This window comes from Rhodamnia argentea, chromosome 3 (genome assembly GCF_020921035.1).
Source record: "Rhodamnia argentea isolate NSW1041297 chromosome 3, ASM2092103v1, whole genome shotgun sequence".
Classification (NCBI taxonomy): domain Eukaryota; kingdom Viridiplantae; phylum Streptophyta; class Magnoliopsida; order Myrtales; family Myrtaceae; genus Rhodamnia; species Rhodamnia argentea.
The window spans coordinates 11887812-11957409 of NC_063152.1; the positions used below are offsets into that span (position 1 = coordinate 11887812).

The 69598-nt window shown below is 39.5% G+C and overlaps 6 protein-coding genes across 9 annotated transcripts; 4 read left to right on the top strand and 2 right to left on the bottom strand.

The window, feature by feature from the left end:
* The first annotated feature begins 860 nt into the window (after window positions 1–860).
* LOC115753766 (calmodulin-binding receptor kinase CaMRLK) lies at window positions 861–4095 on the top strand. Its single transcript, XM_030692557.2, has 2 exons — window positions 861–2522; window positions 3377–4095. The coding sequence occupies exons 1-2, from the start codon at window positions 1082–1084 to the stop codon at window positions 4015–4017; spliced, it is 2082 nt and encodes a 693-aa protein (XP_030548417.1). The 5' UTR covers window positions 861–1081; the 3' UTR covers window positions 4018–4095.
* Window positions 4096–21330: 17235 nt separating this feature from the next.
* Window positions 21331–28966, top strand: LOC115753769 (T-complex protein 1 subunit gamma). Of its 2 annotated transcripts, none has more exons than XM_030692561.2 (14): window positions 21331–21603; window positions 21936–21991; window positions 22427–22488; window positions 22820–22892; window positions 23724–23791; window positions 24011–24080; window positions 25161–25229; window positions 25314–25385; window positions 26065–26138; window positions 26653–27315; window positions 27388–27513; window positions 27675–27779; window positions 27874–27948; window positions 28528–28966. In XM_030692561.2, the coding sequence occupies exons 2-14, from the start codon at window positions 21964–21966 to the stop codon at window positions 28714–28716; spliced, it is 1674 nt and encodes a 557-aa protein (XP_030548421.1). In that variant the 5' UTR covers window positions 21331–21603; window positions 21936–21963; the 3' UTR covers window positions 28717–28966. The 2 variants fall into 2 exon arrangements, with proteins under 2 accessions (XP_030548421.1, XP_048131993.1); XM_048276036.1 differs by lacking the exon at window positions 21331–21603 and adding an exon at window positions 21728–21828.
* Window positions 28967–33987: 5021 nt separating this feature from the next.
* LOC115753764 (SAP30-binding protein) lies at window positions 33988–42310 on the top strand. Of its 3 annotated transcripts, none has more exons than XM_048275948.1 (8): window positions 33988–34588; window positions 34985–35045; window positions 35657–35889; window positions 40318–40519; window positions 41100–41231; window positions 41334–41422; window positions 41506–41608; window positions 41886–42310. In XM_048275948.1, exons 1-8 carry the CDS (start codon window positions 34184–34186, stop codon window positions 42080–42082), a joined length of 1422 nt encoding a protein of 473 aa, XP_048131905.1. In that variant the 5' UTR covers window positions 33988–34183; the 3' UTR covers window positions 42083–42310. The 3 variants fall into 3 exon arrangements, with proteins under 3 accessions (XP_048131905.1, XP_048131906.1, XP_030548413.1); XM_048275949.1 differs by having other exon boundaries at window positions 35660–35889; XM_030692553.2 differs by having other exon boundaries at window positions 33989–34588; window positions 41506–41624; window positions 41886–42031.
* Window positions 42311–43072: 762 nt separating this feature from the next.
* Window positions 43073–47950, bottom strand: LOC115753763 (O-fucosyltransferase 8). Its single transcript, XM_030692552.2, has 10 exons — window positions 47429–47950; window positions 47013–47098; window positions 46829–46928; window positions 46590–46669; window positions 46214–46302; window positions 44805–44925; window positions 44592–44735; window positions 44071–44405; window positions 43732–43972; window positions 43073–43470 (listed from the first exon to the last, which is right to left on the bottom strand). The coding sequence occupies exons 2-10, from the start codon at window positions 47055–47057 to the stop codon at window positions 43126–43128; spliced, it is 1500 nt and encodes a 499-aa protein (XP_030548412.1). The 5' UTR covers window positions 47058–47098; window positions 47429–47950; the 3' UTR covers window positions 43073–43125.
* Window positions 47951–54719: 6769 nt separating this feature from the next.
* On the top strand, window positions 54720–58968 carry LOC115753776 (probable LRR receptor-like serine/threonine-protein kinase At5g45780). Its single transcript, XM_030692579.2, has 11 exons — window positions 54720–54920; window positions 55063–55195; window positions 55311–55382; window positions 55961–56104; window positions 56209–56280; window positions 56361–56420; window positions 56886–56950; window positions 57030–57185; window positions 57280–57618; window positions 57977–58368; window positions 58529–58968. The coding sequence occupies exons 1-11, from the start codon at window positions 54824–54826 to the stop codon at window positions 58847–58849; spliced, it is 1851 nt and encodes a 616-aa protein (XP_030548439.1). The 5' UTR covers window positions 54720–54823; the 3' UTR covers window positions 58850–58968.
* Window positions 58969–62703: 3735 nt separating this feature from the next.
* LOC115753795 (receptor-like protein 51) lies at window positions 62704–64527 on the bottom strand. Its single transcript, XM_048276649.1, has one exon. It carries the CDS (start codon window positions 64477–64479, stop codon window positions 63019–63021), a length of 1461 nt encoding a protein of 486 aa, XP_048132606.1. The 5' UTR covers window positions 64480–64527; the 3' UTR covers window positions 62704–63018.
* Between the last annotated feature and the right edge of the window lie 5071 nt (window positions 64528–69598).

Below are 69598 nucleotides of genomic sequence, written 5' to 3' on the forward strand. Positions count from 1 at the left end.
AGCTTGGACTTGGGTTCTCTCTTGACAATCTTCCCAAGTAAAGGTATCGGATTTCCGTTGTGCGCTCCCAACCGGAGGTGTGAGCGACAAGCATGACTAAATCTGAGTGATAAAATAATGGGAATCGGGGTTTTGAAAAATTTAGAATAATAAGAATTACAAAAAAAAAAAAATTATCCAATCTTGGTGGGTGGGTCCACACCTAAAACTAGGAATTAGACCAGTTCTAGAGGATATCGTTCAAAACTAGCTGATTTGATCCGATTTTTTTTTTGCTCACCCCTAAAGAAAGATTATCAGATGATCTATTATTGCTTACACCGTGCTCATGTAAGTCTCATACAAGTGAATCACTAGAATGAGCGAGACTCGCCTAAAACCCATTATGATGCTTAACATATGTAAGGCTTTTCTATAAATGAAATGCGCGTAAAAATTTCTCTATTGGAGGGGGATAAAAGAATGGCCGATTCAAAGCTCCATTGGACTTGAGCATGGCAACTTCGACATGCTCAATTTGATGACCGACACTCACGGATTATAGATCGGACGATTGTTAACACACTTTAATTAGACGGTCGACATCGGATCACTTATCCGACCATTGCCAACATTGATAGGAAATTTCAATGCAAAAGTGCATGGGAGCGGGCTGGCAAATAATCGAAATTGAAATTGAAATCGAAATCCTTTTTTAGAGGGGGAAAAAAAGAAATGGAGGTCTATATTAGACAGCAATTAGATCTTGGCTCAACTAAGTTCATAGACGAGAAAAGGAATGAAATAAAAAGAAATAAAAAGAAAGATCTCCACGCCATATAAAAAAGGGCAAAAAGAGGTGGGGGGACAAGCCGAGAGAGGAGCTTCACGGAGAAGTTCTTTCCTTTACGAAATTCCCAGCGACTGCTTTGACCTCCTACTTCACTACCACAGCCGAGACGGACCCCAGTCAAAAAGCCAAGCCAAACCAAAACCACCTCCGCCCGATCGATAAAACTCAGCGGCCAACATCTCTCTCGCTCTCTCTCTATGCCGTCGACAACAGCCAGCCATCGCTAGCCTTTGAATCTCCGCCGTGGAAATGATAGGCAAGAGTCGTTTTCTCGGGCCGTGCTTGATCGCGCTCACGTGGTGGCTCGTCCTGGTCGACTCGGCATGCAACACCACCACCACGGCCGACGACCGCGACCTCGTCTCCAGAGCCTTCGCCTCCGTCTCCGGCTTCGACCCTTCCTGGCTTCGCTCCAGCCCCAACTCCACTTGCTCCTTGTCCCTCGCTGAAATCCGCCTCCCCTCTCGGAACCTGAGCGGGATCGTCGCGTGGAAGCACCTGAAGGCCGCCCTGAAAGGCCTGCGAGCCATCGACCTCTCGGACAATTCGCTGCAGGGATCGGTCCCCGGCTGGTTCATCTCCTCCGCCACGGGCCTCGTCGAGCTCAACCTCTCCTCGAATCGCTTCGGCGGTGGCATCGCCTTCGACGCGGGCAACCCCCGAAACGTTTCGTCTTCGTCGTTGCGAGTCCTTGATCTGTCCCGCAACAGGTTCACCAACTTGGGCAATTTCTCTCGCTTCTTCTCCCGCCTCCGTGTCCTCGACCTCTCCGGCAACGACCTCAGGGCGTTCCCTCTTGGCCTCTCGGAGCTCGCCGCGCTTGAGCGGCTTGACGTTTCGGGCTGCAATATTTCGGGAGACCCGCGACCCGTTTCGTCCCTCAAGTCCCTGAATTACCTGGATATCTCGAACAACTCGCTGACCGGCGTCTTCCCGAACGATTTCCCTCCGCTGGCCGGCCTCGCTTTCCTGAACATCTCGCTCAACCACTTCGCCGGCCGGGTCGGCCCCGAGACACGCCGGAAGTTCGGGGACTCGGCGTTCCTCCGTGCCGGGAAGAACCTCGTCCTCGAAACCGACGCTCCGAAACCCCCGAGCCCTGCGACGAGAAGCCGTAACTCGACGAGCCCCGCTCGCGAACCCATCAAGAAGCGCGCCGCGAGCAGGAGACCCGAGTCGCGAAAGAGGCAGTTGGTCCTGATTCTGGCTCCAATAACGGCTTCCTTGGTCGCCGCCGCTTTCGCCGCCCTTAGCTGCGTCTACTTAAGGAGGAGGAGGACCTTCGCGAGAAGGAAGAAGAAGTGGGCGATATCGGGCCCGGCCAGGCCCGAATTCAGGATGGAGAGGGCGTCCGGGCCTTTCTCATTCGAGACCGAGTCGGGGACGGCGTGGGTGGCGGACATAAAGGAGCCGTCGTCGGCGGCGGTGGTGATGTTCGAGAAGCCGCTGATGAGCCTGACCTTCAGGGACCTGATCGCCGCCACGTCGGGGTTCGGGAGGGAGTCGCTGCTGGGGGAGGGGCGGTGCGGGCCGGTCTACAGGGCGGTGCTGCCGGGGGACCTCCACGTGGCGATCAGGGTGCTCGAAGGCGCGAGGGCCGTCGATCATGGCGACGCGGCGAGGGTCTTCGAGGGGCTCGCGAAGCTCAAGCACCCAAACCTGTTGCCCATCTCTGGCTACTGCATTGCCGGTACGTGACTACTGTTGCCGTATCTTTTGCGATTTTCATTTATTTACTTGTTAAGCTTATTTTAAATTTTTTGGATATTTACGGAAATAATCACCGAATCAGCTCTAAATCTATTATACAAACACTAATTAAATTATAAATTTTTAATTTTATCGATATAATCTAATTTCTCTCGTCAAATTTCAATATAGTCCTTCAACAAATTTTCAAAAACCGCTCACATGGCGTCCTATCATTGTCGGTGGTAGGCTATTTAAGGTGGTAATTGATCGAAAAAACTGCATTAAAACTTCGCATGCAGTGTTAGGATAATATAGATAAAATCGAAAGGTTCAGAATTAAATCAACATTCAAACAATAAATTTAAAATAAAATTGATAATTTTTCCTTTTTACGAGGTCATTTGAACGATCGGTCGTTTGAAACGGTGCATTGATTGTTAACTTGTCTGCACTCGTGAATTGCCCACATCTTCCTGCCTGGTGCTGCGAATTTGATACGGAGCTCGCAGCGGCTGGCCGTGCAGATATTTCTGGGCCTTCGGGCATTGACCCTCCTTCACCTACCGCATTTAAATCGGGTCACGGGTCTCCGAGAATCGAACCCGGTTTGTCAACTTGGGGGTTTTGTACTCTTCGCGTCACGTAAATCGACGAACGGTCGTGATTGCACTTTCAGATCGTGATCAGAACTTTCTGTCTCGTCCTAGATTTTGCATTGGCTTCTGTCGTCCGTACCACTTCCCCTGCCAATCAGGATTTAGCTTTCGTTTTCTTTTTTTTTTTTTTTTTTTTTTTTTTTTTTTTTGGGTGGGGGTTGGTTCGAATGAATAGAGCTTTCTCTATGAGTTGCAGGCAAGGAGAAGCTGGTGTTGTACGAGTTCATGCCCAACGGGGACCTACGCCAGTGGCTCCACGAGCTCCCGGCTGGCGCTCCCGACGTGGAGGACTGGAGCACAGACACGTGGGAGCATCCCGGCGGCGAGCCGTCCTCCCCGGAGAAAGCGAACTGGCTGACGCGCCACCGCGTCGCGGTCGGGGTCGCCCGAGGCCTCGCCTATCTCCACCACGCGGGGTCCGCCCACGGCCACCTCGTCGCCTCCAACGTCCTCCTCGCTGACGACTTGGAGCCCCGGATATCCGACTTCGGGATCCAGGATTTCGGATGCGGGAAAGAACAGTTCGGGGACGGGAGGGTCGAGCGTGCCGGCCCCGCCCCGGAGAGGGACGTTTATTTCTTCGGGATGGTCTTGGTGGAGCTGTTGACGGGGAGGGAAGGGAGCGAGGAGAGCCTGGCGTGGGCGAGGAGGCTGGTGAGGGAAGGGCGCGGCGAGGAGGCGCTCGAGAGGAGGCTGAGGATCGGCGGCGGCGCGGTGAGCGAGATGGTGGAGTGCCTCCGCGTGGGTTACCTGTGCACGGCGGAATCGCCGGGGAAGCGGCCCACCATGCAGCAGGTCGTGGGTCTCCTCAAGGACATCCGCCCCCAACCGAGCTGACGTGCCAAGGGCCTATCAAGCGCTCAAAACTCGGGGTTTCAACCACGCGCGCCCCACTGACGCAGGCGGCCGCCCCGATGTCAATTGATCTCGACCCTCCGGGCACGAGAAACTCCCGGTCGACTCGCCTACATCACCTCAGCTTGTCACGTGATGTAAGATTGGGATCGGATTTCCGTTTTTTTGGGGCAATTGCATTTCGGTCTGGACCACGGCTTGTTGTCCATTATCTGTTGTTGTGGGGATTTCGATTTTTGTCCATGTATAGAGACAAAGATGTTAAAGTCAAAAGAAGGAGGAGGAAGATTCAAAAGAAAACGAACTAAAGATTGGGATGTGGGGGAGGAAGATGTTTTGTTCTTTTAGGTGGAATGTGGGATATCGGAGAATCCCACTAATTGCTTGTCTCTTCTGCGACAACTTCTTCTTCTTCAACCATTCCTTTCAATTATCGATTTTGCTTTTTTTTTTTTTTTTATATATGTTTTTTATATTTTTTTAAATTTTCTTTCTTTTGGCCTTTTTGTTTTTGTTTCCTTTTGGGCCCTTTATTCCTTTGAATGATTTTTTGTTGTATTTTTATATTGTTAATTTTTCTTTATGCAATCTTCCTTTTTGTTTTGCCAAAAGAGAAAGGAATATCGATGTTGCATGCGCATTTGCTGCTCGTCCTGGCCTTGTTGGATTTACCTTGGAATCGGACTCTCTTTAAAGGAAAAATTAAAAAAAAATTGTTTGTGATAAAGTTTTCATTTTTTTGGCAACATTTTATTATAGGATATAATTTCTATCCAAGCATGCAAATCCGAAGTATCGAGATTCTCTCCTTTTAACCAACTAAATTTTGTGTTAAACGAACTTATTAGTACTTTGATAACGTGTTAATTAAGTATCGTGCCGAATCGACAAAGATGAGACGTATAAGTCATGGAGATCTATTTGTTGATAAGAAAAAAAAATTGTGAACGAGGGTGATTGAATTGACGATGAAATTACATTTCGAGATGATGTCAAGTCATCTAGCCCCTCATGTCTTGGAAGATACACACGACGATGGCAAGGGATGAAGAGTTGCGATTCACGATGGCGAGCTAGTTCCAAAAACCTATCCTCCCATGCTGCAACTCGCCCGCACGAACCCAAATGGGTATAGCATAATATTATTTTTGAAAAAATTATCCAAAAATTTCTCAATTTATTATATTTTTTCCAATTAAATCCTAAATCTTTTAATTTTTTTAATAATTTTGTCAAGTCATTACTAAATTGAGTCCTAAATTTTTTTTTTCACATTTTGTCAATTAAGTCCATCCAACCAAGCTAATTTTGATCGAAAATAGTTTATGTGCGGGCGGGCCTTTCTACATGCATGGTTGGCGCTAACGTGGACAGTTGTAAATAACATTTTAATATGTTTTCAATTTTTTTATTTAGTCTTTTCTTTTTTTCTTTTCATTTCTTTCAATTTGATTTTTTTTCCTTAAAGTGGCCGATCGAGCGAGGCCATGGCGGCACCCGCGGCCGACAAGGGCCCCGATGACCCTTGTCGGCCACTTTAAGGAAAAAGAAAAGAAAATAAAAAGTAATAAAATAAAATAATAATCAGTTAAAAAATGAAAAACGTAATGATATTTAAAAATTATCTACACCCGCGCCGGTCGTGCCATATAGGACGCCCAACTTTTCACGTTAGCGATTTTCTTCCGAAATTGGCCTAATTGGCTTAATTTATAAAATGTGAAAATGTTATGACACAATTGATAAAATTAAAAGGTTTAGGAATGAAATGATAAAAGTGCAATATAATTGGGATTTTTTGGACAATTTTTCATATTATGTATATTATGAAATAATGCGATTAGAAGGATTTGGACATGCAATAACGATCGTTTTTTCATTTGTTGAATTAGAAACCACAAAAATCAATATGATAATGATCGTTTTTTTCCATTTGATGATCGAGGTTTTGATTGATTTGGACGTGCACTTTCATGCTGAGTTGTTGTCAAACACGTGGGCGGGATCGTCAGTCGACATCTACTTTTCTACGAGTCAATTCAGATGCGTTTTCATTGCAGCCTGCGAAAATCGCAATCGAGAGGAGGGAAAAATCATGCGGCGCTTGCTTGGTCCTGCAAATTTGTCCTGCATTTCCATGATTAAATGAGGAATTTATATTTGACGAAGACAATTCGTTTTTTTTTTTTTTTTGCTATGTGTAATTGTTGTCTTAATTTCGACATGCTCCAAATTTTCCTGACCAAAAAAATAAAACTCTTGAACTCGATGTGTAAAAGCGTGGAAAATTGGAGAGACCCATGAAAGAAAAACACGAAAAAATTGTACAATTTTGTTTAGTTTTGCTGCTCTTTGCAGATTTGCTTTGCTTGGAAGATTTTTATGTTCCTTTCATGATTGATTATGACAAATGAATAAAATTCTTTTTATAAAAAAAAAAAGATTAGTTTTCCAGTTTATTCTCCGAAGAATGCGAAATGCTAAGGAATTAATGAAAAAAAAAAGTAGGAGAAAGATAATATTGAGTGATCTTAAATTGTAAATCATAGTAAAGTACATGAGAATAAGTGAAATGACTTTGGTGTTTTCCTTTCTCTAGTATTTGTCTGCGCAAAACTTCTGCTAATTCGTCCTATTCTTGCAAATTTACGCAGAACTGGTCCGATCCCATGAAAAATAGAGAAAGGCCATGTCCAATCCTTACATTATTGGATACAAATTAAGTCCAACCGTGAGTTCATATGATTTAGGTTGCGTCTCATTGTCCCTTCGTATGTCCTTTGGATTTTAGGACAGGCCAACTGACCAGAAGCTGAAACACCAATGATTCACCTAGGCGGGAGATACTACTATACGACCGTACCCAACGGTCACCATTTGAAGATAACTGGAGTCTATCTCCTCCACCATCACCCCCTTAAGTTGAAAGAAAATATTTTTTTTCCCTTCATCCTAGAGAATACTCTCGAATTTTACATTCCAAAGCTCAAACGAAACAATTCAAGGACTTACTTAGGTCTCGAATTGGACTCTCTTTAAAGGAAAAAAGGGGGGAGGTGTATGTGATGAAGTTTTTATTTTTTGGCAACATTTTATTATAGGATATAATTCCTATCCAAGCATGAAAATTGCAAGTATCATGATTCTCCATCTTTAACTAACTAAATTTCATGTTAAACGAATTTATTTGTACTTTTTTTTGGTGGAAAGTTTATTTGTACTTTGATAACACGTTAATTAAGTATCATGGTCAATCCTCAAGTCATTTTTTTCTGACAAAGTGGAGACGTATAACTTATAAGTCATAGAGATTTTATTCATTGATAAGCAAAAATAAAAAAGGCAAAAGGATGCTTAGAGTGCCAATATTTATGTATGGCGCTCACTTTAGTGCTCATATTGTTTTGATTACTTAAGTGCCAAATCGGAGAAAAAATAATTACTTAAGTGTCAATTTTGGCAAAAAAGCAATCATTTAAGTGTCAATTCCCGCCAAACAGTACACATGGTATTTTTTTTATTAATTTATTAATATTATGTGGAATTTTTTTAGAAAAAAGTTCGTCTGCAGGGAAATTTTTCTTATAAAATTCAGTTCACGTGGATGCCGTGTGGACTTCTAAACTAAAAATTAAGTTAATTTTTTAAAAAAATTAAAAGTGAACGAAAAAATAACTTAAAAAATTGCAGTTGTAGCGGCAAGGGCTGTGAGCCCTTGCCACCGTCGCCCACCATAATCGGTAAGTCGGCGAAGGGTGGGGAAGGGGCCAACAGGTTTGTCGATCCCTAGCAAGCCTCGCTATGAGTCGACGAGGCCCGGCCGTGGTTGGCCGAGGCCTCGCCGACCCACGCGAGGCTAGAATCGCCCATCCACGATCCCAAGCCTCACCGACCCCCGGCAAGGCCTCGGCGGGGGTCCCCGAGGCTCGGTGACCCCCTCGAGCACTCCCCCCCAACCCATCGCCGGAATGGTGGGCGATGGTGATGGCGAGGGCTCATAGCCCTCGCCACTACAATGTTACACTTTTTTTAAATTTTTTTATTTTTAGCTTATTTTTAGTTTATTTTTACCTTTTCAACACATGGATTTTTTATTTTTTATTTTTTATTTTTTTTACCGACTAGGATGCTCCAGCAAGGCGATGCTCATCGGAGTTGGCATTGAAATAATCATTTTCAAAAAAAATTAGCACTTAAGTGATCTAAAAAAAATATTTACACTAAAGTGAGCACCATATACAAATATTGACATTTCAAGTGTCCTTATGTCAAAAAAAAAAAAAAAGGTGAGCTAATTCCGGGATGATATCGAGTCATCCTACCCCTAATGTCTTGGAAGACACACGCGACGGTGGTTGGAATGAAGAGTTGCGATCCTTGAGGGTGAGCTAATTCCAAGAATCCATCCTCGGTTCAGATCGTATGTTGCAACTCGCCCGCACAAACTCAAAAGGCTAGCGCATCGTATTACTTTTTGGAAAAATTCTTCAAAAATTCCTAAACATATTGTACTTTTGCCGATTCAATCCTAAATCTTTTAATTTTGTCAATTAATTCATAAATTTTTTCACATTTTGTCAATTAAGTCCAACGGACAAGCTCATTCTGACTTGAAATCGCTGATATCGACCCGGGTCTTCCTACATAGCATAGCCAGCGCTGAGTGGACAGGCGACGGCCATGTAAAAAATGATCACATAGACTAAATTGGCAAAATGTCAAAATAGTTAAGATACAATTGGCAAAATTAAAAGATTTATGATTGAATTGATAAAAGTGTAATAGGTTTAGGATTTGTTAGATAAAATTTCATCTTATGTTTAGTATGAAATAATGCGATTAGAATGAGGATTCTACAATTCTCGAGAAGTAATTGAGAAAAGATGGAGCAAATATAAAGAAAATGGGATAGGTTTTAGGATCTTTCCCGATCAGTTGTTGACTCAAGAATCATAAATGGTCGTTTTTTTTCCATTTGATGATCGAGGTTTTGATTGATTTGGACATGCGCTTTCTTGCCGAGTTGTTGTGAAATTCGTGGGCGGAATCGTCAGTCGACATCTACTTTTTTTGACGAGTCAATTCCAATGCACTTTCATTACAGCCTGCGAAAATCGCAATCGAGAGGAGAGAAAACTCATGTAGGGCTCGGTCCTGCAAATTTGTCCTGCATTTCCATGATTGAATGATGAATTCATATTTGACGAAGATAATTTGTTTCTTTTTTTTTTGCTATATAATTGATAAAGATATATGTATTTGTTGTCTTCTCATTTTTTTTCTTCACTATGAAAGTTCTCCCATCTTAATTCCAACAGTAGTAAAACATATCATGTTAAGTTCTGGTTCGTGTAATTGGAATTTGGATCTGCTTTAATACAGTTTGTAAATTACAATATTTAGGGGGCGAATAATAACTATTATGTTTCTTCCAAATTTGTTTCCACGTTTGTTTCTGAAGCAATTTTGAATTAGAATTTTGTTTGGTAACATAATTTTATTTTTCTTTTTCTGAAACAAATTTTTGTTCCAGAAATAGATTTGGAACAGAAATGAGAGGTTAAAATTTCCATCTTCTTTGTTTTTGTGATAGAAATGAGAAATACAAAATTTTCTTGTCGCTCACTCCCTCTCTTTAGCGTTCCCACCGCCGATCTGTCCTCCGTTGAAGGCCGATCTCCGATCTATGGTCTGTCGTTTTACCGATCGCCGGTCCGCCATCTACCGACCCCCGATCACTAATTGCCGATTCGCCCGTTCTCTGTCACCATCCGCCGATCGCTGACAACCTTAGAAATTTTATGTTGTTATTAAACGAATTTCTCTTTGGGAAATAGAAATGTTGCATTATTATCAAACGTTTATTTGTTTAGAAACTCATTCACAAATTAGAAATAAGAAAAATCTATTTCTGGCTAAAAAGTGATTCCAAAAACAGAATGGCTATCATTCGCGCTCTTAATTTTCACTTAAGTAGGAGAAAGACATTATTGAGTGATCTAAAATTGTAAATCATAGTAAAGTACATGAGAATAAGTGAAATGACTTTGGTGTTTTCCTTTCTCTACTATTTGTCTGCGCATAACTTCCGCTAATTTGTCCTATTCTTGCAAATTTACACAGACCCGGTCCGATCCCATGAAAAATAGAGAAAGGCCATGTCCGATCCTTACATTATTGGATATACTTTAAGTCCAACCGTGAGTTCATATGATTTAGGTTGTGTTTCATTGTCCCTTCGTATGTCCTTTGGATTTTAGGACAAGTCAACTAAGCAGAAGTCGAAACTCTGATGATTCACCCAGGTGGGGACTACTACTATACGACCGTACATAATGGTGACCATCTGAAGATAACTGGAGTCTACCTTCTCCACCATCACCCCCTTAAGTTGAGAAAAAATATTTTTTTCCCTTCATCCTAGGGAATATTCTCGAATTTTACATTCCAAAGCTCAAATGAAACAATTCGAGGACTTACTTAGGTCCCAAATTGGACTCTCTTTAAAGGAAAAAAGGGGGGTGTATGTGATAAAGTTTTTATTTTTTTGGCAACATTTTATTATAGGATATAATTCCTATCCATGCATGAAAATTCCAAGTATCAAGATTCTCCTTCTTTAACTAACTAAATTTCATGTTAAACGAATTTATTTGTACTGTTTTTTTTTTTTTTGGTTGAAAATTTATTTGTACTTTGATAACACGTTAATTAAGTATCATGGCGAATCCTCAAGTCATTTTTTTTTCGACAAAGTGGAGTCGTCTAAGTCATCGAGATTTATTCATTGATAAGAAAAAAAAAAAAGGCAAAAGGACACATGGAATGCTAAAATTTGTATACGGTGCTCACTTTAGTGTCAATATTTTTTTTGATCACTTAAGTGCCAAATCGGAAAAAATACGATCACTTAGATATCAATTTCAGCAAAAAATGATCACTTAAATGTCAATTCCTGTATGACCAAAAAAAAAAAAATGTCAATTCCTGCCAAATAATACATGTGATATTTTTTTTTATTAATATTATGTGGAATTTTTTTAAAAAAAGTCCGTCCATGGGGAATTTTTTTTTTATAAAACTCAGTCCACGTGGATGCCATGTGAACTTTTAAACTAAAAATTAAGTTAATTTTTAAAAAAATTAAAAGTAAAAAAAAAAAAAAACTTAAAAAATTGCAATTGTAGCGGCAAGGGTTGTAAGCTCTCACCACTACCGCCGCCCACCACAACCGGTAAGCCGGCAATGGGTGGGAGTGGCCGGCGGGGTCGCCGATCCCTCGTGACCCTCGGCGACCCTCGCCGAGGCCTCGCTAGGGGTCGGCGAGGCCTGTTTGTGGCTGGTCAAGGGCTCAAAGACCTCACCAGGGGTCGATGGGGGTCAACGAGGCCCGGCCATGGCTGGTCGAGGCTTCACGGACCCACGGAAGGCCGGAATCGCCCATCTACGATGTCGGGCATCACCTACCCCCGGCAAGGCCTCAACAGGGGTCGCCGGGGCTTGGTGACTCCCTCGGGCACTCCCCCATCCATTGCCGGCCGAGATGGTGGGTGGCAGTGAGCCCTCACCGCTACAACGTTAACCTTTTTTATTATTATTATTTTTTAGCTTATTTTTAGTTTATTTTTACTTTTTTGACACGTGGTTTTTTCTTGTTGATTTTTTTTTTTATCTGACTAGGATGCTTCAGCGAGCCATGTATGGTTTCCGGCGATATTCACCGGAGTTGGCACTGAAATAATTAGTTTTTAAAAAAATTGGCATTTAAGTGATAAAAAAAAATGTATTTGTACTAAAGTGAGTGTCGTACACAAATATTAACATTCCAAGTGTCCTTCTGCCCAAAAAAAATGTGAATGGGGTGATTAGATTGACCATGAAAATAAATTCCGGGATGATGTCGAGTCATCCTACCCCTAATGTCTTGGAAGACACACACGAAGGTAGTTGGGATGAAGAGTTGCGATCCGCAAGAGTGAGCTAATTCCAAGAATCCGTCCTCGGTTCGAATCGCATGTTGCAACTCGCCCGCACGAACTCAAAAGGCTAGTGCATCATATTACTCTTGTGAAAATTCTTCAAAAATTCCTAAACATATTGCACTTTTGCCAATTCAGTCCTAAACCTTTTAATTTTGTCAATTGATTTCTAAACTTTTTCACATTTTGTCTACTAAGTTCATCCGGGTAAACTAATTCTTACTTGAAATCATTGATGTGGATGCGGGCCTTCCTACATGGCACGGCCAATACCGACGTGGATAATTATAAATAATATTCTAATATTTTTTCAAATTTTTTTATTTAGTCTTTTCTTTTTTCTTTTTTTCTTTAAATTTTTTTAAAGTGACCGGCAAAGGTTGAGGTTGTTGTCCAATTCTGGGTGAGGCCATGGCGGAACCAACGGTTGACGAGGGCCAAGTGACCCTAGTCAGCCACTTTATGGAAAAAAAAAAAGAAAAATTAATAAAATAAAACAAGAATTAGGTAAAAATTGAAAATATTTAATATCTAATACCTAAAAATTATCCATGTGAGCGCCGGCCGTGCCTCATAGGACGCCCTATTGTCCACGTCAATGATTTTCGGTAAGAAATAATCGGATGGACTCAATTGGCAAAATGTAAAAATAGTTAAGACACAATCGGCAAAATTAATAGATTTATGACCGAATTGATAAAAGTGCAATCTGTTCAGGATTTGCTAGACAAAATTTCATGTTATGTTTGGTATGAAATAATGCGATTAGAATGATGATTCTACAATTCTCGAGAAGTAATTGAGAAAAGATGGAGCAAATATAAAGAAAGTGGGATAGGTTTTAGGATCTTTCCCGATCACTTGTTGAATCAAAAATCATAAATGGTCGTTTTTTTTTTCCATTTGATGATCGAGCTTTTGATTGATTTGGACATGCGCTTTCATGCCGAGTTGTTGTGAAATTCGTGGGCGGAATCGTCAGGCGACATCTACTTTTTTTTACGAGTCAATTCCAATGCGCTTTCATTACAACCTGCGAAAATCGCAATCAAAAGGAGAGAAAAATCATGTAGAGCTCGGTCCTACAAATTTGTCCTGCATTTCCATGATTGAATGATGAATTCATATTTGACGAAGATAATTTGTTTCTTTTTTTTTTTTTTTGCTATATAATTGATAAAGATATATGGATTTGTTGTCTTCTCATTTTTTTCTCCACTGAGAAAGTTCTCCCATCTTAATTCCAACATTAGTAAAATATGTCATGTTAAGTTTTGATTCGTGTAATTGGAATTTGGATCTGCTTTAATATAGTTTGTAAATTACAATATTTAGGGCACGAATAATAATTGTTATGTTTCTTCCGAATTTGTTTCCACGTTTGTTTCTGAAACAATTTTGAATTAGAATTTCGTTTGGTAACATAATTTTTTTTCTTTTTCTGGAACAAATTTTTGTTCTAGAAATAGATTTGCAACAGAAATGAGAAGTTAAAATTTCCATCTTCTTTGTTTTTGTGACAGAAATGAGAAATAAAAACTTTTCTCGTTGCTCACTCCCTCTCTTTAGCATTCCCGCCGCCGATCTACCCTCCGTTGAAGGCCGGTCTCCGATCTGTGGTTTGTCGTTTTACCGATCGCCGGTTTGTCGTCTGCCGACCCCCGATCGCCGATTGCTGATTCACCCGTTCTCTGTCACCATTCGCCGATCGTTGACGACCTTAGAAATTTTATGTTGTTATTAAACGAATTTCTCTTTCGGAAATAGAAATGTTGTGCTATTATCAAACATTTATTTGTTCAGAAACTCATTCAGAAATTAGAAATAAGAAAAATCTATTTTTGACTAGAAATTGATTAAAAAAATAGAATAGCTATCATTCGCGCTCTTAATTTTCACTTAAGTAGGAGAAAGACAATATTGAGTGATCTTAAATTGTAAATCATAGTAAAGTACATGAGAATAAGTGAACTGACTTTGGTGTTTTCCTTTCTCTACTATTTGTCTGCGCATAACTTCTGCTAATTCGTCCTATTCTTGCAAATTTACGAAGACCCGGTCCGATCCCGTGAAAAATAGAGAAAGGCCATGTCCGATCCTTACATTATTGGATATACTTTAAGTCCAACCGTGAGTGCATATGATTTAGGTTGTGTTTCATTGTCCCTTCGTATGTCCTTTGGATTTTAGGACAGGCCAACTAAGCAGAAGCCGAAACTCGGATGATTTACCCAGGCGAGGGCTACTCCTATACGACCGTACCTAATGGTGACCATCCGAAGATAACTGGAGTCTACCTTCTCCACCATCACCCCCTTAAATTGAAAGAAAATATTTTTTTTTCCTTTCATCCTAGGGAATACTCTCGAATTTTACATTCCAAAGCTCAACCAAAATAGTTTAAGGACTTACTTAGGTCCCAAATTGGACTCTCTTTAAAGGAAAAAAGGGGGGTGTATGTGATAAAGTTTTTTTTTTTTTGGCAACATTTTATTATAGGATATAATTCCTATCCAAGTATGAAAATTCCAAGTATCAAGATTCTCCTTCTTTACCTAACTGAATTTCATGTTAAACGAATTTATTTGTACTATTTTTTGTCAAAATTTTTTTTGTACTTTGATAACACGTTAATTAAGTATCATGGCGAATCCTCAAGTCATTCTCTTCGACAAAGTGGAGACGTATAAGTCATAGAGATTTATTAATTGATAAGGAAAAAAAAGAGGCAAAAGGACGCTTAGAGTACCAATATTTGTGTACGGCTCTCACTTTAGTGTTAATATTTTTTTTGATCACTTAAGTGCCAAATCGGAGAAAAAAAATCACTTAAATGCCAATTTCGACCAAAAAAAAAATGATCATTTAAATGTCAATTTCTACCAAACAGTACACATAGTATTTTTTTTTTGTTAATTTATTAATATTATGTGGAATTTTTTTAGAAAAAAGTCCGTCCACGGCGAAATTTTTCTTATAAAATTCAGTCCACGTGGATGCCATATGGACTTCTAAACTAAAAATTAAGTTAATTTTTAAAAAAAATTAAAAGTAAACAAAAAAATAACCTAAAAAATTGCAGTTGTAGGCAATGGGTGGGGGAGTGACCAACGGGGTTGCCGATCTCTAGTGACCCTCGCCGATCCTCGCCGATCCTCGGCGACCCTCGCCGAGGCCTCACTAGGGGGCAACGAGGCCCGGCCATAGCTAGCCGAGGCCTCGCCGACCCACGCGAGGCCGGAGTCGCCCATCCACGATGCCGGGCCTCACCGACCCCTAGTGGGGGTCGTCGGGGCTTAGTGACCCCCTCGGGCACTCCCCACTCATCGCGGGTCGGGATGGATTTTTTTTATTGATTTTTAATTTTTTTGTCGACTAGGATGCTCCGGCGAGCCACATATGGTTTCGGCAATGCTCACTTGGCGTTGGCACCGAAATAATCATTTTTCAAAAAAATTAGCACATAAGTGATTAAAAAAAAATATTTGTACTAAAGTGAGTGCCGTACACAAATATTGACATTTCGGGTGTCCTTCTGCAGCAAAAAAAAAAAAAAAAAGTGAATGGGGTGATTGGATTGACCATGAAAATAAGTTCAGGGATGATGTCAAGTCATCCTACCCCCAATGTCTTGGAAGTCACATGCGTCGGTGGTTGGGATGAAGAATTGCGATCCGCGAGGGTTAACTAATTCCAAGAATCCGTCCTCAATTCGGATGGTATGTTGCAACTCGCCGGCATGAACTCAAAAGGCTAGTGCATCATATTACTTTTGGAAAAATTCTTCAAAAATTTCTAAACATATTGTACTTTTGTCAATTCAGTCCTAAACATTTTAATTTTGTCAATTGATTCCTAATTTTTTTCACATTTTATCAACTGAATCTATCCGGCCAAGCTAATTTTGACATAAAATCGCTGATGTCGACGCAAGTCTTCCTACATGGCATAGCCAACGTTGACATGGACAGTTGACAGCCGTGCAAAAAATGATCGGATAGACTCCATTGATAAAATATGAATATAGTTAAGACACAATTGGCAAATTTAAAATGTTTATGATTGAATTAATAAAAGTGCAATAAGTTTAGGATTTGTTAGACAAAATTTCATGTTATGTTTAGTATGAAATAATGTGATTAGAATGATGATTCTACAATTCTCGAGAAGTAATTGAGAAAAGATGGAGCAAATAAAAATCATAAATGGTCTTTTTTTTTTTCCATTTGATGATCGAGGTTTTGATTGATTTGGACGTGCGCTTTCATGCCGAGTTGTCGTCAAATGCGTGGGCGGAATCGTCAGTCGACATCTACTTTTCTTCACGAGTCAATTCCAATGCGCTTTCATTACAGCCTGCGAAAATCGCAGTCGAGAAGAGGGAAAAATCATGCAGGGCTTGGTCCTGCAAATTTGTCCTGCATTTCCATGATTGAATGATGAATTCATATTTGACGAAGATAATTTGTTTTTTCTTTTTGCTATATAATTGATAAAGATATATGTATTTGTTATCTTCTCATTATTTTCTCCACTGAGAAAGTTCTCCCATCTTAATTCCAACATTAGTAAAATGTATCGTGTTAAGTTTTGATTCGTGTAATTGGAATTTGGATATGCTTTAATACAGTTTGTAAATTACAATATTTAGGGCGCAAATAATAACTATTATGTTTCTTCCAAATTTGTTTCCACATTTGTTTCTGAAACAATTTTGAATTAGAATTTCGTTTGGTAACGTAACTTTAATTTTCTTTTTCTGGAACAAATTTTTATTCCAGAAATAGATTTGGAACAGAAATGAGAGGTTAAAATTTCCATCTTCTTTGTTTCTATGACAGAAATGAGAAATAAAAAATTTTCTTGTCGTTCACTCCCTCTCTTTAGCATTCCCGCCGCCAATCTGTCGTCCGTCGACGGCCGGTCTCTGATCCGTGGTATGTCGTTTTACCGATCGCCGATCCGCGGTCTGCCGACCCCCGATCTTAGATTGCCAATTCGCTCGTTCTCTATCACCATCCGCCAATCGCTGACAACCTTAGAAATTTTATGTTGTTATGAAACGAATTTCTTTTGCGGAAATAGAAATGTTGTGTTGTTATTTAACGTTTATTTGTTCAGAAACTCATTCAGAAACTAGAAATAAGAAAAATCTATTTATGGCCAAAAATTGATTCCAAAAACAGAATGATTATCATTCGCGCTCTTAATTTTCACTTAAGTGGAGACTTTCTATCAAGTAAATCTCTTGGTTTAAATAATGTATATTATCAACAGATATATGTATATTGCTATATTTTGACTATCCATTCTACTGTAAGTATAACTCAAATGGTTTCCATTGCTATCACAAAATCTTTTCATTGTAAGTTATATCACTTGAAAATAAATAGGAGATACTTTCACTTTATTCGTTTCACAAGTTAAAAGGGACACACACACAAATATATATATATTTCTTATGGATATACGATTGAATGATTGACATGTCTACTTAAATTTTGATAAGGTATAACTCATATGTCAATTATCCAAATATGAAGATATAAACTTTATCTTATATTGATTAAATAAATACAATCCCAAAATAGATACCATCGCATCGGGTGAATTCAATACTAGACGCATGTTGGCATTCTAGCCTTACTTCACCGTTCAAGGCCTATTCAAAAGAGAATATAGCACTTCTTAATCGTGAATATCTGAATAGTACGAACCGTTCCGTGGATATCTTTCCTTCGAAACAAATCTCTGTCACCGTTGTATTGTGGCAATCATCTATCCAAAGTAGACTTCAGAAGACAAGTGTAAACTCATCTTTTTGGTCTAAAGTCACGAAGTAAAGGAGCACGTAAGTTAAAAATAAAGGACGAAAATGATATGGTAAAGTTATTTTTTAAAGAGACGGAGACTTTTTTTAACCACGAATTTCCTTCGCAACATCCGTGCAATCGGTTGGACTTGTGGTGGATTCTAAGGCTCCGTTTGCTTAGCAAAAAACGAATGATTTTGAAAATAGTTTCTTAAAAACGATTGCTCGTATCGCTTGAAATAATTAGTCAATGACAAAATATTTTCATTCCCCCTTAATAATTTATGTTTAAATATTTTCGAGAATAATAAGATAATTTTCGTCTATTCGACATATATGGTTATTTTAGAAATGTAATAATTGCAAATTTTACGGAGACCTGGGGATCGGGCCGTGCATCACGGGCTTAAGAAGATTCGACCAGACCAAAACTTTCACTGGTTTTTGTCGGCGGAGAAAACTTTTACTTCCCTTCAAGATGGGCCCCGTTGACCGAGGGACAGTCCATAAGACCAAGTCCATGGAAAAAAAAAAAAGTTCGATTTGGGCTCTAATGGGCCTAACTTTCAATTTCTCTTATCAAGAGTTCTTTGTAAATATATATTTTTTTTTGGTCGAATATAAATATTTCAATTTATAGGTTTTTAACGTTCTTTGTTTTATTTAATAGATTTTCTATTATTAATTCGACGTGAAGATTTTATCCAATTAACGTATACACGCTGAAAGCGGGTCAAATGGGTGAGTATGAGTTATTCTAAATTGGGTTAAATATTAGGCCGTGCTTTTTCCACTCCTTATTCGGCTTAGACACTTCCTATCATAATGTTTTGACCATATTATCCCTTACGTGGCCCGCCTTTTAGTATTGTTCTCCTATTTTATTGGGTCAAATATGTTGTTCCATTTTTTTTATTTTCTTTCCTCGTAGGTCCTGCTTTTCTTCTTCCTCTTAGCTTTCCCTCACCATTCCTTCTCTTTTCCATTTTTCGGTCGAGACAAGCCTTCGAAGCAAGTGTATACTTTAGGAGGAGGTTTGATGGAAGAGAGATTGAGCCAAAATTTTTATAAATTTGATGAAAAGTCAAAGCACTGAGTAATGTATGCGTTGAATGCAATTGGCAATGATATTCTTAGAACCAAAAGATAAAGGGCCACCAGGCAACGTAAACACTTACGAATCAGCTGGCGAACGCATGATTCAATGACCCCGAGGGAGATCGAAGTTGCTATTACACCGTTACATGTCCTCGAACAAGAAGACGTCTACGATTAGGTCACCGGTTGTCCCCTCACCGGATCTTGGCTCTAGGACCCCTCCCTCATCCTCTACGAGTGGCTCTCCACCGAAGCTTACTTCCACTCATTCCCTCACATCAGCAAGAATGTCATTGAGCTCGGTGCCAGATCCACCAGCCACCCGGGGCTTACGGCAGCTCAGCTCGGGGCTAGCCGTGTTGTCGCCACCGATGCTGCAGCGATCCTCCCGATGGTCGAGGAGGAACATGGAAGAGAACGGCGCAGGGGAACGAGTGGAGGTGAGGGAGCTGGTGTGGGCATCAGAGGAGTCGTCCAGGGGAACCGGGGAGGAGTTCCGATGTCATGTTGATAAGCACGTGTTTTTAAGATGTGAAAGAGGTGAGGGAGCTGGGAAGACGCTATGGGGTTGCGCAAAGAGACTGGCCCTTTCTATTTCCGAATTGGTTGACTGTAGCTGATAATGAAGTTGCAAATAGTGAAGGGAAAATAATAATGCCGACCAGTTCATTCGACATTTTGTGTCATAATTTGCCCTTCCCTTTGTGTTTTTGTCGAGAACCTACGTGAAGCATTAAATTTAGCATTTCATTTTAATGTTTTACAAGAAAAAAATGGGGAAGTATTGTTGGTAGGACTCTGAAGGCGTGGAAAGATGAGAACGTGAGGGAGCAGGAAAGTAAAGGAGAGAAAAAAAGGGGATTGTATTTGACCAAATAAAAAAAGGAAAATAATGCTAAAATGTGGGCCACATAAGGGATAATATGGTCAAAACATTATGATAGGGAGTGTCTAAGCCAAATGAGGAGTGAAAAAAGCGCAGCTCTAAATATTAATGTATTTTGGTAATATGAGTCGAGTTGGGCAAATGTTATTAAATCTACATTGACCTAATCCGACCTAGCTATGTGAGCCCTAACTCCAAGACTTTTTTTGTGTGCTTATGGGGCTTATTCACTATTAAGTCTAGTCTGAGGTTAGTAACACGGGCCGGGTGTCCCGTGTCCCAAGCGGGCAAGTTATCCCATACTCGGGTCCCCTTATGGGTGGAACTTTGGGGTATTATCGTGGAGAATAAGCGTCATAGAGGGGAAGATATAACTGGGTCCTTGAGAGTAGTGCCATGATGAGTTTGCACTAGGAGTTCTAGGTTAAATAGAATATACCATTAGGAGCTCTGAAAGCGGGGTTAACCTCCCGTGTACAAACCGGCCGGGAGCCGATACCACTCTTCCGATTAAGTCATGGCAGGCTGAAACCAATTGTAGTGCCTAATATAGTCTACTATTGCTCGATACAAAGGATACCTAAGCTAAGTTGGGTGTGGTATGATCAATATGGAAAGCTATTCGCCTAAGTGTTCTATGGAACAACTATATGGGGAAAGGCTAGCTTGGCGTGGCTATCAAGGGCCACACGGGCTAATTCCGCAATTGAGATATGTTGGCTCACGACATTAGCATATAACTTGTTGAGAGATTGAACTAATTGTTAAAGTCATTAGATATCATGCGCATTCTAGTTTTGTGAAATTTTAATATAATGGTCACAATAACAAAACTTTTTTTCTGAATCATATGGTTTTAAATTTCTAACGAGGCTTTCTCAAGTCACTTAAATGTATGGGTGACCGTTTACCTAGTGGGTCGGCTCTGATATCGAAATCTAAAATGTACCTTGTAGGTATTGGTTCCTAAAAATTGAATATCGGAACCGAATCGATTATAGTTGGAATAGGCTTGGACCCAAACCAACGAGTGCCCGATTCAACCTGGTTTTCGGATTTGGGGAGTGAAATTCACATGGCTATTATTACATATAATTTTTTTCTACCTATGACGATAAATTATTGTTAGTTAGTAATCTTGTGTCCACTTTCAAGTTGGAGATCGTGGGTTTCCTCCTCTCAAGTTGCATCTCGCTCTTTTTGGCCTTTTAAGTAGGGTGTACAAGATCGGTTCTAAAGTGAATCGATTGGTTCTTTCCGAAATTGATCGGGTAAGGTTCGTTCGATTCAATATCCGAATCGAACCAATGTGATTGCTCCTCCTCACGTAAATGTCGATTTTAAGCACTCGTAAATTGCAATAATTCTTTAGCAATCAGACTGAAATTAAAGTCATGTGAAAAAAAAATTCGTTCACCTTCATGAAACAAAAATCAATTGGGGGGCACAGCACTGTTATGTGGAAACGACAGGGGCCTGTTGGGGAAATTCCCGCCTAGAGTTCTCGAAACGCCTACAGAGAGAGACTAAACCCTAATTCATCATTGCAGTTTTTGCCTTTAGCTTTCGTCCCTCTTCCCTTCGCTTCCACTTCACCACCTCTTCACTACTCACTCTCTCTCTCGCCCGCCACCCTCAGCCGTCTGCCACCTCGCCGGGCCTCGTCGCCGCCACAGTGACTCCGCCGCTGGTTGCCGTTCTCACGCCGCAGCAGCTGAATCTCCTGCGTGTTGGCCTACTCGAGTCTTTTGCCCGGCTTTTGATCCGCGACCACGCTTCGCTGTTCTGACTAGGTCTCTCTCTCTCTCTCTCTCTCTCTCTCTCTCTCTCTCTCTCTCTCTCTGCGATCTGTGTCTCTCTCTGTCGCTTCACTGTTTGGCCTTTCCGCCGCTTGAGCAATTAATTCCGGCGATTTTTAATCCTACGTCGCTGTCCGGTTCAAAATGCTTTGATTCTGCGAACTGAAAATGAGTTCATTCGTGCGATCGATGAGAAGTTTTGAACGGAGCTGAAATTAGGTTTAACTGATATTTTGAGGCTTTGCGTGCTGCGTTGCTATCCCTGCTTGCTCGGATCTCTCATCTCGGATTGTTAACAGGTTGCATCTCTTTTGTCCTGGTTTTAGGGATTTTTTTTCTCGAAGCGAAAACAAAATGTTGCACTCTCCGATGCTCGTTCTCAGTAAGCTCCATCATTTCTTCTCTGGCTCTTTTTCTTCTTCTAGTTCCCTCCTGTGTGATCCGGCCGATCTGTGAGTGTTTATTGTAGCAGTTTTGTTGGATTATTATTTTGTGCTCTGAGGGGCTAGGCTCTGTCCTTTTGAAGTGCATTTTACAGTGAGCTACGTTTTTATGGTAGCAATGCCTTCTCCCTCCCCTTTTTTCCCAGGAAATAAGTACTGCCATTGCACCTAAATTGGTTTTTGGAGAGGGGGAGGGTTGGGGGACGAGGAGAAAAGGACGTCAAAAACGATATTTTGGAACGCGTTTTAACTCTACTAGATATGTTTGGGCACATTTGTAGTTGGCTTTGGGATGACAATGACGTCTTTCAAGTAAAGTTATCATTGCCCTTTTTATTCCGCTGTGAATAAATTCTTAATGTTGCATGGAACAGAGGATTCCTTGAAACGTGAATCTGGAAGCAAGGTACACCATGCTAATATCCAAGCATCCAAGGTAAGTAGCTTTTCATTTACTTTCTGAATTCTGTCTGGGTTCCTGTGGCTGCCAAATTAATTGAATTCTGTGATATGTCTTTACCAAATGATTGGGTCATTCCAAATCGTATGTTGAGGAACGGGTATAATTTGCACATCACTGTTTTCAGTGAGGGGAAATTTCCTAGTTAAGAATCTAGAAGCCACTAAAATAATAGCAAAACAGAGAACCTCGGCAGAAAATCAAAGCTCTTTTGTTTTTCAAGTGCCCTTTTTTGGTTAAACCGATGTTTTTGTCGCTGTTCTGTTGCTGTTGAGTCTTTTTTAACTTGTGCTAATACATGTGACAGGCCGTTGCTGATATTATCCGCACCACCTTGGGCCCAAGGTCCATGTTGAAGATGCTACTTGATGCTAGTGGAGGTGAAGTTCTGTTATCCCAACTTGTCTAATGATTAATACAACAATGGCGAAATTTCATGCCACGTTTCCGATCACATCATCATATATAAAAGAATTTTCTTTCAGTCATGGGATTGTATAGGCGCTTTCCCATTCCCATTGCTTTGTTTGAATTCAAATTTGCGAGCTTGGGGAAACAATGCTTCCCCTTTTCCAGGTACCCAAACTCTACAAAAGATGAAGTGAAGAATTTTCTCACTGTATACTTGATTTTTGTTTGCTTTTATATGTTGTCTATGAGCATTGGGTAGATGTCGACAACTATTTGTTTCCATTAGATTTTGCAAATTTTAAACAAAGTGTGAGTGTGAACTATGACATCATTCTCTCCAAAGCTTTCTTTTCTGTCACAAATACAGGCAATTAAGCATCATTTGTCCTAATTTCTATTCAGCTCCATGACGTATTTGCTGAATTTTAGTAAGTAGCAGTCAATTGAGTGAATTTCTTTTCCGTTTTTTAGTTATAGTAATCATTTTAGAACTGAGCAAATATACATTTTTCTCTTGGTGCCAATAAGAAACGAGACTGTGTACTTGAACAGAGCATAAGAATTGGTTTGAAAACATTGATCTAAGACAGTCGACAAGGTTGGAAAAAGGAATCATAACTAATATCTAAAAGAGATGTCACATTATTTCGCATGTTTAAATATGGAATAAATTGGAAGAGTAGCAACCATTTAGACTTGACTGTAACAAAGTGTATCACTATTCATCTTCATCAGTCTGGAGCATTATGAACTCGTGTGTTTTTCATCTTGGCTAAAATCATTTTCCTTATTACATGCAGGAATTGTTGTGACAAATGACGGAAATGCTATCCTTCGTGAACTAGATATTGCACATCCAGCTGCAAAGGCATGTGTCGACATGACTATTGAGGGCTCACGTTTCTTCCTAGAGCTCATTTACTGTATTGCTTTAAATCAAATTTCAAGATTTTTCAGCAGTGTTCTTTTGTATATTGTTAGACCAGTTTGAGTGCACATCTACTTTTTTGCAAATGACAGGCGTTATATACACACTCACACACTCCTTTTGTTGCTTCGTCTAACAATTACTGCATGGGTATGACAGTCTATGATTGAGCTTAGCCGCACCCAAGATGAAGAAGTCGGAGATGGAACAACTTCTGTCATTGTCCTTGGTATGGATCTGATATACTTCTTATGGATAGTCACAGATAGTTGTGTATTAGGCAGTTCCTTGCATTTCATGACACAGATTTACTAAATATCAGCTTCAGTGAAAAATGCTATCATCGATGTTCGGATTACTCGGATTGCTGTTCTATGCGAATTTTGTTTCATTAGGCAAGTCTAGACTAATGTTACCAAACATATCAAGTTATGTATTATCCTGTTGGGTGGGACCTTGGGGTGGAAGTTGGAATTTATTGATTACATTGTAAAACGATTTATCACAATCTATTTGTGAATTATTGATTTACAGAGGGCAATTTCTTTTTTTTTTTTTTTTTTAAATTTGGAAAATTTTCCAATTTCATCTATGAAAAGGTTTTCGGATATGATGAAATTTTTTTGTTGTGGAATTGTAAATAATCCATCTATTGGGATTCGTTCGGGTTTACTGAATAGACTAACTTATAGGATTGTATTCTAAGCAGTAAAACAAACTTTGTATGAACAAATGGCATCGGGATATTGAAGTAAGTCTTTTTCCAGAGGATTTACTCTATTGTTCAAGACGCCAAGTCGTCGTATTAAATTGATCCCAATGAAGAGCTTCCAATGCATTGTGATCCTAAATATGGTGACTCAAATTGTATTGACCTCCTTTTAATTGTTGTGAGGTATTTAGAAGTTAGAGGCTGTGGATTTGATGTATGTTGATTCTCAAATCCTGCTGTACAATTTGCCAGAGTTGAAAGATTTTGTACGATGTTGGCAGATTCATAATTGTGTATTCTAAGCAATGAATTTGAATTTAAGTTTGTTGAAATGGAAGTTTATTTTTCTGCATACATTTTACTCTGCGCACTTACCTTCTTCCTGTTGCCACACCAGACGAAATTCCTGATCTTGGGTTGTATTTCATTTGGTTGCTGAATGTTGCTATTATCATGGGTGTTTATGACCTTAAAAACTCTGAGTAATTATGGACACAAATTGGAGAATATGTATACAGTGTTTTATATTAACAGCTTTTATATCCTCTCGACTGATAAAGTGAGTGTCTTACATTTTAAATTTAAATGTGTTGGAAGCTGGTGAAATGCTCCATGTTGCAGAAGCCTTCATTGACAAGAACTATCATCCTACTGTCATTTGCCGCGGTGAGAAGATTGCCATGCTCTTTGAAGAGTATCTGTAGCATCATGTGTGAGTTTAATTAAAAGAACCTTTTGCTTGCATGACAGCCTATAACAAAGCTTTGGAGGATGCTATTGCTGTATTGGATAAAATTGCAATGCCAGTTGACGCTAATGATCGTAAGTTCCTTGCATATAGAAATTTCACCCTTTAAGCTGCTCATGTAATTTTGCATTTTACTAGCTTTGTCTTTTATGTAAATTGTCATCAATTGAAGAAATTGTCAATTAGTTTATTGATCTGTTACCACTTGCATGTTGAACTCTAAAGCATATTATAATTGTTTTTTCAAAAGGAGACTGTGGTCCAGGTGTTCCCTAGTTTGAAGCTTCTTAAGGGAGGGAGGGAGGGAGGGAGGGAGGGAGGTAATATTGCTAGAGGAAAATGCAAACAAATTACTTGTAGCTAATTCGTTCTGATATTTAACTATGAACTCTGGGTCTACCGGTACCAGACAATGCAGACTAAACATATCTGCAGAAGTTATGCACCGCTGGTTATACTTCTGTTCTTGTATTTTGCCATTATATGCTTGAGACACACGAAGCCATTTGTTACTCTTGGTTTGACTTGGTAGCACTTCTTACTGTCTTTACTTCTAGCCTCTTGATCAGTTGATTTTCGAACATATGCGCCAATTATCCCCATTGTGATCCCCATCCATTATCGTGTCTGTGGTTGGAGTTTTCACATGTAATTGTTTCATGGAAGAATATTGTAGAGGAGATAATACTGTTTCTGATCATCTCATTTTGATGAATATTTTTTGTGAAATTGATATCGGGGATTAATGCGCAGGTGCTAGCATGCTTGGCCTTGTTAAGAGTAGCATTGGCACAAAGTTCACCAGTCAGTTTGGGGATCTGATTGCGGTAAGTACTCTCTGGACGCACATTGAATAGTGCATATAATGGTGAATTTCCTTAACATCAGGCTGGAAATTGAATGTGTGAAGGATGATGAGGCATGTGCATTGATCTTTGACTGGTGACTAAGTCTGCAAGGAAACTCAGTGAAGTCCACAGTACGTCATCTGCCATTGACATTGCAACAATAAGCATGTATAGCTTAAGGATTTATCCACGTGACAAAATCGGACAGAATATCAAAAACAGTAAAACTAGGATATTTACCTCAATCAAGCTTTTTAGCTACTGGAGGGTCTTGATAACGACTTTTGTATCGTACCCATCTAGACTAGTGCTATGTTGCTTGGTAAATACTTCTGTGGCTATAGTGGTGTTTGTTTTTCATTAAGTGTGTATCGTTGTCCCCTCTAGAGCACATGCTCTTACTTGAAATTTTGAAGCTGGTGCCAAGAGTTACATGTGCATTTACCAAGATGAACTTTGGTTTTCAAGTTCCATTCAATATGGTCTTTTTCAGGATTTAGCTATTGATGCTACCACAACTGTTGGTGTGGATCTTGGTCAAGGGCTGAGAGAAGTGGATATAAAAAAGTACATAAAGGTTGAAAAAATCCCTGGTGGACAGTTGGAAGATTCGAGGGTTCTTAAAGGAGTTATGTTCAATAAGGATGTTGTTGCTCCTGGAAAAATGAGAAGGAAGATTGTCAACCCACGCATCATTCTTCTTGATTGCCCTCTTGAGTACAAGAAAGGCGAGAATCAGACGAATGCCGAGTTGGTCAAAGAAGAAGATTGGAGCCTTCTTTTAAGAATTGAGGAAGAGTACATTGAGAATTTATGCATGCAGATACTGAAATTCAAACCAGACTTGGTAATAACGGAGAAGGGACTTAGTGATTTGGCATGCCATTATCTTAGTAAGGCTGGTGTCAGTGCCATTAGAAGGTTGAGGAAGACAGATAATAACAGAATTGCAAAGGCTTGTGGGGCCACAATTGTTAATAGACCAGATGAACTGCAGGAGTCAGATGTTGGTACTGGGGCTGGTTTGTTTGAGGTTAAGAAGATCGGGGATGAGTTCTTTGCTTTTATTGTTGATTGCAAAGATCCGAAAGCTTGTACAATACTCTTAAGGGGTGCCAGTAAGGATCTTTTAAATGAAGTTGAACGAAATTTGCAGGTATTCTGCGGAACTCATAAACGAACTATTTTACCTGGATCTTGTTAGGTTCTGAAGCTAGTTTTTGTGCAGGATGCCATGTCTGTTGCAAGAAACATCATTAAGAATCCAAAACTTCTTCCTGGTGGTGGGGCTACAGAGTTGACTGTTTCTGCCATGTTGAAGCAGAAGAGTTCCTTGATTGAAGGCATAGAAAAGGTCGACATTCTTTTGTATTGTGTTGTTGCCTGTGATAAGACTTATCGAATTTCAATATTGCTGACACATTGAGAGGAATCACTCTGTAAGATGAGATGATAGTTCCCACTATGTATTTCGTGGGATGTTCTAACTGATGCAATGCTTGTTGATTGTGACAGTGGCCATACGAAGCCGCAGCTATTGCTTTCGAGGCTATTCCTCGAACTTTAGCCCAGAATTGTGGAGTGAATGTGATCAGAACCATGACTGCCTTGCAGGGAAAGGTAATTGTCTGTCCGATTCTGGTCTATTTCATCTCGAAAGAGTCTTTTGAACCATTGTTGATGCTCTTCTAAACCTTGATGTCAAATAACACAGCATGCAAATGGAGAAAATGCATGGATTGGCATAGACGGAAACACTGGTGCTATTACCGACATGAAAGAACGGAAGGTATGTATCACTTGAAGAGTCTTTATTTTGCTTGTTCTCTTCTCATTCTTTCATTTGCATCTGTCTGGACCGAACTTAAACCATATTATGTTCCCTTGATCAGAAACCGCATGAATGAGAGAATTGCTATATATTAAAGTTTAGAGTACTATATTTTGAAGTGAGGTCTCTTCTGTAATCGCAATCGGTCAGTGTCATTTTCCAAATGTTAAGGCACACGGCTAGATTCTGCAACCAGCCTCCTGCATTTAAGTCCCGGTTCGGCATTACATCTGGCTTGCACCTGATGGTTAATTCTCAGTATTTTTGCTGGAATGAACTCGAGGCAATGTATGCTAATGAGTTTTTTTTTTAATTTTTTTTTGGCTCAAGGATGCTAATGAATTTACGACTCACTTTTTGCTATGAGCGAAGAATACAGTTTCATCACCTATGCTTTTAGTTCATGACCAGGAGTTTGTCCGTGTTAATAATTTGCTAATCGATATCTTTGGTAGCAAAGAGATGTTTTTTCCCCATTTATTGGTGAATTCGAAGCATCTCTGATTCCGTTTTTCGGTCCTTTCACTTAAATATCAGATCTGGGATGCCTACAACGTGAAGGCGCAGACATTCAAGACGTCCATAGAAGCCGCTTGCATGCTTCTTAGGATTGACGACATCGTTAGCGGTATCAAGAAGAAGCAGGCGCCCGGAGCTGGTCCTGCACCGAAGCCCACGGTGGAGACTGAAGCCGATGCAGACGGCGAGCAAATACTCCCTGACTAGAGACACCAAGGACACATTCCCCATACTCGGATGCTTTTTGTATACCTCGGATCCTTTTCTCCAAGCGCTTTTGAATTGAGCGGGTTAACCTCGGAGTTTGAGTTGCTTTAAACACAGCAACTGAAGCTGATTAGGATTGTGCTAGGATGTTTATTCAAAGAACCTTTCTGAACCTCCACTTTGATGTGCTGCTCTCCTCTTTCTTTAACTTTGATTCTGATGCTTTCGATTTTGTTTGTGATTCGTTTCGTAATATCTCAGAAGCCAGAGTTTCGCTCATCAAAAGAAATTCAGAAAAAAAAAATGCTTGAAAGATTTGTTTTTGACTCCATCTTTGTATATTACTTCCAAACACACACTATTTTGCTAATTCATCCTTTCCAATAGAGAGGGATACGTGATTTCTTATCGACCTTGACGAGGACTAGTACATGGTGGGACTTGCAAGTTATAGTCCTCGCTGCTTTCTCGTTGGCCTCAGAACTCAAGAAACAGGCGGCACCCTGTTGTGGAAAAGCGTTGAAAAAATTCTTGCTACTTGTTCCTATGCTTTTATCTACTCACCAATCAAATTCTCGTGACTTTGATTTGTTTATTTATTCTTGTGAAAATTCAGTAGATTTTCCGATTTAAGTTACTCTCGTATGAACTCCGGCCAATTTTAGTGGCCTAATTTCCTTTAGAATCTTTGACTTTGACCCAATTTACAATAGTTTCAAATTTATATCGCGTCCAATTATCCTTACTAGTTTTGTTAAACCAGAGTTAATATTACGAAAAATTCCGAACTACCCGCATTAATTTTTAACTACCAAAAATTTAAAATTGGGATATCTATGATAAATTTATCTTTCATTATTTTTCATTAGTTTGGATTAATAACACGAAGAACTTAAAATTAGTACACCTGTGACAAGAAAAACTCCAAATTGGGTACATTCATTAATTATCACATGTTATCTAACTCAATAGTTTGAATGTAAAATTTAATTCACAGATGATTAAGATATTTTGTGGTATTAACTCTTTAAATTATCGATATTTTGGCTGCTTTTTCAACACTTATTTTTTATGCAACGAGCACATGAAAGTTGCTATTTTTCTTTTTTTGAAATGCGAAAGAATTCGAGTAAAATTGAGATTAAATTTAAAGTTGGGGGTGATTTAGGAAATTAAGTCAATTTCATTTGACGTGTATAAAGATGTTGCCAACGGGAACCCTAGATGACAACAGCTACTGTAAATACAAAAAAGAGAAGTGTTGCGCCGAGAGCTTTCCTCACTTTGCTGCGCGTGATCCACTCCCACGGCCGGCAGATTTGCGCCTCCTCCTCCTCCCACCACCTGAAGCGCCGCCAGATCTGCAAGCACAGCCTCGACGACGGCTCCACCATCCCCTCAACCACCGACCCGTTCTGTGCCAATTGCTCCTCCTCCGACGTCAATAACTTCTCCCTCTGCTCCTCCACTACCTCTGCCGTCCAGAACGACTCCGGTTGACAACGGTTTTATGCCGGTTCGGTTCGGTTCCGCGACAATTCGAACAGACCCGGAGCGCGATGGAAACCCTAAACGGCTGCATCACCACCCTCTTCTTCCTCGTCGACCAACCGGTGAGGTTTAACTTTCGCCCACTCTTAAGTTCTTCAGTTCTCTTGCGTGATTTGATTCATCCATCGCGTTGTCGTTCTAAAGTACGGTTTTTTTTTTTTCTGCTCTTCGAGTTTCGTTGTGGACTTGATCAATTCGTTGAATTGATAGGTGCCATCTGGTTGGTCTCGTAACGTGGAAACTGTTGTTCTGCAACTTGTTTGGTTTAGTTCGATTGTGGGTATTACATTTCTCTGCGAAAGTCCTAGCTTCAGGCTGTTCTATCTGATTTTCCTTTTCTGGGCTAAGTGCTCGGTGATTGAAGTTGCATGAAGGGGAGAGAAAGTAATTTGGATCACAAGAGCACCGTAGTTAGATAGTTCTAGCTGCAGAAAAGCAACTAGAACAATGCTTGTTGAGTGTCAAGCTACGATTTTTGTTGGGGTTGAATGGTATGATAGATTGGCTTATTAGCATGTGTTTTTGTCTACTTACGCTTGACTTTTTTAGATTTCTTTTTTCCTTCTTTTTTCTCTCAATATGAATGTTCGTTTGATGGTGTTCGATGGGGCACGCTACCTGCTTGTCTGAATGTCTACTGCCCCATTTATGTTTTGATTTCCCATTCTTTCAGGCTTTATAGTGTTTGTGTTGATTTTCTTATGTTAGATTGTTTATTGTATTTTGAGGGCTGCACGAAGTAGCATTAGAAGCCGTGAATTTCTGTTATGCGATTTTTTTTTTTTCCAGTGATTGCTAGATGTCTTTGATGAGGGATTTTCGTGTCACAAATAGGAGGAGGAGATCCATTGTGGGATGACCGTAAAAGGATTCCTTGTGCAGACAAGATTCAAGAAATGTGAATGTTTATGCTATGGTGCCGGCATTGGTTGTTCTAGTTATGAGGGATCTATTCAATGCATCACCATTTAGCTAGATTAAGCAATTACCAGTATGTTAACGTGGGGGCAACTCTCTTGTCGACTTGAAAATAAGGATGGGGTTGGAGGTTCATTTGGTCAATGGAAGTTTGACCGAGGTGCAAGTTGGAAAGAACTGGAGAATTACTTTTTAATTTGGACTGTAGAGCGATTTCGGCGATTTGTGAATGGAAATCCAGCCAAAGTATCTTAATCCTGTCACGTCACACGTTGAGGCGTGGGTATCATGAGTTAAAGATGGAGATCAGAAGCAAGTGAAGAAATATTTTTCCTATACATTAATATAGTCTGTCTGACAATTGACTCATGGACCTCTTCTCAGATTTCAAGTTATATGTGTCACATTTCTCATTTCATAGATACTTCATAGATGCTGATTGGAAGTTGCGGAAGAAAATTTTGAATTCTTGTCAAATCCCGGGTCATTTTGTTCAGGATTATAGGAAAAGTGGTTGAGTGCTTGATTGGTTTGGGCATTCAAATGGTTTTTTTTTTTTCTATCACTGTCCTTTTAATCCCCAGCCAATCAAGCATTTCTAACTGTTTTTCATATAGCATTACGGGAATTTGAAAAAAATTCAAGCTTTTCTTGTGCAATTTCCCGAAGTATGACACATATATCTCAAATTCTAAGATGGGTTGCATGTGACTGTTATCAGAAAAATATTTCTTCAATTGCTTCTTTTGTCTATGCATAGCTTGTAATACTCATGCCTCAACGTGTTTCGTGATGGGATTAGGAATTTCGGCTGGAATCTATTCAACCGGTTCACTCATGCGTGGAGACACATCTCCTGCATTTTATGTTGTACAATTTTTTTTTTTTTTCACTTGTGACTTTTCTTACTGTATATGATGAGTGTCTTGTCTTGTCTTGTCTCTTCTGCTCTCCCTTCCAAATGAATTCACCACTTCACTCAGGTTTTACCGAAGGCAGATGATTGATTTTGGCCAGTTTTGATAGAGAGCAACATCTCTGTGTTTGTCATCTCTTCTGAATGTTAGTGCTTGTGATCCACTTATTGACCGTTCTAATTACCAATTAAGGTAGCCTAATAATATCTTCGTGTTTCAATCATGTCGATTATCTTTTCATATGCATACATCGTCTCAAATTCGCAATGATCCATTACATGATTAAAACATGAAACATGTAAATACAACCTAATGAAGAGACTATGAATATAGGGATGATTCGCCATGAGGCACCGCACGGGCTTGTCCTTGGTCTGGAAACTCAAGAAATAGCCAAGAAAGTTCAAGGTCCCCTTGGATTTTCCCTCGGGCAGTTTAGTTGCAGAAACAGCGACAGCAGTTTGTTCATTTTTATAAGCAATACAAGAGATCCTTTTAGAAAAATGTTTTTCAAATTGTTTATTTTTTGCAAAATAAACAGAGCTTTGATGATGCATTATTTATGCTCGAAGCACCTTGATGAAGTCAAACATTTAAAAAGTGATTTTTAGGTAAAAAAATATTGGTACTAACATAATTTTTCCTTTCGTGACAAAATAAAATACATAATTCGGGTTAGGGCCGAATCGGCCTATGTAGTTCGGCTCTCTGACCTGCAGACCGGGCTAAGAAATTCCAAACCCCATGTATTCAGGCCGGGCCAGTGGCCCCAGCAAGTTGCTTTCCCTAAAAGTCCAAAATGCACCATAGGAGGTTTTGCTTGCAATTCGAGCATATTTAAAGCATAATCCTTTGCACCAAAATCTTTCGAATTGAGTCATGAAGGTTCCATTTGTTTCGCAAAAAATGAATAATTTGAAAAATATTTTTTTAAAAATGATCGCCTATATTGCCTAAAAAATAAAGAGAAAATTATATAAAAAAAAGTCTTGAACCTTTTGTAATTGTGTTAATTCATCATAAGCCTTTTTTTGAGTCCTAAACTTTTTGTATCTGTGTCAATTTAGTTCATTTGCCCAATATGGATTGAAAATCGCCGACACGGATGCCGCCTATCCTATATGGTGTGAGACCGTTAACATGGACAATTTCTGATAAGATTTTAATATTTTTTAATTTTTTATTATTTCTTTTCCTTCATTCTTTTCTGTTTTTTGTTATCCACAATGGCCAACATGAATTGCCAGAACTTGCTGGCCATTGGAGAGGCCATCGCGACCACGGTCGACGTCGCCTCGTCAAAATCTAGGCGAAGGCAACCTAGCCATGACCTTGCTAGTCGTGCCTCAAGATGGTATGGGCGAGGCGCATGCAATCACAAGCGAGGGCTTTTGTGGCTCTTGCCTAGTGGCCAACAAGCGCCAGTGACCCTTGTCAACCACCGTGGGTAACAAAAAAAAAAACAAAAAGAAAAGAAAACTAAAAAACTAATAAAATTTCAGAAAATATTGAAGTGTTACTACTAAGTGTCCTGGTCGGCGCTGCCTATGTCACGTAAGACACCTGTTATTCATGTACCAAATTGACATAATGTAAAATATTTATGACTCAATTGAAAAAATAAATATTTAAAACTAAATTGACGTAATTACAATAAATTTGAGGCTTTTTTCACGTAAATAAATGAAGTAAGAATATTTTTATCGTTTTACAAATAAAATAACTTTTTGAATTAATTATTTTAAAAATGCAAGCTATTAATTTTTTTAAAAATACTTCTTAAATCATTTGTTTATCGTCAAATAAACGGAGGCGATGCCCTTTGGACCAAAAAAAAAAAAAAACGGAGGCGATGCCCGTTTACGGAGGCGATGCTTGTTTACAAGGTATCGCAAAACGCTTCGTCTCCGACTCCGAGTCCCTCTTTCAAAATCAGGCTCCCGACCAGACTCTCCTCAGTTCCTCTTTGTTCTAGCTCGGCCTCGTCCTTCGCAGCTTCTAGCACAATCCCAGCGGACGAATTCGAAGCTTTCTTCAAATTGGTTTCGATCCCAGAGCTCGATTCAGTAAAACCACGAGTCATGGCCGCGAAGAAGAAGGAATCGGAGGGAATCATGCTCCTGTCGGTGTACAACGACGAGGACGACGAGATGGAAGACGCCGAAGACGACAACGCCGAGCAGCGGCAACGGCCGGAGCCAGGCGAGGTGGCGGAGGAGGAGCGAAGGTCGGAGCGCGTGGAGGATGATCCCAGGGAGGCGAGCGATAGGGAAGACGGTGCTAGGGTTGGTAGTGAGAGGATGGCGGCTAGCGACTCCGGTCACGAGAGCACTCCTCAGTTGACGGCGGAGAGCCCGACGCCGATCCAGCGGGTGCAGCCGCCGCAGGAGGAGGTGGCAGTTTCCGTGGAGGTGAGGAGGAGGAATGAGATGCTGTGCATCGTGGATTACGGGCACGATGAAGTCGTGATGTCTCCGGAAGCTGAGGTACTTTCTCGTTCATGGTTTATTAGGACTTGTTCAAGCGTAGGGTTGAATTGCTGTTTCGTGTTTTCTGTGGATAACAAAGCGAATGATTTATTACGCTGGGCAATACGTGTTGTCCTGCGTGCCAGTAGCATAAAAAATTGTGTAAGTTGGCTTTTGCGCTCTTTTTCTTGATGAGGGGCATTGAATCGTTATTGATATTCGAGGTTGGTCACTTTTCTGATGATTTTGGGTTGCTGCTTCTTCCTAGTGCAGAATCAGATGTCTTCCTTCATATGTTTGTACGAGCACCATAATTGAGATTTCGCAGTCTTGTTTCCTATTAGTTTTGGTATTTTGCATCATGGATGAAAGCATGGTCATTGCTTACGTTGTTTCTCTGTTGCTCAATCTCAGGAAGGGGAAATAGACAGCAGCGGCCACTTTATGCTTGATGAAAGACTCCAAACGGAAAATGGTATGTATGTGTTTGTGGAGCAGGGCCATTCATTTGCATTTTCCTTTCTTGTTTTTTGGTGTGTAACGCAGGTTTGGGTTTCACTCGACTTGAATGAGTTTTTCTTTGCACGTATCTGTGTTGTCGAGTCAGATATCTTTTCTTTGAGCAGGTTCAGCTTTTCTCCTGTCATTGGGATTATGAATTGGATACCCATTTTACTTTTACAATCTTATATGATGATGTTGATAGTCTGTTACCTTCACTAGGTTTTTTGGGTGATGGCTTTAACATGTGTCACGTGACCTAATCTTTTGTCTTTAGCTTTAATGAACCCTGAGATTTGGGGACCTTTTTGATTTGTTCTGTTTGGTTCGACATTTTTATTATGTGCTTAAGTTAGTTAAGTTGATTGGTTGAGTTAAGTTAAATGGAGGATAACATCAATTTTTGTATTATTATTTTGCCTTGTGTTGTCTTTAAATTCGGAAGAAGGTCTAATGCTTGTTAAGTCAAAATGGTTTCTTCTCATTGATGTGCTCATGTTTGATAAAATTATTGTTTTGTTACAGTGACATCCATATGAGGCACTATTGGTTCCTTCTTGTCAGTTAATTTCTTTTATTTTGTAGCAGGTGATTACCAGGAAAAGCCTACTCAAGAAACTGTGCAGGTTGTGTCACCAAATAACCAAGATATTTCTCTATTGTCTGGGCATATAGAGCCATCGCAATCTGATCTGAGAAATGCCACAGAAGCACAACCCATAGAAGGTGAAGATTCTACTAAGGTTTCTGACGGTATTGATCCATTGGACAAGTTTCTTTCCTCACCACCAACAGACGAGTGCTCAGAGGAGCTGCAGGTAATCTACTTACTTTAGGTCCTTGCTGTAGAAATTGGTTGAGCCTTATTTGGCTTTTTGAGACTTAAGAAGCTATAAAGTTGTTGAATATTTGATATTGATGCTAGTTTTTTGTTTGATAGTGATGTGCAAGTGTACATGTGTGCACTGTGTGTTTGGTAGATGATGGACAAGGGTAAGATAGGGTACTTTAAGGGATATTGGCAAGGTTTCATGGGACAAGGATAGTTTGATTAGTTTACCAAAATAGTTGACAAGTGATGGGTGAGCATTGCAAAGGATGTAGTTTGTGTTTGTTTAGCTCCTCACATGGTGGAGGTCTACTCCTCACACATCTACATAAATGAGCCTAGCCCTTTTATAGGCAATCTCCACCGACATGGTGAAGAGATTTTTTGGGATCCTTCTAGATACAAGCTTATGTGGACTCCTTTCATACTACAAACTCCAACTACTCCTTAAGAGACTTGAACACCACTAGGTTCAACTACCCACTATTAGACTGGATGCTTCTAGATGTTTCTGCAAAAATGGATCACTTTCCAATACATGTTAAGTTCATCGGCATTATTGGCTTCAAAAGTCAGTTTTCTATGTTCCTGTTGGTGTAAACTAGCAAAGAACTGGAAGATAGGACTTATATAGAGTTAGAGCAAGTTGGTGAAAGAACAGAATGATCTCAGTGACCCAGCCTTAGAACTCCTGGTATTGGTGTTCCTCCACTTTAATTCCATTGAAGGCGATTACTGAATCTTGAATCTATGAATTGTTGAATGAACTATAACTATATGCTATTTCTTCTTGATCATTTGTGCTCATTTCACCAAATCATTAATGCACTAAAACATGATGACATTGAGAATAATAATAAAATATCTTTTCCAATAGTTTTTCGAGTTCGTAAGTCGGAGAGTGAAGAACTCTTTTGTTGGATCATACTATGGATGGAATGTGTGTAAAAAGCAATTCTTGTGGACAGACTGGAAAGTGGCATTACAGTTTAGTGTTGGTCTCTTTGCTCGACAAGCTTTAAAGAAAAGAAGTCACAGTATTAAAAGAAGGGGCATAGTGTTGCCGCAGATGTTGGAATTATGAACTTGCAAAAGAAACTGTGTCAGAACTATTCTTTTTTATTATCAGGGGATTGGCAGAATACGGGTGAAGCTGAATGATCTCTTAGGGTTTTCCTTTTTTAATTGTTTAACGGGTACTTTTGGACGTGTGTTGGGTTGGAGTGGATTACTTGTGGCCAGTGGCAAATGGAAAGGAAGTTAAAGAGTTTTACTCGCTGCTATAGTTTCTCACTGGATTGCAAGTGGAAGAGAGTGACACATACCAGGATTGATACTTGGGTACTGAGAGGTTGGTTGATAGTTTTCTTTACAAAATGGAACAAGGCAACATTTTTCAGATATATGAACATGTTAGAATTTTGTAGATAGCCTATTTGGTTCAAATGTAATATTGATAGTTTCCAAAATGGTTTGATGTCCATGTTGCCCCGTTTTGATATATTTCTATCTTACAAACAGAACACATGCACTTTGCAACTGAATGCATGTTAGCATGATTGGAGACAACATATGTTTGTTTCTTGATATCAAGGTCGGATACTTTTCTTTGGAAAATTTCAAGGCATAGGAAATTGCCTAAGCATTCATGAGGTGAACTTAGAGGTGGCGGAATGGGTCTAGAAGCCATATTTTATCGGGTTAGTTAATAACTTAATGGGCCGTAAATGGGTTTTAAATGAGTCATAAATGGGTTAGTTATCTAATAAGTTTAAGTGAGTTATAAACAAGTCATTTTTTATAAATTTTTTATTTTTTTTTCGTTCTTTTCATTTTTTCTAGGAAATCCGGCAATGGTCACCGGTGGCCGGCCGGGCACCAGCCGCTGGCAGTCACCCTTTGTCGGTCGCCTCGTCGCGGTGACCCTCTTCCGGATGTAGAAGAAAAAAGAAAAAGAAAAGAAAGAAAAAAGAAACATATAAAAATTGCAAAAAAATCAGATTTTTTTTTAAATATAAAAATTATCCACAGTGTTTTAGCAATATCTATATATTTAGCGGGTATGGGTCGCTAGGTTTGTATTGGATGTGGGTCAATATGAGTCGGACTATTTTCGACCCGACCCAAATCCTAACCCGTTTGATAGGTCTAGGTGAACTGCCATAAAAAGAGGTTCACACGTAATACTCATGATTGGCTTGACTTATCTGGACAAGTGCTCTTTTGTTGGATATTTGGGCATTAAAGAAGTTCAAATCGTAATAGAATGGAAACAGACAATTGGCACTAGTAAAACATACCATTTCACTAGCCTCAACTTAAAAAAAAGAAGATGGAAAGCAAAGGAGATAAAAAAAATTAGTCCAATTAGACAAACTGATTAGGGCAATTTTTGATTCAAAGATAGAAATTTGGAAACAGAGCCATCTTTCACTCTCATCTACAATATCAATGGGTAGACAATGGTAAAGCGTCTTCGCTGCGGCTCTAGCACCAAAATAGTGAGGTTGACTACCCTTCTTGATGGGTCTGGCATAGTTGCAGATTTTGTTTGCATTTTCTAGGAAAATTTGATACTTTATTGCTTTTTTGACAATTATGTAGATTTCCTGCTTCCATTAATGCTAAGAAATCAGACAATTAAAATCTGTGGGTGACATGACAAAATTAAACTCCAACTGGACAAACTGATTAGGGCAACATTAGATTAAAAGCTAGAGATTCCAGAACAGAGAGCTATCCTTCACACTCCTCTGCAATGAGAGCTGGTAGGCAGCGGTAAGCCTCTTTGCTGCACCAAAATAGCGGTGCCGATGACCATTCCTCTGATGAGTGCATAATTCTAGATCTTATTTGGGATTTCTTTGACAATTAGACATCTTACCATCTTTTTCAAGACTATGGAGTTCCTTTCTCCATTCATTAGAATTATGAAAGGAAATCAAACGACTGAAATCTTTGGGTGATCTTTTAGTAGTCACATGTTTTTATATAATGAAACACTAAGATTATGTATGATCAATCAGTTGAGAACTTGATACACTTACGTTTATAATTGACAGGTCCTATTCTAACTTTTTTTTGCAAATTTATAATGTTTTGTGGCTTCGGAAATTTGATGTTGATACTCTAGGAGTGGTAGCATTAAATTAGTTTTATTGAGTCTAGAGAATCTTGCAGATCTGTTATACGAAGTTTAAGAAGCTTACTGTTTCTTGCTTCAGTGTTGCGACCAAATTTCATGGGACCTCATCAATCACAGTTACAAAAGTAACTTTGAGTACCTTGGGCATTACAGGTTCAATTCAAATGGGTTTTTGAGCACCAGGATTGCACTATTTTTGGGGAGGGTTGATGGTTTTTGTTTTGTCTCCTTTGTCTTTAAAATTCTAAATGCTCCATGTCTTCTCTGAGATCCCATGGTGGAAATTGGAATACTTTTTCCTTAAACCTTTTGATTTGTAGCTTGTAGAGAACTTGTGGAGACATACCATTGTCATAGTATAATAGTGACATGTCGAGTACTTATAGAATAATACTTTCAAGTGTGAATCTGAAGTATGACAATGGGGTTTTAGCCCATTTAAGCCTATCTCGGCATACCAGATTTGAATCTGATTTCAGATTAAGTATTAGCCGTTCTATGTTTTTTATTGTATGAGGCTATTCTAAGGTTAATTGTGGCACTTAATAAAGTCTAGGTGTGCTGACCATGAGTTTATTTTTGGGAGTTCCTGATCCAAATTGGGTCGCTTTTCATCATACATCAGGTTGTTATTCCATGTTCATCTTGTGGGCATAAATGGCATCTCGAGTTTTGGTTTATGCATTACCCCCAAATCTTGATCCGTGGTTATGACTAGTGGCCGGGCACTTGCTCTACCTTATTCTTGTCACTGTTTAGATGTTTTCTATATTGCGACAATCTCACATATGTTGTCACTACAGTCAGCTTTACCTTTACTCATTTCAAAATATAATGCTGAAATGAATACGATGTGTTGAGAAGCACGCAATATGGGAAAGATGGGGTAGAAGGATTGTTATTTTGGCCAATGAATTATGAGGATAGAAAAGACAAATTTGTTTGTTGTGATTATACTATGATGATGGATCATGAAGTTTCAATTGTTCATAACTCTAAGAAAATCAGTTTATTTTAAAAATAAGAACAATCTAGGGACATCATGAATTGGGTGTATTTTGAGATATTCTTCCTCGGTCTCTTTTCATCTTGCACTTCCAATTCGGGATTTGAATAAGTGATGCTAGCCGAGATATACTGTATCATCGTACTTGCAAGTTACTGGATTGTATAAAGATTTTTTAAGTGAGGAATTTACATTATGTATCTCTTGAAGTTGTAACAAGTAGAATTAGTTTCTTCTGTTGATTTCCTTCTGCATTGTTGGTGCAGGAGAGAGTGAGAAAATTTATTGCGTACAAAAGAGCTGGAAAAAGTTTCAACGCTGAAGTGCGCAACAAGAAAGACTACCGAAATCCAGACTTCTTGCTACATTCAGTGAGATATCAAGATATTGATCAGATAGGATCTTGCTTCAGAAAGGAGGTGTTTGATCCCCATGGTTACGATCAAAGTGACTATTATGACGTATTAGGTTATTACCCTTTCTTCTCAACATCTCTTTGATGCACTCATTTGCCTTGATGATTAAGCTGTAATTCTGCCGTGATCTTGTTTTGTTAATTAGTCTCTTCTCTCATCAGGCTTGTGTTTCGTTTTGCCTTTGTTGAACTGCATACCATCTTTCAAAGTTTCTTCTGTTTGTGTCACATGACCAAGGAGTGGACTAAAACTGCCTGAAAGAGGCATCAATGGAGCTTTACATTTTTCTTCAGTGAATAAGAATTTCTGAATTTTTCTTTGGTACGATCTTTTCTTGTTATACAGGCTGGTTGAATTCAGGTACATGATGCTACTATGTTGCAATAGTATTCTTGTTTCGTAACTAATTTTCTTTTCAGAGTTTCCCACATGATTGTTTCGGTCAGGTGACTTAAAAACTGCATTGGTTGTGTGCTGAATTCAGATTTATTGCCTTTCATGTGATTACAAGGTATATGTGTTACTGAGAAACACTCAGATGGTCATTGTCAAAAGCAATCTCTATTTTTCATCGTAAATTTTTTCGCCTCATGTATTATTTGGGCAATTACCTATAATATTCCCATGTACAGAGGTTGACATGAAACGAGAAGTAGAAAGAAAGGAACAAGAGAGGAAAAAGAGTCAGCAGGTCGAATTTGTTTCTAGTGGAGTTCAAGCTGGAGCACCTGCTATCTTGCCCAAAGTTAATGTGCCTGTTGCAGGTTGAAAAGCAATCCATGTAAATGTAGTATTAGTATTTGTTTGAACAACTCTATAATGGGGTAGCTGTTGTCTCTCATGTTCTTATGAAGCTCCTCTTGCAGGTGTTCCAACTGCTGCTTCTGGTGGTTTGCGATCTAGTGATCTAGCTGCTCGGGATGGCCGGCAAAACAAAAAATCAAAATGGGATAAGGTCTAACTTGTTTTTGCATGTGAGTATCCACAACTAGATTCTATTCAGTTGACTGAATCGACAGATTCTGCTTGTTATTTCAGGTGGATGGTGACAGGAAAAATCCCCTGCCATCAGGAGCACAGGAATCTGTGTCCACTGTTGCTGCTCATGCTGCAATTCTATCTGCCGCAAATGCTGGTGCAGGTTATACAGCCTTCGCGTGAGTCCATGATCTTTTTTTAACTTAATTTTTCTTAGAAGTAGTCAGCAAGTCAGAAGTATCGAGGGTTGATTCGGAACAGTTTACTTTCCTCATCTTCACAATTAATCATAATGACCTAAAAATTCTCCACTGTCGAGATTCATCCTTCATGCTCAAAACATCAACTCCTGTTCTTTTCCCATGCATTTTTTGGACTTAAACTCACGGATTATCCCTGGTACTCTTAAGTGATGATGCAATCTTTATTTGAAATGGCAGCCAACAGAGACGAAGAGAGGCAGAAGAGAGAAGATCTGGCGAGAGGAAGCTGGATAGAAGATCCTGACGTTGAAATCAATTATAGAAACATCAGGTTGACTTTTGTTTATTTTCGTAATAAAAAAATCAGATCGAATCCTGCTAGACAGCGTGCAACACAAATCCGGTACCCTCAATTTTTTTTTCTTCCTAATTGAAAGAGGGAATCTTCTTATATACTCTGAAAGTGTTTTCTCAAATGGAAAGTAAAAATCTACCAGAGGTATTGTTGGCATGTTTGACCTTATTTTGGACATAATAATCTGTCCAACATTAAGTACTGTTAGGGTAACTCTGCAATGAACTGTTGGGCGGCAACATTGGAATGAGTAAATTTGATAAATGAAATTTCCGGGGCTCTTATAAACACGAGGAGTCTCCTAAAATATGTTCTTAACTTCGTCGATAGCATTGAATTCGTGAAAATTTTCAAACTTGTGGAACATCGCCTGTTAAACAACCCGCGCTTGTATCTAAGAAAGCTTGCGTTTGCCAACATGGAAGGCGGCTTTCCTTCTAATGCTGTCAAATGGTCATGTTAATGATGTCTACTGTTCTCATCCTCGAGCGCATATGAATGGTAAATTTTCAGTGTCGGGCTAGACTTCCAGAATAGGCAAACAAACCTGGGAATGACACGGTCTTGAAATTTTAGGGGAAAAAGCGTCTGCGGGCAAAATAGGATCGAATGATGAACATGCCATGCCGGAGGCGACAAAGCGAGCTGCACGGAGACATAGAGAATGAAAAATTCAATCTCCATTAAGATTCAACGGTGGCCTTGCTTTCGCTTATATTCTGAACCAGCTTCTTGGATTTGGCGGAAACATTGCGATTGCGAGGCTGGTTCCTCATTTCGCTTGTGAGAAAGGAGTGGTATTAATGGCAGACAGCATCACTTCCAAAGTTCTAATGAAGATGAGAAATCAATACGTTTCTTCAACGTGGCGATCGGAAAAAATGAAACTAATTCAACATGCCTTCTTAACCAGAAAGGTTTAAAAACTAGGAAAAGAAATTGAAAATGATAAATTGAAGCCTCAGCAGCCAAATAGAGCAGATGCGGCTAGTGAGTATGAAGAACTCAGATCACTGAAATTGTCATCCTGAGCTCAGATCCAGAGAGATTCAGCAGAACTGAGCTTTGTGCCGCCACCCCTTTTACTATGTACAAATCGCTCGTCGAAAAGGCGAAAGAGGCTCACGAGGAATTTCTCGAGGGCGCGACATGGGACTGGTAGGGGGACTTGCACATGCACTCCGGGCACCTGGGCTGGCGATATATGCTCCGCCCGAAACGCCTCACTTGCGATCTCTGGCCATCCTCAATCGACTTCCTGACTTTATATTCAAACGTTTTCCATCTTATGGTGGCGCTCCGTGCCAAAATTGCCGCCAGCCTCTTCTTGCTGGGCCGCAAGGTGGGAGCATGTTCTCCGCCGTAGTAAGTGCGGAATCCGGACACCAAGGAGGAAAGTTGACTCCCCGAATCGGTCATGGCAAACACATCAGCGGTTGCACATACGATGAAGTCCAATGCCGCTAGCTGCAATAAGATGATCATATAGCATCGTCAGGTCATTATGCCACCGACGTCCGACCATTGTTTGTTACAGTTTTCCAATCTGCGCATTGGAATCAAACTCTGTCCACTTCAGGGGAAAGGAAAGCCACCTGAATGAACTGTTGAAATTTGAAACCACTGCTGGAGCATGATTGTAGAATCGTTTCGAGGATACAGGAAGTAAAAACTGTTGCAGAGGAAGAAATCTGCTGCTGCAGAAGAAGCAAACCCATGTTCATTTACCTGGGAGGAGAAGTTCCTGAACGGGGAGAGTTCGCTTGGAGCGAGGAGAGTTTCCTTTGTGACCAAGTTGGGATAAAGGCCGGTGAGCGGTCGCATCCTCGACATTCCTCCATATATGTCCGACCCCGCCAGGTAGATGAACGTGTCTCGCTTAAAGCCGAGGCCGGCGAGAACAAGTGCGGCTTCTTCTGGTGTCAGTGGACATCTGCCCAACTTTCTCAGTTCTGCCGGAGACACATACCTGTCGATAAAGCAAAATAGAAGGAATAAAATTTAAGAAAAACTTGTTGGAAAGCCAAGCAAGAAACCCATTAGTCCATTGAGAAAGAGAAGTCATACTTTGTCTTCTTTAAGCGTTCCATGACCAGAGGAAAATGAACTTCTCGATAAGCTCGAAGTTCTTTTCTCTCATCCTCACCGCCTCCGAATTCACATTGGGAGTATGCTACCATGTCCTCTTCGAATCTCAAGTGCAAGGCTAGATATTTGGACCGACCTCTTGCGATGTTGTGTCTTCCTAGCGGTGGCACTGGTAGGAAGTTTCCGAGCAATTGTTTGTCTAACGTATTCCGAGAAGCATCATACCTTCTGATCCTCCTTACCAACAATGAACCTGCCCTTTGGATTTTCGGGATGAACTTAAGGGCATGGAAGTTGCATTTGCATCTTAATCTCTGGAACGGAATATGAAGAAGCATTAGGACGATCCACCACGATGCATAAAGAGAAAACCGAAAACCGAACGCCAGTCATAGACTTTGAAGTAATGTAGGTTGCTTCCAGATATTTGAGCTGGTTAACATAGATAGGCATAATTATATGCCAAATCTGTACTATCTTCAGTAAGGGAAGTTATTCACCTGAAGACTAAATGGCACTGGATCGAAGCCTAGGCGATTTCCAAATCCAAGGAAATGTACAACTCCGTTCCGTTTTAGGATCGGAAGCACACCTGAGATATAATCGGCTGGCTTGGCCTCCTTCGCAATATCTGCATCAGTAATCTGGTACAACAATTAGGACATCGTTTGCCAAAAATTTCAAACAAATAAAGGCGGATTACGACGACATACTTGGCTACCAATTGCTTCAAAATCCACAGATCTCAGATGAGGGGGAAGTTCCTTGACAATGTCTACATCTCCCTCCAGAGTCTTCATGAAGTACTTGTCTTGGTAAATATCCCCAAATTGACTGCAATTTCAACAATTAATAAAGCGGGCTTCTTTGAAAGATTCAATTATGCATGCAAACTAGGCATTATTAACTGCTCCATGCTAGAGACCCAGGTATCATCAGAAAGAAGTACTTGAAGCAAAACTTGTTCATGAATGGCGAAACTGCCAAAACACACAATATATTCATCTCATTGAAGATCGATCTGAGGAAGAGTTGGCCGATGTCATACTAAACAACAGATCCCATCATATGATTGCCGTAGGTGGTCAAGGCTAGAAGCATGATTGTCAGGTAGGGACTTCAAAGGGAAATGAACAGAATGATTTCATTCTGTGGCAACCTCCATAACCAGTTTCTTCAGACCTTTGATATGCTTGGAAAATGAATTGCAGAGGAATCTCTAGAGCAGGCTGATCATTTCAAGCCTAAAACGGGAGCTATAAGGCCGATATGACGATCGACAATTTGAGCAACCATGGAAAGACTTTAAAGGCCCCACAAATCCATTGATAACCAACTCAGAAATCAGGGTCATTCAAAATTGGGTTTCGGTTCATGCATTGTTTGGTCAAACGTCGTATGAAATTTGCATCTGGAGTCAGCATCCTCATTTGCAGACAATCCACACTTCTGTTCAAAGAATTACTTGGTCATTCATTTCTCTTTCATTGGGAGACATCCAGTACCCATAGTTTGGACAATGTAAGAAATGCTTGTAGGCCTTCTAGTAATTCAAGATAATGGCTAGCAATGATGTTTCTTGTGAAAAACAGTTCCTTTTGTAGCTTCTTCCTGCCCTTGTTAAGGTCGGTCGAGAACTATTTCTCATTTGTTGCAATCCCGCTGCGATCACTTATTATATAATATATGCATTATCTCTGGTCTGAATGTATGGTGCATAACCCAGATACATTCTAAAAAAAAAATGAAAAATTTGTGTTCTTAGCCACCCCATTCAATGCGAATTTGCAAACAATTGGCGAATCGGGATACTATTCAGCTTAGAATAAAATTGTTTGAGCACTTGATGAATCAAGAACGTATGTAAGGCGGTGAATCATGAAATGTTAATCAGGAGCAGAGTACTGCCCCTAGTTCAATGGGATTCCTTATAGATACCTCCATATCTCTAGTATGATAAGCAAATTGAACAAAACCATTTCCTAACACTTCTAGAGTTTTACTCATTATGGGGGCTAAATGAAAGGTTACCATAGAGTTATTTAATCAGCCAACAAGGTGAAATGGTTGCTGCAAAAGATGCAACGAACTATGTAAGTATGTACATGAAGTCAGGGCAAACCTAGGATCTTTCCAGACATTGCTGTACAGAAATCTTGGAAGAGCCAGAGTGGCGTTTAGAAGAGACGCAACAGCAACAGCATTACAGATCTGCATAAGTCAGCCACAGATTGTGATTACACCGTGTTCCTTTTAGCTGTCGGAGACGGAGAAATCATAAAAGAATAATCATAATATGGTCACAAGTCAGGTAAACACTGTCATGTTCCATAGGTCTTGGAGAGAAATTGTAACGAGACTATAATTAATTTTAGAGAACTGAAGACTGCATACATAACAATGAACCAAAGGTTATATCCCCCACAAAGTTGGCAATTCGCAATTGATAGGCGTTCTAATGCAATACAGAATCACAAGATTGAATAGTCGATGCTTACCGCAACTCGCTGTTGATTTAGTCCACCATTAGCACTGACTAGTATGTAGCCATTATCCCCTCGGCTACTACCCAATTTTCCTGGTCACGAAAGAAAATATTATACTCCATAAATTCTGAGTTATTTTATTTAGGATTTCTCGGCTAAATCATCCACTTCCCACCGAGCAATTAAAGAGCTGTTAAGAACAAACATGTTTCGCTGCTGATGAGCAAAATCCAGGCAGGTGTGTTCTGTACCTGAACCTGTGTGGACCTTTTTGTCTGCACAGGGCTTCCACAGAGAGGCTTGCCTATGTTGTTCCTCCCAGAAACTAGACGACTCTTGCTTGAACTCTCCCTAAAAGCATGGGCGACGTTCAACATCACGTTTCGGGAAAAGTTTAGTCATTAAACCAAAAACTTGCACCGCTTGATGGCATACCTCGGCGAGTGCTGTTGAGGCCATATGCAGAAGCCGGTCGTACATTTTTACCGCTGGCTTTTCTACTTCACCAGAGGCATTCCTGTCTTCCTTTGGAACAACAAATGAGAGTGGCAACCATATAATTAGAGACTAATTGTACACCTTATTTGCATCCGCTATTATGGAAAATAAAGACCAAAAGCACAGTACAGTTCAGTTGATTCGCAGCACAAGCTAACACAAGTTCTATGCCTCTAAAAAGCCGAGTCCCCTGATCAAGATGGACATGTTAGAACATGATCAATTCTCCTATTACGAGAGTCAAGAATCATTGTGCACGTTTGGTAATTAGAGGCATCGAGGTTACCGTAGGAAGGCTTCAAAGTCAAATCAGTATGATAGAACAGTTTGCAAGAGGAAAAGCCAGGTTGTACCTTTGGCCTGCTTGATTTGGCCGGTCTTGAAACATTGCGAAGATTTACCGAATCAAATATAGACACCATAAACTCATCAAACAGGAGGAAGAAAACCATCCACAGAAACACGAAACCAACGGTCTTAACATGCCTACGAAACGAGAACGTCCTTCTACCCGTAGAGACCCCCTTAGAAGCACCGAATTTTGCAGGCTCATTCTTGAATCCATGCATTTGCATGGCCTTGTTCCAATGATTCTCACATCCTGACATTTTCCGACTAAATCAAGGATCAATTCCCATCCGACTTCCAAGCTTCGAAACTTCTGATCTTTCTGCCACAAGAAGTCGGCATTTTGGAAATGGGGACGTGGACGTCCAGCGTCTCAACTCGCGTAAATCGACTAAGCAAAAACGACTCCCTTCATTATGTCAGGTACTTCTATATGATCATTGACAAAGAACAGCACCATTAGAGAGAGAATCTAACGTTCTATAGATAGTGTATTTCCCTGGAACTGTTTGTTATGTATATAACCTTACTCCAACTCCAACTGAAAGTGACCCATCAACTGGTTTAGACACGTTCAACTTAGTTCTGGAGTTTGGTGGCAGAGACTGAATCAACAAAAAATTCAAGAGAAACGTAAAATTCGATAAGATAAGATCATCGAACTGAGCATGATTCGAATCAAAGCAAAGAAGCTGGTGAAAATCGATATTAGACTTTCTATATACAAATGGGAGTAGGAAGAGGAAAGCGAGAGATCAAGAACTAAAAAAGACACCTGAAACACATTACCTTCTCATTCAAGAATAGTCGTCACCTCCAACCCCAACAACTACTTGCCACCAAACAGGACAAGCTTTTTTCTTTTTTTCTTTGGGACGACTTAATTTATGTTCATCTTCATTCCCGGGAAACTTAGACAAGAAGAAGAAGAAGCAGTGAATCCACGTTAATTCCCCTAGGATGCACATATGAAAATGGTTGAATTTAGGAGCGAGTACGACGGACCGACCGAACCTGCCCAATTGCTTGGTGTTGCTTGGCGTACATGCGCCAAACCAACTACGTGGGTGAATCAAAATACAAAACTATTTCTGTAACAGACCAAAACTGAAGTTCAAACAAATAAAAGTAGTTGTTGCTTGGCTTTCAGAAGATCAAGAAATCATCTGTTAGCCTATCGCCAACAGAGCTGGCTTTAGGCTTCCATGATTGGAAAAGTCAACAAACCCAACCCACTGGCAGTTTAGAAAGTCAACTCCCCTCGGCTGCATTTTCGTTTTCACGTACCCGCCTCCGAGGAAAGAGGGAAACCGAGGGAGAGAAGAGAGGTAAAGGTCGAAGCTGGTCAGAGGCTCATCGGAGGCGCTCGACTTTCACCGGAAAACGACATTGCCAGTCTACTAAGTGCCTGTTTTTCACTGTACCAGAGCTCTTCCGGCTTGGCTCTTCCATTTGTTTCTGTTGTCATTAAACTTCTGTTCTTCCTTCGCAGGTGGTTCTCCGGCGAGTTTCCGACCATACACACCGAATGAACAGTTACTTCTCTTCACCTTGAATCAGTAGGACGGTGACGGTGCGCAAATCCGACTCGTCATTTGAAACGTACACGAGCATCCAAAAGTGCAGTTGCGAGCCGGTGGATAATGTAACTTTCTCTCGAACATAGAAATTAGTAAGTGGAAAAATTTGGAAATTCTGCGTTCGTCGCCAGTGCAGTAACGTTTTTACCGTTTTTACCGTTGGACTGGGCAAGGCACATACTATGATCTGTGAATCTTTTGGAAAATGTTGGAATTATTCAAATTTTTGGCAATTTCTGGAAAAATTAGCATATTTGGAAATTTGTACCTCTAAGAGGATGGAAAATACTACGTCGTCATCACAATTATTGAAGAAATAATAATGTTCATTTTTGTCATGGGGTGCTTTTAATGAAAATAATTGTGTTTGCGGAAATTTCGAAAATCAGGAAAATCCGATATAACAACGCACTAGCAATATGAAATTTTTGTTAATTCGCTGAATGTCTATTTTCTGAATATTGGTATTAGAATTTCCGGTTTTGTAATCTCTGAATTGCTCAATGCCATTTTTCATGGAAAACTAAGTTTCGGTCTTCTATCTTTTGGTCTTTCCAAGCATTTTGGCAATCATGGCTCTAGCCAGTTCACCGTTTCATGGTCTTTTCCAAGTCTTCAAGGAAACTCCTCAAGTAAAACTTGTTTACCTTCTACTATAGTCCATCCAAGCTTTATTGAATACCTCGTTCTAGGCTTGTGTCCTTCGTTTCAGGTCCATCTAGATTGTAGACACTTCCAAGCTTAATACATTTTTTACCGTTAATAGAAGCAAAGCATTCCTCATATCAGTTCACATGCTTAGGACATCATCTGCATATTGACTCACATGTCTATCTCCATGTTCTGCTCAATCAATACACATACATCAGTAATCGTTGATTATTTTGGCATTTTCAAAACGATATATATGATTTTTCCAATCTTGAGTATGACAGTTTTTTTGAAAAATGTTATGTTTCACAAATGGCATCATGCAATATTAGCGAAGTAATGAAATTATACATTAGTGCCAATTGAGTTTTTTTTTTTTTTAAACTTATTTGATAAATACATGATATAGAGAAATCCAAAGAGGACCACAAGTGAAAATAGCATAAATGTAGGGCTCGCGCTATTTTCAACTCCTTATTGGGTTTTCACACCCTTTTTACATTGAATTGATTATAGTGCCATGTGCAGGTCCCACTCTTGATTTAAGATTATTTCTAACCCTTTTTTTTCCTTTTTCAATTGTTTCAATTTTACTAGAGACGAAATTATCCATGCTCTTCTCAAACAACTTTTGTTAAGGTTAAATGTGGGATGCATTTGAGATTGATGCGTGCCCCTTTTTTTGTTGTTGTTGTCTTTTTGCATTTTCTTTCTCCATTTGAAACAAAATCTGTGTTTCTTTTCCAAAAAAATAGTTTATTTGGTAGATAACTAACTAATTATTGTGTTTTTGACAAAAAAAAGTTAATTATTATATTAATGAGTTGTATATTTCTTTATTTTTTTGTACTAGGAATCTATCATTGAAAAAATAATTTAAGCACACGGAAGATGATAATCTATGAGTATATTGTGTATAATGCTTACATCTATAATATTTCATTTTTGAGTATATTCTCGTAATTTTAATCCAAAAATTAAAGTAAAAAAAATTCACGATCGTGATAAGAATCTAAGAAACTAAAGTAAACAATTTACAAATAAAACTAACATTTCTTGATTAGTGCTTCCTTAGATTATAATAATGGTGAATAAGTTCAGAAGAAGACATACATGAAGGAAACATTGAAATGTAATGTGTGGAAGAAGCGGTTCGTGTGAAAAAAAATTGTTTGGAAGGAATGTGGGTAAATTTTTCTTTTAGTACAATTAAAAAAAGAAATAAAAAAAGTAAAGAAATAATTTTATATCAAGAGTGGGACCCGCTAGGTAATGTGGTCAATCTAATGTGATAGGGCGTGATAGGAGCCAATAAGGGGGTGAAAGTAGCAAGCTAAGGTTAATTTATTAAAAACATGACCAAATGTCAAACATATTGATACATATCTAAATATTAACAGAGGATATACACATACTTTTCAACTCTTGGTATGAAGAAATAGTAATTAATATCAATTGCAAATTCAATATCGAAGAAAGTAGATCAAAACTTTAAAATATGCTTAAAAATTTCTCCTAAAAATAATCTGATGTTATTTTGAAAGTGCAAAATGTGTAAATAAATTTTCAACCCCATCTGCAATTCATATTAAAATGTGAATAGGTCAAAAGAAAGCACAAACCATCGATATTTTACTTTAGAAACCTACAAATTTATTCAAAAAATCATCCACAAGGTCAAAATTTGCCGGATAATTAGATTCAATTTAACTGTGAACTTTGAAATAAATTTTCCTTCAAACTATTTCATAAAAAATAGGCTGTTAATTATATATTCATAAGACGTCATAACTAGAAATGTGCAACCATTTATATAACGTCTGTAATTAAAAAAAAATGGTACCATAAATTAAAAATAACGACCTTCTCTAGGCAAAGTGATAACATAATGCATGATAGATGATATTTTATTGGGAGTAATTTGATTTTTATATTGTGACATCGATAATTTAAGAGAAAACAAAAACCAAGGCAATTATGTTGGTTTGGTTGATAATAAAAAAAATCAATAAATTGAAGAGAAAGAAGGATATTTCGGTACAATGATTGAAAAAGGAGTAGTTTAACCAAAATAGGGGTGGAAATAACGCCATCCTAATCAATAGTGGCTTACGTGGTATCCTTCAATTGCACTTTTCAATATAAATTTGCAGTGAAATATTTAAGACTCGACTGCTGCTTTTTGCAAAGGTTTAGGACTTGATCGAGTCAATTAAAATGCTTAAAATTTGTGATTTCACTTCAGCTGTTATTTCTTTATGATTCTTGTAAATAGGAGAGTTTCTTTAGTGAAACTAGTGCATATCACATTCTTCTCGAGAGATTTTACATGTCTTTCAATAAATCACATTAACCATAATTCCAGGAGCAAAAGGATCTAAAAGTTTTTCTTTCCTCTCTAATGTGATGTTGACCGCACTCATAAAACTACATAAAAAGGGCGGGTAAGTAGCCGGTTAATGTAAAAGCCCCTTCAGAAAAAACTCAAGGCTACAATAAAATTTACAGTAAGTTGATGTTAGTTTTGATGATATTTTTTTTGCTATCAAATTCGACATTAAATATTGAATTTTAATTTTTATCTGTTGCGATTTAGAGTTTACAATTCTAAGTTTGTGTCTCAAAATTTAGTGGTGTTAAATTCCACAAAATGATAGGATAAAATGTACACTGTGCATAAGAATTTGCTGGTAAATAACAATTATGAGTTCATAGAATGGCGTTCCGTTCCACGTTGGTAATTTTGTTGGTCGGGGTAGTCTTTTGAGATCGTCTCCAGGTGACCACATTACATGCAGGACGTTGCAAGAGTCATTTTATAAAATTCCAGCCTTTTCGAAATAGAGTTAACATAATGAAAAATTCCAGACTGGGATATATTCACGATAAAGTTACTCTAAATTGATTTTTTTACTACAAAAAACTTCAAACTGGTACACTTGTGACAAATTTATCTTAAGTTAATTTTTTGACCACCAAAAATCCCAAACTAGTACATATATGACAAATTTACCTCCGTTAATTTTTGTTGAACTGGGTTAATATCACAGAAAATTTTAAACTAGTACACTTGTGATAAATGGAGGTAAAACTCTAAATCGGTACACCCGTCAACCGTATGTGTCATCTAACTCAATAATTTGACGGTAAAATTTAACGGAAACTAACACAAGGTAAATTTGTCATAGATGCATCGGTTTGGGATCAAAAAATTAATTTGGATTTAATTTGTCACGGGTATACCAATTTGAGGGTTTTTTTTTTTGCAAAATTAGCCATTCAAAGTGCTATGCAAGTAATGTTGCCTAGAAACTCTTATAAAGCTGAGCTAACATCAATCATATAACAATTTAGTTTGTGATAATAGGTTATTAAAATTTAATAGAATATATGATAAGATGCTGGATAGCCCGATTCGATTAATGTAATCAAATTTTATCGGGCTCAGCACATTTCTGTCCGGTTAAAATAAAAAAAAGTTGGATGGCCAGTGTAGGTAGTATTTTAATGATGACTTGTGATAGATAAACCTTTTAAAATACACACTATACATGTGCTATGAAGTGCCAATAGGCATGCAACCCTACTGGTTAAGGGTTAGGGGGTGGGGATGCTAGTATCATAGGCGTACGGTTTGACTCGGCGGTCTGTAAAAAGGTAAAGCAAAAGTTAGAGAGATGAGAATTGAAAATAAGATAGACCAAAAAAAAAAAAAAGAAGGCTATGAAGCACTCTCAACTTCTCATTTTAAGCGGTTACCATTATCCATAGGACCACCTAAGGTACTAGGTAGGAGAAACGTAACTAATCTTGGATGCTCGTGCGGTATCATTCTTATCAATCTGTTCAAAGATGGTGATTGGCAAAATCAGGTGTGTGATTCCATGTTTCACTGAAAAGATGAATGTGGATGGATGGATATGAATCATCAAAGGTTGCATATGGTCCTTTGGTGATTTGAACAAGAAAGCAAACAATAAGGAAATTTGAAGTGCGAACAATCATTGCCAACAATGTCAATTGCAGGAAAGATAAATTAAATGAAATTGCTGAAGAACATTGAGCTATGTGCTTGATTGGGAGCCCTTAGAAAGGGCATAATGTGAGTACTTATGGCTCACAATTGATAGTTGCAAACGATTACGGAGAAATTAAACTGATCTACATGGCTCTTACGAAGTATTGATTACTAATAAATTAAATCGATCTACGTGGTTCTCACGAATTAGCAATACTTATCCACATACAGTTATATCAAGATTGCCAACTTCACTACTCAATGGCTTCTTCAACTTTACTGCTCGACGGTTTCTGTCGACTACAACAGTTGAACATTTTTTTTTTATGTCAACAGCATTTAGGTATCTTAAATTCTATAGACGACACTAGACCGTCGAATTTCCTATGCCAATTTCTTGTTCCATTCCAATATCCCCGTCCTGTATGTACTGCGTTCACGAGAAAACAAAAATGTCCTTTTTAATGTGTATGAAATAGAACCGAAACTAGTACAATTTACAAAAAATGGCCAAGAAAGAAAGTTGGTATGAAGGTGGCCATTGAAGAGGTTCCTACCATTGTGGAGCTAGCTGAAAGCTTGTGCTTTGCATGTGGACTTCTTTCTATGTCATCTTGTGTTTTTCCTATTGATTAACCAAGGACCGGGGGACAATCTCTGTTGGATCCAAATCTCGAAGTCCCAATTCCCAACTCACAAAATTTAAAAATGACACCATCTACAACTTTCCTGGTCTTACGTTCATGACCGAACTATTCTAAAAAATTGTTTAAAAAGAGTAAATTTCACATCTTCCAAACCAACTGCCTTCATTTTCTCTTGCTATTTCCTCTGTACAATCGGTCCTGTCTCCAAGTTGTTTTTAGCTACTCGAGAAGTGATAGGTTCCAAGGTTGTGCTGTCATCTGTCGTCTAAGTACAGGCAACCTCGCTTTAAAGAAAGCAAAAAATAAGACAAAATTTGGGAGAAGAGAAAAACAAGGAGAAAGTTGTGCGCTCTTTTCTAGTGTCAGAAGATCTTGGGGAGCTTCTTGTTTCATCGGGTCAAAACCCAGAAAACGATCCGTGAAAGTGGCTCGTTAAGCATAAAGTTCCCGAAAGGAGAAGCAAGAAGAAGGAAGAACAGTCTTGTCTGGTTGTGACTCTCTTCCATGGAAGTGGAACTGCTTCTTGTCTTGTTCTTTCTTCATCCTCTGGTTGTCAGGGCCTCCGATACTCTTCTCTCTCCAAAGGGTGTCAACTATGAAGGTGGTCTTCTCCATGAATATGTTTCCTTTAGCGTTGCCTTGTGTTTTCAGGGATTGAATGAGTTTGGATTTGCATTTCTCTGTTTTACTTCAACTTAAAGATGTTGGTGTCTATGCTTTTGTGCAATTTTTCTATGTTTCAGTGGCAGCGTTGATGTCTGTGAAGAGCAAAATGAGGGACGATTTGCACGTTTTGGAAGGTTGGGACATTAATTCTGTGGATCCATGCACTTGGAACATGGTCGCTTGCTCTGCTGAAGGCTTTGTCATTTCTCTGTAAGCAATGTCATCCCTCATATTAGCTTCCTAGACTTTCCTTTTTGTTATCTTCATCAATTTCTTTGACATCGGTTGAACTCCTAGTTTTGCTGATTTTGTCTGCTGTTTTCAGCGAAATGGCCAGCTCTGGACTATCAGGAATGCTTTCACCAAGCATTGGAAACCTGAGTCAGTTGAGGACATTGTAAGCTTTTCAGCATCCTCCACCTTTTTGTTTCACTTGTTTTAGATTATTTGCTTTTTCTGCAAAGAGAAATTCTGTTTTCATAAATATCCTTTCTTTTTTTATTGTCACGTGACAGCTTGATCGTTTCCACTGAGCATTTTATCTGTGATTCAAGTGGCTTGTGTCTTCTGTAGCGTTTGTGCAAGTCAGTGACTAGTTGGAGGGTGTTGAGCAGGAGATCGAGTATATTAATCCAAGTTTGATATATTCTGTACATTTCTAGTGGATAAGTTGATCTTCATAGTACCATGCAATGAGTCTGCTATCATTTTCAGAATCTACTTGAAGTGCTGCCTGTATGTATACAAAATTGGCGCTTGATGATGTGTTAACGTCACTTGCCAAATGCAATTTTTCTGCTAGACGTGGACAGAGGATATTACCCTTTGATTCAGTAGTGACTCACTTATCTTGGGTTTTAATTGACATGATCCGAAATACGTTTTAGAACGAGCCCTTTCATTTTCACAAGTGTTTGCACGGATTTGAGACATGAAGTTTCATTTGTAGATTTTCAGTTTTTGTCTTTGTTGAAGATTATTGCAGAACAATCAACTATCTGGTCCAGTCCAAGTTGAGATAGGAAAGCTTTCACAACTTCAGACTCTTGATCTTTCGGGAAACCAATTTGTTGGGGACATCCCGAGCTCACTAGGATTCCTAGTTCATCTGACTTATTTGTGAGTTTTGCTTTGATGATGTTGTCTTTTTCTTCTCCTCTAGCATTTGCATTGTATGTGTCTATTTCGAGCCCTCTGAACCTTTCCCATATTAAGTTGTTTAGGCGGCTGAGCAGAAACAAGTTATCAGGGCAGATACCTAGTGCGGTGGCAAATCTCTCAGGTCTTTCATTCTTGTATGTGTTCCGCTCTGTTGTTTTCTCATCAAATTAAGCTTTGTAGATCTGTGATTATGCTGATAAATGAAATTAAACAGGGATTTATCTTTCAATAATCTTAGTGGTCCAACTCCTAAAATACTTGCAAAGGGCTACAGGTGAGCACCATCGGACGACATATTTTATTATACAAGCTGCATCCTTCTTTTCCTGTCACTGCATGATATATTTATGGGGCTGTGATTTTTGCTATCTGACAAAGGAGTCAGGATGATTAGACTAAATTTAAGCAAAAATGTAAGAAAATGTTGGTTATCCATGGAATCTTCTTTTCACGGAGTCAAGTGCAGCAAAGTAAGAGCAAAGCATAGGATGTAGATCATGATTGTATCGTAATTGTATGATGCATCTTTCTATTGGAGTGCTACAAGAATTTTAACAATGTTCATTCAACTACATCCTGATGTCCCGGCTCCTGCTTTTTTTTTTTTTTTTTTTTCAAATAAGGTATTGGCTGGCCTTAGACTTCAAATTCTTGCTATGCTTTACTATCATATGATCAAATAAATTTCAAGATAGGTGTGCTGGTCCGTGCATTTAACACTTCATGGTACTTCTCGTAGTGTTTCAGGAAACAGTTTCCTCTGCACTTCACAAGCTTGCGCAGGCATCTCGAAACCGATGAACGGTAATGCAGTCAGTTGACTACTTTCGTATGATAAATATTCACAAAATGCAAAAAGAGTTCATGTACTATTCTGGAGCAGGAACAGCTGCAGTATCTTCACCTCAGAGGGCAGATGGTCATAACAGATGGGTTCTTTCTGTAGCCACCGGCATCAGTTGTACGTTCGTGGTTTCGGTTATGTTGCTCGTTTGCTGGGTACATTGGTACAGATCGCGTTTTCTCTTCAATGCCTACGGTACTTCCTTGACACAGTTCTGGGTTTTGCTTTTATCTTACATGATCCATCTTTCTAGTGACTTGGGAGTCTTTTCCATCACGTGAATTCACAGTACAGCAGGATTATGAATTTGAGATTGGCCAATTGAAGCGGTTCACTTTCCGTGAATTGCAAACAGCGACTGGAATCTTTAGCCCCAAAAACATCCTCGGCCAAGGTGGATATGGAGTAGTCTATAAAGGATGTCTTCCCAATGGTACATTGTTGGCGGTCAAACGGCTGAAGGACCCAAACTATACTGGTGAAGTGCAGTTTCAAACCGAAGTCGAGATGATTGGCCTAGCTCTGCACCGAAACCTCTTAAGACTCTATGGCTTTTGTATGACACCAGAAGAGAGATTGCTCGTCTATCCTTACATGACAAATGGAAGTGTGGCAGACCGATTGAGAGGTTTGATTCTCCTTTTTTGCGAGCTCGCCTCTCTGCTCGCCAATTGTTGCATTCTTGATCCTTTCTTTGTCTTCATTTGGTCTTTTGAAAGCAGGAGATTAGACTCTAGACAGTTGAGGACTTCAGAGTCACTTAACAACTTTAAGTATTGCAGCATATTATACGGAGCAGACTTCTGATATGTTGAATAAATGATTATTTCATCTTTGAACGATGGCTTGCCGTCTCTTATGATGATCCGTGAGGTCTTGGATTCATCTTATGTTTTGCCCCTTCCCAGTCTCATTTTGTAAAACAGAACGTGATAGTCTTATTATCTTACTCTGACTTTCTTGAGTGCCTTAAATCTCCGCTACAGAGACTTGTCGCGAAAGGCCATCTCTGGACTGGAAGAGAAGAATGTCTATCGCCATTGGCACTGCCCGTGGACTTCTGTATTTGCACGAACAATGCAATCCGAAAATAATTCACCGGGATGTGAAGGCAGCAAACATCCTCCTAGATGAAAGTTTTGAAGCCATAGTTGGTGATTTCGGTCTAGCTAAGTTGTTAGATAGGAGGGAGTCTCATGTGACTACTGCAGTACGTGGTACTGTAGGACACATCGCCCCGGAGTATCTCTCGACTGGACAGTCCTCAGAGAAAACCGATGTCTTTGGATTCGGGATACTGCTTTTGGAACTTATAACTGGGCAAAAGGCACTAGGTGCTGGAAATGGTCAGGTTCAGAAAGGAATGATTCTTGACTGGGTTAGTACTGTTCGCATTCCATATATAAGCATTTGTGCGGTACATACTGTTCGGATTCCTTCTGATTGTTCTGGTTACACTCTGCTTTAGGAATACAGAAATTTGATCGATTTGGCTTGCACCCTAAGTAACATGTTGAATTTCCTGTCCACTTTGCCAGGTGAGAACCTTGCATGAAGAAAAGAGGCTTGAAGTCCTGGTAGATAGGGATCTGAGAGGGTGTTTCGATGTGCTGGAGCTAGAGAAGGCGGCAGAACTGGCCCTGCAGTGTACTCAGTCGAACCCGAACCTCCGGCCAAAGATGTCCGACGTTCTGAAGGTCCTAGAAGGTCTCGGACAAGTCGAAAGCACAGACGATTCACAAGGTGGGAACAACCACCTAGGAGAAAACAGAGAATGTAGTTTCTCTAGGAATTATAGTGACATCCACGAGGAGTCCTCGTTCATTATCGAAGCTATGGAGCTCTCTGGACCCAGATGATGAGGTTTTTTGCTCGGCACCTGCTCCAGATACAACTGTATATAATTTGAGCATCTGATCTGAACTTACACTATATCAGAAAGGATTTTCAGGAGCGAGTCTTCGAGAGGCTCAGAATGCAACTTATGTATGTTCATATCAGGTCTCATACACAGAAGAACATATGTATGTTTTTCCCCCCCGACTAATCCACCAGCTTTTATCGACAGAAATCAGGATATTTTAGCCCTCAATTGCATCTTTTCCTGCAGTTTAGGTGCTGATTTGATTCCGATAACTTCCTGTCCGATTGTTCGATCCATGATAGCTTGCACTCGCAAAACTATTTCTATGCCATGGTCTAGTTAAGGTATGTCGCCGATGCCGCATTAGGGGATCGTGATAATATATTTCTTTCTCGTGAGATTACTCGAGATGGAATCCAACATTAGGGCATTAACCTTCATGAGATGCAGAGCCTTAGTCCATTCATCAATTTGCTTTGACTGATTGATCAATGTCTGGGCTTTTTCAGTTGCTTCAGGTTGAAGATTTTCTAGTTTTGGCCTACTGAGAGTATTAGTGCTACTCTTTTCCTCGTGATTGTAATTTCGGGGAAGCAATTGCCAACAAGAAAATTAACAAAAAATTCCTCAGGTATAAAGTTTTTTTTTTATTGAGTCCTAAATAGTTTCACATTTTTTCAATTGAGTTCTTTTAGCCAATTTTGATCAGAAATTGATGACATGGACGCCGATCATCCACCGGCCATCCTACATGGCACTGTTCGCACCGACATGGAATTTTTTTTTTTTAATAGTAGTTAAGCCTGCTCTCGCCCAAAACTAATTAAAAAAAAAAAGGAGAGAAAATTTCACGTTAACACCGACAATGCCATGTTGAACGGCCGGTGTCGATGTAATTAATTTTTGGAAAAAAATAACTAGATGGACTCAATTGGCAAAATATAAAAAAGGTTTATGACTCAACTGGAAAAAAAATATATTCATGCCTTATTTTGGTAATTTCCCTCTCACTAGCTAGTCCTTTCAAATGAAAACCATGTATTATGTAAAATGATATTTTGTGAAATAGGGGTGTGATGTCCAATATAATTTAGGGATAAAATCTAGTTTAGATCCTCTAATTATACTACTCTTTTTTTGGTAATTTAGGCCTCAACTTCTTTTCGTGCAATTTCGAATACTCTAGCTCGATATTCGCAATCGAAACCATGTCGCCCAATTTGCCTTCTTCGTCATGTAAATTTCTCTTCCTATTTGCGGCTCATGTTTTTATTCTTCTTTTCAATTTGGTCCGAGTTTTGGTTTGGACATTGTGTTTATGCCTTTCATTATCTCATAAACATCCTGGTGTTGCAATTGCAGAGCATTAATTGAACTAGACCTAGCTATGGGGTACCAAAAGAAAAACATAATCATTTACCAACTTTCTCCTGATTTTGCATTTTTCATGCTCCATTTTCAGAGTATGAACTCATTAAAATAATGGGGATGGGAATAACATAAGTGTCGTGACTTTTGTAACATGATCATTTGAGTGTTATTGGCAATTTGTTTGGCCGAAAAATCCGACGTGACATTGATTACGTCTAACGTGGCTCCCGGTAAAATCAAATCAGCAAAATAGCACAAAAACGAGGGAAAATTACTAAAAAATTCCTAAATCTATTGCACTTTTATCATTTCAATCCTAAAATTTTCAATTCTATCAATTTAGTCCTAAAGCTTTTTACGGTTCGTCAATGCAGTCCATCCAGTTAATTTTGACGGAAAATTAATAACGTAAACATCGGCTGTCCTCCATGGCACATCCAAAATTGACATGGAAAATTTTCAAAATTTTTATTTTATTTTCTTTTCTTTTATTGTTAGGGCAAGCTAGGGGCCACAGGTCGAAACCCGACGACCACCGCTAGCCACCGGGCAAGGGCCTATGAGCCCTCACCGATCGCTAGTGAGGTCCGCGAAGGCCTCGCCGGTAGCTACCGAGGCTCGTGGCCCTCGCTGACCACTAGGCGCTCAGAGCTAGGCGATGGTTGCAACCCTCGCTGCAATTAGCGAGGGCTTGTGGTTGGCAAGGGCTCGTGTTGGTGAGGGATGTGAGCCCTTGCTTGGTAGCTAGGAGGAGGAGGAGGGGGGTATCCATGCAGGAGAAGCGACTCACGATATGTATAAGAACATGTGCAAGAACACTTCCAGTTCTAGTAAATCAAACAACCTTCACACTACACGGGGCAAGGAAAATTTAAGAATAGAACATTTTAAAATACCTATGATGTTTCAGTTTTTCGATTCGTTAAATACAATTTTTATTTGACAATATAATTATTTTTATTATTGATGGTAATTTATATATATTTTTTCGTACACGATGACAATATTATTCATTCAAGCAATATAAACAATCATTTTTAGAAAACTATTTTCTAAATCACACTTCAAATCAAATCACGTTCTGGCATGTTAGGGCACATTTGACCATGGTTCGCTACATTTGACCAATTCGTGAAAATTATGCAATTTCTCTCTAACATAGAGGAGCGGCGCCAACTAGGCAAGAAACTAAAAATATAATTATGTGATCTTGGAGATTTCTTTAAGAATGTGAAGTTGTAGTCACTGCCAGACTGAGGTCAGCGGCCTCGCGGCACGCCCGCGATGAGGTCGGCTAATAAAGAGAGATCTCCGAGCAGTTTTTATATAGGAAGGCATCGCGCCACGGCAAGCCAGGTTGCGCCAGCCATGGTGGCCAAAGACACCGGTGTCATCCAATGGCAGCAGCAATAGCGAATCTTAGGTGCAAAGTGGTACTTAAGAGTCGAAGCTCAAGGTGCAAAGCTGCTTTTTCAAAAGTAATGGTGCTTTTCTTAGAACAATTTCCGACCTATTAGCTGAATGTTAGATCAAGTCCTCACCTGGACTTCTATCCAGATCTATGCACATCTTGGCGCAACATTTGCAAGGGAAAGTAAAATCGAAAGCATGCGAAGCCGCGACGATGGATCGAACAAAGTGCGGCCATTCGACGCCACAGGATTGAAATCAAACAGGTGAGCGATCGGAATTGCTATCGGCTACCACTCTTCCTCAAGCCGATTGCAAATTCTCAACCTTGTACTAACATGAAATCAAAGCATCTGGAGTTCATACCACTCTTAAATCAATAAATGAGCTGCTCACCGACTTACTGCTGCATGAGAGCGCGCACATACAGTACCCACACACAATGAAATACAGTAAGAAGCTGAGCAACAAGTGAAAGGCACACTACGAACGAGATCTTTCTCGACACAAATCAGCTCAAGATCAATCGCATTGCGCAAAAAGGCTTGTTAGATATGAAATCGACCCAGATAATACCAATAAAAAGGCTAACAAAGGCTGTTAATGCAGCCCCAAGACCAAGTTAAATGAGGGCTTCAGGAACCACATCTGTTGTTCTCAGGTTTCCAAGTCGCTAAAGCCGCTTGCTTGGCAAATAAGGAAACTATGCAGTTAATGAGATGCTAATTAGGGAACAATGAGCAGATACATTAGTGTAATATATACCTCTAAATTCTACTAATCAGAGCAATGCTTACAAAGGAAACTAGCTTCCTTTTCCTCCATCTTGAACAGGATGTTTTGTCACTGTCTTAAAGACACAAGTTATTCTTGGACCTATTGCATCATCTTTTCTGAGAAAGATAAACTCGGGCTCTCGATATTTCCGGGGAAAAGCTCGAAAACTATGGCACTCTCCTCATGCATGCATCAATAATGTAAACGAGCTTCCATTTTAGCGAATACCATGTTTGATCATGTTCTGCCTAATAAACAGAGGACTAAACAACTGAGCACAAGCAAAAGATCTAAGTGAATGAATCTTTCAACTTTCAAGCTCAAATGGTGAGAACATTTTCACATGGCATATGCTAATATCCCTCGCTAGCAACACTACCAACTTATGAGTTGTAACACACAATACCAAACATAGGAAACAATCAATAAAAAATCACCCTTTGCAATTCTCTCCCCAATCTTGTGCCATCCCCCTCTTGCAATTGACCCTCTTCATGAACACCCTCATGTATATGAATCAAACAATTAAATCATCACTAACTTGGCAAATTTTCTTCCCTACTTCTATAATTCCTAGTTTAGCAAAGGCGAGTTCTCGTATATGTATCATTTACAACATCTAGATAGGAGAACCAGGAACACAATAAGGAACACAATGGAAGAAAGCGCGATTGCAAAACCGAGAACAACCTTATTTGGCCCGTGGTGGTGACCGCTCTTGCCAGAAGAATCGCTGCTGTCGCCATCATTGTAGTCTGACGTGCTGCTATCATCTGCGGATGAATCCCCCTTCGCCGGGGGAGGTGACAGTGGGAGCCCGTGCTTGTCGCAAGGTGCGATCCCAAGCTTCACTTTCGACGACATAACAGTTTGGTTATAGCACAGGTTGCTATTTTCCCCTATCTTGAAGACCACTAGCTTCTTGATAAAAGACTCATTGAAAGGCATGATCCCATGGAAGCTATTCTTCTCAAGATTCAAATACTTGAGATTTTTCATCTCAGTGAAGAACTTGGGAACCGTCCCGTTGAGCTGATTCGAGCTCAGATCAACGTGGACAAGGCCCGGGATTGCAGACATTGACTCCGGGACGCTCCCCGAGATCGAATTGGACCCCAAAGACAGGTTCCTGAGCGAGATCAAGTTGCCAATCTCGGAGGGTATCTCTCCGGTGAGAGCATTCGAAGAAAGATTCAACAATTCCAGGTTGTCGAGGAAAGTAATCGAAGTGGGTATCTGTCCCTTGAGCTGATTACCTGACAGATCGATGTGGCTGATGTTGAGGTGCCAGTGCTTGGGTATATAACCGGTGACATTGGCGCGAGAGATGGTGAAGGACCTGAGGTTCTTGATGTTGCCGAGGATGACGTAAAGGCCGGAGGCGTTGACGGGGACGTCGGAAACGGTGAGGTCTGTGAGGTTCTGGAGGCGGGAGAGCCAGACGCCGGTGAGGCGGCGGAGGCTGTGGACGCAGGAGAAGGAGCGGAGGGAGGCGGCAAGGTCGGCGGGGAAGCGGATGGGGGCGACGGGGCAGTTGAGGAAGGAGAGGGACCGGAGAGTGGAGAGGGATTTGAGGGCAGTGAAGGAGAGGGCGACATCGTCCGGGGAGCAGTTGGCGAGGCGGAGTGAGGTGAGGTGGCGGAAGGGCTTGGTGGCGTCGCAGGCGGTGGCCGCGGACTGGGCGGAGCAGGGGTCCTTGGGGAGGGGAATGTTGAGGGATTGGAGGGCTTGGAGTTGTTTTGGGTCGAGGGCGGAGGAGGAGGAGGAGGGGGTGCGGGTTGATGGGGTGGGGGAGGCGGTGGGGGAGGCGGCGGGGGAGAGGGCGGCGGTGGTGTTGGTGGTCGGAGAGGTGGTGGGGGAGAGGTGGTGGTTGCGGGTGGGGGAGGGGGAGGTGGTGGGGGAGAGGTTGTGGTTGCGGCTGGGGGAGGGGGAGGTGGTGGGGGAAATGGTGTGTGGTGGAGAGACAGAGGAGTTGGCGGCCGGCGCCGCGACGGCGGCGGCGGTGGAGAGGAGGAGGAGGAGGAGGAGAGAGAGGAGGAATGTGGGTGGAGGTGATGGTGGCTCCATGGGGAGTTGGTGACTAGAGAGAGAGGGAGAGAGAGAGAGAGAGTGTGAGCTTAGCTTTGGGGGAAGTGAGAGAGTGAGGACTGAAGTGAGTTCTCCGGGGGAGAGAGAGAGAGAGAGTTACAGAGATGAGGGAGAGAGAAGGCAAAATGACAGTTGGAACTTTGGAGGACAGACATGTCCTCCTTGTTGGCATCCAAATGACTAAAATGCCCCTAAGCATGATTACACATCCCTGTCACACTAACTGTAAAATGTAAGGACCTAAGGGTCGTTCCCGTGAGTACCGACCTGGTTAACTTAAATTAATGAGTTAATATCACAAAAAATCTCAGACTAAAATAGTTATGATAAATTTGTCCAAATTTTTTTTATCATAAAAAATCATAAACTGGTGCACCTTTGACAAATTTGCTCCAACCTAGTACATCTGTGATAAATTTAGTCTTATCGTCAAATTTGCTAAATTAGATAACACGTTGCAATTACCGAATATACACATTTGTGATTTTTACCTTCTATTGTCTCAATTTGAGATTTTTCGTGGTACTAATCTAATTTAACGGAAATTAATAAAGGGTAAATTTGTTATAGGTGAATCAGTTTGGAGTCTTTTGTGGTCAAAATAATTAGTTTGAGGTAAATTTATCACGGATGTATCGGTTTGGAGTTTTTCGCTGTCGAAAAAATAGTTTGGGATAAATTTGTCATAAATATATCAGTTTGTGATTTTTTGTGGTCAAAAAATTAGTTTATGGTAAATTTATCACAAAGGTACCAGTTTGAAGTTTTTCGTAGTATTAACCCTAAATTGTTTAGGATCGGCTAAAACTTTCATTTGACATTCTCGACTGATTATTGGAGTGAAAATATGTTTCTACATATTAGCATTATGGACTTTCTTTCGCGTTTTTGGTATACTAAAATTGATCAATCAACGAAAAATTATTTTCGATAAAAAAAGTATGGATATCTTAATTAGAAAAATATAATATCCAGCCAATGATTTTTCGAAACAAACACATAAATAATAAGCAATCATTGGAAAAAAATACAGAGAGTTTTTCACCACTTGAAATAAATAGCTTTTGACCAAAAAATAAAAAATAAAATAAATAGCTTTGGAAAATTTGAAGAGATTATCAAGTGTATAAGCCGTTTGTCTAAATCGTGTCGTTTTGGGACGCACTTAGGATTTATCTAACGTTTTGTACCGCTTATAAAAATGATTGAACGAAAAATATTTATATCTTTTAAAAAATATTTAAACATAAATTATTATTGATAGTGAAAATCCTATACATTAACTAATTATTTGAAGTGGCACTAACGATTATTTTTAAGAGAATGTTTTTCAAATTATTCATTTCTCGGGAAAAAAACGGAACCTAAGCCTAAAGATATAATGGCAAAATTTATTGCTATCCGACCATTGGAAGCTCTTCAAAATTTCCAATATGGTATGGGGCATCAAATTATTTCATGATTTTTCCGCAATTACTTTTCAAAAATTATAGATGATGATAACAACTATTGGACGTAGTTCATTAAACGATTTATTAATGGCGATGAACTTAGTGCCCGCTTTTACCGTTGGTTGATTTCTAAATAGACAACACAACGAATTATCTTGCATGAACTTCATCAAATGCTTTCATTTGTTTGTAGTTTCAAAGGTTTACGTAGCTGCATGACTACTTTCGACAACTAGAAAAATACACACTTTCTCAAACTTGCATAACAAACACGATGAAAATGCAATTGAAGACGATTTGGACCTTCATTAAATTCAAAGCATCCCATTTTTCTTTTCGTCATCGATTAAAATTTACATAAACAAGCAATCCCATCGTTTAACTGGATTTTGATTGACGATTAAATTCAATATTTATCAACTTTCTCTCATAATCTCATACTATGCATCGGATGTTTATCGTTCATCGCAATTGTAATGTTGAAACATGCAATGCCAAATAAATAGAAAGACAAGGGTCAAATTGGAATTCATCGTTCAACGGACGACAAGCCCGGAATTAAAAATGAAAAGGGGGACTAAATAAAATAATCCGGTCCATCAACGCAGACAGTTGTCCTTTTTCTTATGTATATAAAAAGCGTCCATGTTAACTTTGTCTTGACAAAAAAAAAAAAAAGGAAAAACAAAATTGCGAGTGCGTTGGTTTTGCAGATAATGAAGAAGTTTAAAAAAAATTAAAAATTATTCACTTGTATCACTTGAAATAATTAGCTAATAAAAAATATTTTCATAATCGGTAGCAATTTGTGTCTATATATTTTTGTAAATGATGAATATTTTTTTTTTGTTTATTCACTTTTATAAGTGAAACAAGCGATCATTTAATCATTCATTTTTCTCTGAAAAACGGACCTTTTATGTATTTCTCGGACATCCTTTACTTTATGTAGATTGGCAATTTGGAACTTAAGACAACAATTACATTAAAAAAAACACCCTTTAGTGTTATTATTCACATTAAATCAATTTATAATAATAAGCTCATAAGGAAAACTTTCAGATGCGAAAATAAACAATTAGATGAATGATTTCTCACATAAGAAGATGTAACATGTTAGTTTCGTTTTTCTAAACATTTTTAGAAAAAAAAAAGATAACTTAGTTAATTTTATAAAGTAGTGTTAATATCATTAACAATTTCACCAAAAATCCAAACCGATATCTTGTAACATATTTACTCCAAATTAATTTTTATCTCAAATTATGAAATGGTACGTCATGTCACATTTCTTCAAACTAATTCTCGTATCACAGAAAAAACTCAAACCGATACCTCTGACCCATATCTACCATCTATAAACATTCCTCCAATATTCCGATAAAATGTATTCATGTCCGCACAAGCGGCAAATGCTGCGTGAAGGATCTAACTTGAAGAGCGACAGATCCGACGTGGAAAGTCCACGTGCGTCGACACGTTCAACAGAGGATAGATTTGAGTCCAGCATATCGATTTTGGATTTTTTTCTTGTGACGAAAATCAATTTGAAGAAACCGCGTTATGAAGGTATCGCACTGAGATCTTTTACGAGACGAAAATTAGTCTGCAAAAAAATATTTCATGAGGTATCGATTTGAGATTTTCGTTGGTATTAATCTTATAATATATTTTTGTTAACTTGATTCACATAATAATAATTATTATTATATCAAATAAATGTTTTCTTTTCGTTCGAGCTGGATCTGCGTGGTTTCCAGCTAATTTCCACACACCTTTTGGTGAGGCCAACTTTTGAGTCATGATCATGGGCTCATCATTCTCGAGTAACGTGGTCCATTTCTAGGAAAACCAAAAAGTCGGCCTCCGACGCGCTCGAGTACACAAAGTCGGAAACTCACTACGAAACGCGAAAAGTCACCGAATCGGACGGCTGAGAAGCCGCGAGATTAGGCGCGTGCTAGCGAAGCTCCTGTATCGTATGTGATTTAAATTTCGTTTCTTGGACGCAAAACTGAATTTTTGATAATTCCAATATATTCAACCATCGAGGGTTGTCCCCACCGACCACCCTTGTCGTTTAGAAAGGGAGAGGCGGGGAGTTCGATTCCCCATCTCCTCATAAGGTTAAGGGTGGAGACGCATGAGCGGGAGGACAGAGTTTCGCCTTGCTAGTGCTTGTAAAATAAAGAGTTAATATCACGAAAAATTCACAAATCGGTACATTTAAAAAAGTAGACGTGGGGAATTCGATTCCCCACTTTCTCATAGAGTTTAAGGGTGGGAAAATGTGAGCGATGAAGCAAGATTTCGTGCACCTTGTAAATTGAAGGTTTAATACTAGTTTGGAATTTTTGATAATCGAAAAAATAGTTTGAGGTAAATTTATCACGGGTGTATCAATTTGAAAATTTTTTCGCGATTATCAATCCTAAAATAAAATCAAATAGCGGAAACGTTATGGCTTGTGAAATCGAATAGGATAGTATATAACCGGACCAAAAAAAAAAAATTCCAATTTATCCATGGCAATTTTAGAAAAGCTTGAAACCGCACATCATTATCAATAATTGCTTGCTCAATACATATGCTTCAGCTTTTCCCTTTCCCTACGTTTCCCGAGCCTCTTTTTTGGGACTATGAAGCAAAAAAGACAGAATAAATAAATAAATTTATAAAAGAATAAAAAGAGAGAGAGAGAGAGAGAGAGGAGGGAGGTATCAAAATTACTGAAAGAAATAAAGTGATTTTTCTTCTCTTTAGGGTTAATTAACAAGAGAATTCCCAGGTTGAGACCGGACTCCATTGACCACCTATTCTTCGGGTGCTCCGTCACACGTAGCTTGACCCAGTTTTGGGCTGCCAAGTGCCACCTACCTTGGATGAATCGACCGTGGCATGACCACATCATGTGGGCCATAAAGCACATAGGCGGGCAGTCTTTTGCTCATCGGATCTCCAGATTCTCTCTTGCGGCCCTTGTCCACATTATATGGATGGAGAGGAACAACATATTATTTCGTGACAAGCCTCTTTTTGTACCGGGTATGATCAAGCACCTTATCAAGGTCGTTAAGGACAAAGCTATTTCTTTAGGAAGCATAGCCGACCTTCCCCCGAACCGGCGGTTGCAAAGACACTGGGGTTTCTCCACAACCATCTTTGAGGTTCGGTCCTAGCCGCTTAGTAGTGGGTTGCTTACTGGTTTGGCCGGGTAGTCCTTAGGCTTTTTGGTCGTTGCCTTGGCCGTTCAACTTGTCGTTTGGCCGCTTGTTTGGCCTTAGTGATATTTAGCTCTTGCTCATGCACATATTTTGTGCCGCATCACCTTTGACCCCCTAGGACATCTTATGTCCTAATTGGGTCAAGGTTTTTGTGTTCGGCCTCTTTTGTTACCCGGCAGTAAGTCTATACATACTTACTTTACCAAAAAAAAAAAAAAAAAAAACAAGGGAATTCCCATCTTTAGGGGTTTTTTTTTACCGTTTAACATCTCCATCACCATATTATTCCAAAAAGCAAGTGCAATTATTATGGTGGTTGATGAGATTGCTTTCTTAATTTGTCCTACCAACTTTTGAAGGTTCTAAATCAATGCTTGGCTCGACTGATTTTTCGGAGAGAGAGAGAGAGAGAGAGAGAGGAAC

What these genes read in the sequence shown, in the direction of transcription:
- LOC115753766 (XM_030692557.2), top strand. Translation starts at nt 1,082, where the DNA reads ATGATAGGCAAGAGTCGTTTTCTCGGGCCGTGCTTGATCGCGCTCACG. An exon ending in CTCTGGCTACTGCATTGCCG is followed by an intron (nt 2,523 to 3,376) that starts GTACGTGACTAC and finishes TATGAGTTGCAG; the next exon opens with GCAAGGAGAAGCTGGTGTTG.
- LOC115753769 (XM_030692561.2), top strand. Translation starts at nt 21,964, where the DNA reads ATGTTGCACTCTCCGATGCTCGTTCTCA. An exon ending in GCTACTTGATGCTAGTGGAG is followed by an intron (nt 22,893 to 23,723) that starts GTGAAGTTCTGT and finishes TATTACATGCAG; the next exon opens with GAATTGTTGTGACAAATGAC. An exon ending in CCGACATGAAAGAACGGAAG is followed by an intron (nt 27,949 to 28,527) that starts GTATGTATCACT and finishes CTTAAATATCAG; the next exon opens with ATCTGGGATGCCTACAACGT.
- LOC115753764 (XM_048275948.1), top strand. Translation starts at nt 34,184, where the DNA reads ATGGCCGCGAAGAAGAAGGAATCGGAGGGAATCATGCTCCTGTCGGTG. An exon ending in AGTGCTCAGAGGAGCTGCAG is followed by an intron (nt 35,890 to 40,317) that starts GTAATCTACTTA and finishes TTGTTGGTGCAG; the next exon opens with GAGAGAGTGAGAAAATTTAT. An exon ending in AAAAATCAAAATGGGATAAG is followed by an intron (nt 41,423 to 41,505) that starts GTCTAACTTGTT and finishes TTGTTATTTCAG; the next exon opens with GTGGATGGTGACAGGAAAAA.
- LOC115753763 (XM_030692552.2), bottom strand. Translation starts at nt 47,057, where the DNA reads ATGTACGACCGGCTTCTGCATATGGCCTCAACAGCACTCGCCGAG. An exon ending in TAAATCAACAGCGAGTTGCG is followed by an intron (nt 46,303 to 46,589) that starts GTAAGCATCGAC and finishes TGACTTATGCAG; the next exon opens with ATCTGTAATGCTGTTGCTGT. An exon ending in AATGTCTGGAAAGATCCTAG is followed by an intron (nt 44,926 to 46,213) that starts GTTTGCCCTGAC and finishes TTGAAATTGCAG; the next exon opens with TCAATTTGGGGATATTTACC.
- LOC115753776 (XM_030692579.2), top strand. Translation starts at nt 54,824, where the DNA reads ATGGAAGTGGAACTGCTTCTTGTCTTGTTCTTTCTTCATCCTCTGGTT. An exon ending in AAAGGGTGTCAACTATGAAG is followed by an intron (nt 54,921 to 55,062) that starts GTGGTCTTCTCC and finishes TCTATGTTTCAG; the next exon opens with TGGCAGCGTTGATGTCTGTG. An exon ending in ATACTTGCAAAGGGCTACAG is followed by an intron (nt 56,421 to 56,885) that starts GTGAGCACCATC and finishes TACTTCTCGTAG; the next exon opens with TGTTTCAGGAAACAGTTTCC.
- LOC115753795 (XM_048276649.1), bottom strand. Translation starts at nt 64,479, where the DNA reads ATGGAGCCACCATCACCTCCACCCACATTCCTCCTCTCTCTCCTCCTC.